General features: G+C 44.1%; 1 protein-coding gene across 2 annotated transcripts; it reads right to left on the bottom strand.

Annotated features, from left to right (window-relative positions):
• Positions 1-13,577: 13,577 nt before the first annotated feature.
• LOC132382974 (dynein axonemal light chain 4-like) lies at positions 13,578-38,416 on the bottom strand. Of its 2 annotated transcripts, none has more exons than XM_059953594.1 (4): positions 38,321-38,416; positions 31,836-31,925; positions 25,020-25,103; positions 13,578-14,552 (listed from the first exon to the last, which is right to left on the bottom strand). In XM_059953594.1, the coding sequence occupies exons 2-4, from the start codon at positions 31,902-31,904 to the stop codon at positions 14,388-14,390; spliced, it is 318 nt and encodes a 105-aa protein (XP_059809577.1). In that variant the 5' UTR covers positions 31,905-31,925; positions 38,321-38,416; the 3' UTR covers positions 13,578-14,387. The 2 variants fall into 2 exon arrangements, with proteins under 2 accessions (XP_059809577.1, XP_059809578.1); XM_059953595.1 differs by having other exon boundaries at positions 38,308-38,331.
• Positions 38,417-72,089: the final 33,673 nt, after the last annotated feature.

Here is a 72,089-nt window from a genome sequence, read left to right as displayed (position 1 = left end):
ACCTCGGCATGGGTGCTACACCTATCCCCTTTCACCACCTCATGGGTGCAACACCTATCCCCTTTCACCTCGGCATGGGTGCAACACCTGTCCCCTTTCACCTCGGCATGGGTGCAACACCTGTCCCCTTTCACCACCTCATGGGTGCAACACCTATCCCCTTTCACCTCGGCATGGGTGCAACACCTATCCTCTTTCACCACCTCATGGGTGCAACACCTATCCCCTTTCACCTCGGCATGGGTGCAACACCTATCCCCTTTCACCTCGGCATGGGTGCAACACCTATCCCCTTTCACCTCATCATGGGTGCAACACCTATCCCCTTTCACCACCTCATGGGTGCAACACCTATCCCCTTTCACCACCTCATGGGTGCAACACCTATCCCCTTTCACCTCGGCATGGGTGCAACACCTATCCCCTTTCACCACCTCATGGGTGCAACACCTATCCCCTTTCACCTCGGCATGGGTGCAACACCTGTAGCCTTTCACCACCTCATGGGTGCAACACCTATCCCCTTTCACCTCGGCATGGGTGCAACACCTATCCCCTTTCACCACCTCATGGGTGCAACACCTATCCCCTTTCACCTCGGCATGGGTGCAACACCTATCCCCTTTCACCACCTCATCGGTGCAACACCTATCCCCTTTCACCACCTCATGGGTGCAACACCTATCCCCTTTCACCTCGGCATGGGTGCAACACCTATCCCCTTTCACCTCATCATGTGTGCAACACCTATCCCCTTTCACCTCGGCATGGGTGCAATACCTATCCCCTTTCTCCTCGGCATGGGTGCAACACCCGTCCCCTTTCACCTCGGCATGGGTGCAACACCTATCTCCTTTCACCTCATCATGGGTGTAACACCTATTTCCTTTCACCTCGGCATGGGTGCAACACCAATCTCCTTTCACCTCGGCATGGGTGCAACACCTATCCCCTTTCACCTCGGCATGGGTGCAACACCTATCTCCTTTCACCTTGGCATGGGTGCAACACCTATCTCCTTTCACCTCGGCATGGGTGCAACACCTATCCCCTTTCACCTTGGCATGGGTGCAACACCTATCTCCTTTCACCTTGGCATGGGTGCAACACCTATCTCCTTTCACCTCGGCATGGGTGCAACACCTGTCCCCTTTCACCTCGGCATGGGTGCAACACCTATCTCCTTTCACCACATCATGGGTGCAACACCTATCTCCTTTCACCTCTTCATGGGAGCAACACCTATCCCCTTTCACCTTGGCATGGGTGCAACACCTATCTCCTTTCACCTTGGCATGGGTGCAACACCTATCTCCTTTCACCTCGGCATGGGTGCAACAACTATCCCCTTTCTCCTCGGCATGGGTGCAACACCTGTCCCCTTTCACCTCGGCATGGGTGCTACACCTATCCCCTTTCACCACCTCACGGGTGCAACACCTATCTCCTTTCACCTCGGCATGGGTGCAACACCTATCCCCTTTCACCTCGGCATGGGTGCAACACCTATCTCCTTTCACCACCTCATGGGTGCAACACCTATCCCCTTTCACCTCGGCATGGGTGCAACACCTATCCCCTTTCACCTCATCATGGGTGCAACACCTATCCCCTTTCACCTCATCATGGGTGCAACACCTATCTCCTTTCACCTCGGCATGGGTGCAACACCTATCTCCTTTCTCCTCGGCATGGGTGCAACACCTATCCCCTTTCACCTCGGCATGGGTGCAACACCTATCTCCTTTCACCTCGGCATGGGTGCAACACCTATCTCCTTTCACCTTGGCATGGGTGCAACACCTATCTCCTTTCACCTCGGCATGGGTGCAACACCTGTCCCCTTTCACCTTGGCATGGGTGCAACACCTATCTCCTTTCACCTTGGCATGGGTGCAACACCTATCTCCTTTCACCTCGGCATGGGTGCAACAACTATCCCCTTTCTCCTCGGCATGGGTGCAACACCTGTCCCCTTTCACCTCGGCATGGGTGCTACACCTATCCCCTTTCACCACCTCATGGGTGCAACACCTATCCCCTTTCACCTCGGCATGGGTGCAACACCTATCCCCTTTCACCTCGGCATGGGTGCAACACCTATCCCCTTTCACCTCATCATGGGTGCAACACCTATCCCCTTTCACCACCTCATGGGTGCAACACCTATCCCCTTTCACCACCTCATGGGTGCAACACCTATCCCCTTTAACCTCGGCATGGGTGCAACACCTATCCCCTTTCACCACTTCATGGGTGCAACACCTATCCCCTTTCACCTCGGCATGGGTGCAACACCTATCTCCTTTCACCACATCATGGGTGCAACACCTATCCCCTTTCACCACCTCATGGGTGCAACACCTATCCCCTTTCACCTCGGCATGGGTGCAACACCTATCCCCTTTCACCACCTCATGGGTGCAACACCTATCCCCTTTCACCTCGGCATGGGTGCAACACCTATCCCCTTTCACCTCGGCATGGGTGCAACACCTATCCCCTTTCACCTCGGCATGGGTGCAACACCTATCCCCTTTCACCACCTCATGGGTGCAACACCTATCCCCTTTCACCTCGGCATGGGTGCAACACCTATCCCCTTTCACCACCTCATGGGTGCAACACCTATCCCCTTTCACCTCGGCATGGGTTCAACACCTATCCCCTTTCACCTCGGCATGGGTGCAACACCTATCCCCTTTCACCTCGGCATGGGTGCAACACCTATCCCCTTTCACCTCGGCATGGGTGCAACAACTATCCCCTTTCTCCTCGGCATGGGTGCAACACCTATCCCCTTTCACCTTGGCATGGGTGCAACACCTATTTCCTTTCACCTTGGCATGGGTGCAACACCTATCTCCTTTCACCTCGGCATGGGTGCAACAACTATCCCCTTTCACCTCGGCATGGGTGCTACACCTATCCCCTTTCACCTCAGCATGGGTGCAACACCTATCTCCTTTCACCACATCATGGGTGCAACACCTATCTCCTTTCACCACCTCATGGGTGCAACACCTATCCCCTTTCACCTCTTCATGGGTGCAACACCTATCTCCTTTCACCTTGGCATGGGTGCAACACCTATCTCCTTTCACCTCGGCATGGGTGCAACAACTATCCCCTTTCTCCTCGGCATGGGTGCAACACCTGTCCCCTTTCACCTCGGCATGGGTGCTACACCTATCCCCTTTCACCACCTCACGGGTGCAACACCTATCCCCTTTCACCTCGGCATGGGTGCAACACCTGTCCCCTTTCACCTCGGCATGGGTGCTACACCTATCCCCTTTCACCACCTCACGGGTGCAACACCTATCTCCTTTCACCTCGGCATGGGTGCAACACCTATCCCCTTTCACCTCGGCATGGGTGCAACACCTGTCCCCTTTCACCTCGGCATGGGTGCAACACCTATCCCCTTTCACCTCGGCATGGGTGCAACACCTATCCCCTTTCACCACCTCATCGGTGCAACACCTATCCCCTTTCACCTCTTCATGGGTGCAACACCTATCTCCTTTCACCTTGGCATGGGTGCAACACCTATCTCCTTTCACCTCGGCATGGGTGCAACACCTGTCCCCTTTCTCCTCGGCATGGGTGCAACACCTATCCCCTTTCTCCTCGGCATGGGTGCAACACCTGTCCCCTTTCACCTCGGCATGGGTGCTACACCTATCCCCTTTCACCACCTCACGGGTGCAACACCTATCCCCTTTCACCTCGGCATGGGTGCAACACCTATCCCCTTTCACCTCGGCATGGGTGCAACACCAATCTCCTTTCACCTCGGCATGGGTCCAACACCTATCCCCTTTCACCTCGGCATGGGTGCAACACCTATCCCCTTTCACCTCATCATGGGTGCAACACCTATCCCCTTTCACCTCGGCATGGGTGCAACACCTATCCCCTTTCACCTCGGCATGGGTGCAACACCTATCTCCTTTCACCTTGGCATGGGTGCAACACCTATCCCCTTTCACCTCGGCATGGGTGCAACACCTATCTCCTTTCACCTCGGCATGGGTGCAACACCTATCTCCTTTCACCTCGGCATGGGTGCAACACCTATCCCCTTTCACCTCGGCATGGGTGCAACACCAATCTCCTTTCACCTCGGCATGGGTGCAACACCTATCCCCTTTCACCTCGGCATGGGTGCAACACCTATCCCCTTTCACCTCATCATGGGTGCAACACCTGTCCCCTTTCACCTCGGCATGGGTGCAACACCTATCCCCTTTCACCTCGGCATGGGTGCAACACCTATCCCCTTTCACCACCTCATCGGTGCAACACCTATCCCCTTTCACCTCTTCATGGGTGCAACACCTATCTCCTTTCACCTTGGCATGGGTGCAACACCTATCTCCTTTCACCTCGGCATGGGTGCAACAACTATCCCCTTTCTCCTCGGCATGGGTGCAACACCTGTCCCCTTTCACCTCGGCATGGGTGCTACACCTATCCCCTTTCACCACCTCACGGGTGCAACACCTATCCCCTTTCACCTCGGCATGGGTGCAACACCTGTCCCCTTTCACCTCGGCATGGGTGCTACACCTATCCCCTTTCACCACCTCACGGGTGCAACACCTATCTCCTTTCACCTCGGCATGGGTGCAACACCTGTCCCCTTTCACCACCTCACGGGTGCAACACCTATCTCCTTTCACCTCGGCATGGGTGCAACACCTATCCACTTTCACCTCGGCATGGGTGCAACACCTATCTCCTTTCACCTCGGCATGGGTGCAACACCTATCCACTTTCACCTCGGCATGGGTGCAACACCTGTCCCCTTTCACCTTGGCATGGGTGCAACACCTATCCCCTTTCACCTCGGCATGGGTGCAACACCTATCCCCTTTCACCACCTCATCGGTGCAACACCTATCCCCTTTCACCTCTTCATGGGTGCAACACCTATCTCCTTTCACCTTGGCATGGGTGCAACACCTATCTCCTTTCACCTCGGCATGGGTGCAACAACTATCCCCTTTCTCCTCGGCATGGGTGCAACACCTGTCCCCTTTCACCTCGGCATGGGTGCTACACCTATCCCCTTTCACCACCTCACGGGTGCAACACCTATCCCCTTTCACCTCGGCATGGGTGCAACACCTATCCCCTTTCACCTCGGCATGGGTGCAACACCTGTCCCCTTTCACCTCGGCATGTGTGCAACACCTATCCCCTTTCACCTCGGCATGGGTGTAACACCAATCTCCTTTCACCTCGGCATGGGTGCAACACCTATCCCCTTTCACCTCGGCATGGGTGCAACACCTATCCCCTTTCACCTCATCATGGGTGCAACACCTATCCCCTTTCACCTCGGCATGGGTGCAACACCTATCTCCTTTCACCTCGGCATGGGTGCAACACCTATCCCCTTTCACCTCGGCATGGGTGCAACACCTATCTCCTTTCACCTTGGCATGGGTGCAACACCTATCCCCTTTCACCTGGGCATGGGTTCAACACCTATCTCCTTTCACCTCGTCATGGGTGCAACACCTATCTCCTTTCACCTCGGCATGGGTGCAACACCTGTCCCCTTTCACCTCGGCATGGGTGCAACACCTATCTCCTTTCACTTCGGCATGGGTGCAACACCTATCTCCTTTCACCTTGGCATGGGTGCAACACCTATCTCCTTTCACCTCGGCATGGGTGCAACACCTGTCCCCTTTCACCTTGGCATGGGTGCAACACCTATCTCCTTTCACTTCGGCGTGGGTGCAACACCTATCTCCTTTCACCTTGGCATGGGTGCAACACCTATCTCCTTTCACCTTGGCATAGGTGCAACACCTATCTCCTTTCATCTCGGCATGGGTGTGGAATGATGGGTGCAGGTTCAACTGCTATATATAAAAGAAGTTTGGCTAAGCGCATGAATGGAAGAAAGGGTGTGGAGGGCTATGGTCCAAGTACTGGTCAATGGGACTGAGCAGAACCATAGTTTAGCATGGACTAGCTGGGCTGCAGGGTTCCGTGCATCCATGCTAAAGTGCTCTGATTCTAGAGTAGTCCATATAAATTTTAGAACAATGCGGACCCAACAGCAGCCCGCTGACACACACTCATTCACCTTGACTCATTTATTTTCTGTTTCCTGTTAGCCACTCAATATATCCACACTATTACATTCTCGTTCACACCTACCTTGAAGTCTAAGCACGCACAAAATGCTGGCGGACCTCAGCAGGCCAGGTAGCATCTGTGGAAAAGAGTAAACATTCGACGCTTCTGGCCGAGACCCTTCATCAGAGGAGTGAGAATGAGAATGTGGAGGGAGGGGAGGAAGATGTACAACGTACAAGGTGGGACGTGCTAAGTGAAACCGGGAGAGTGGGAGCGGTGAAGTAAAGAGCTGGGAAGTTCTTTGATGAAAGGGATGAAGGGCTGGAGAAGAGGGAACTATGATAGGAGAGGACATAAGACCATGGAAGGATGGGAAGGGGAAGGAGCATGCAAAGGTGATGGGCAGGTCAGAGAAGGCACGAGAGGAAAACAGGAATGGGGAATGGGGAAAGGAGAGGAATGGAGGCAATAAATGGAAGTTGGAGAAATCAATTTTCATTTCATTAGGTTGGAGGCAGATGAGAGATGAGGTGTTATTCCTAAAATGTCAACTGTTTACTCTTTCCCATAGATGCTGCCTGGCCTACTGAGTTCCTCCAGCATTTTGTGTGTATTACCTCAATTTGCAGCATCTGCAGATTTTCTCTCGTTTGTTGATGTAGGTTCTGTTTTATGCCAAAAGAGGGCAGTACTGTGCTAACACCCCAATGGTGAGAATGCAATGCCACACACACAAAGATGGCAACATTCTGGTGTGATGTCTATTGTCTATTTGTAGTGCAGTAATCGTGTTTGCCACTGTTTTGTATATATGGTATAGCACCGATATTTGTAATAAAGGATTTTGTAATATATAAAAAAATAATGCCAGAAGAACTCAGCAGGCCAGGCAGCATCTATGGAAAAATGTAGCTGGGGTTTCAGCCCAAACTGCCAACTGTACTTTTTTTCCTTAGATGCGGCCCGGCCTGCTGAGTTCCTCCAGCATTTTGTGTGTGGTTGCTTTGGATTTCCAGCTTTTACAGATCTTCTCATGTTTCTGGTTTAAGCAAACACGTCCACTAGATCCCCTTGATTCACAGTACATTACTTACCTAGAACTTGAGGATTGGAATTGGAGTATTATTGTCACATGTACCGAGTAACAGTGAAAAACTCGTCTTACATACTGTTCGTACAGACCAAATCATTACACAGTGCACTGAGGCAGCACAATAACAATAAAGTGTAACAGCCACAGAGAGAGTCATGGTGGCATCCATTAGTCTCGCGAGACCATTGATTTGCGCCTGGAAAGTCTTCTCCAGGACGCAGGCCTGGGCAAGGTTGTATGGAAGACTGGTAGTTGCCTAAGCAGTGAGTCTCCCCTCTCCACGCCACCGATGTTGTCCAAGGGAAGGGCAAGGGCCGATACAGCTTGGCACCGGTGACGTCGCAGGAATTGCCAGAATGAGATTGAAGACAACGTCGGACTGCCTCAGGGACTCCAGCTCCGAATTTGTCCTCAGGGTTTACTCCCGAAGCCTTTCCCATCAGTGGGTATGGGCGCAAAGCAGCAGAGGTTTGAAGTCAGAGTTTTCCCTCTCTTAGATGGACTGCCTTCCCAGGCTGGCGAGCTCCATCTACCCGAAGCACTGATTTAAAGGTGCCAGGACCCGCCTTCGCCCCTTCTCCTGTCAGTAGAAACAGTTCCACCGGGCTTTGAGGCTAAGCCACACGAGAAGGCCAGGAGTTGGACTTGGTTGTCAGAGGCTATTTGAGGCGCATGTCGTGGGGAGCACTTTTAGGTAGTGGGAGCTTGTCCCCACTAGAGTGCAGGTAAGTAAACAGTAAGATCCAAGATCATAACAAAGAGGATTGTGAGGTCAAGAGTCCATCATACCAAACTCGAGAACTACTTAATAGTCTTACAACTATTAAGCTGCCCTTGAGCCTTATATCTTCTGCTTGATGGAAGAGGTGAGGAGAGAATGTGCGGGGTGGCAGGATCTTTGATTACAGAACATAGAGGAGGCCCATCAAGTCATGCTGAACTAATTAAGTTAATGATGTCTAATTAAACAAACCCCTTCTGCCAGCACACGGGCCACTTCTCTCCACACTCTACTTATCCGTGTACTTCTGAGCCTCTTAAAATCCTCTTCAAACATTTCAAAGGTCTCCAATAAAATGGTCAACATGATCTCCCTTCCACAAAACCACATTAACTTTAACTGACTAACTTGAATTTTTCTTTGAAGGGTCCCGGCCTGAAATATTGACTGCATATTCCTTTCCATAGAAGCTGCCTGAATTCCTCCAGCATGTTGTATGGGTTACTCTAGATTTCCAGCATCTGCAGGATTTCTTGTGCTTTTGAATAGTTTAAAGTGCCTTTTCTATACCATTTTAATAACAGTTTTTAACACATTCCATTCAGAAACGTTGAGCGGATTGGTCTATAGTTCCATCACATTCTATTCATTGAGATACAGCGCAAAATAGTCCCTTCCTGTCCTTCAAGCCATGCTGTCCTGCAGTCCCCTGATTTAATCCTAGCCTAATCACAGGGCAACTTACAATGACTAATTAACCTACTGCTACATCTTTGGACTGGGGGAGGAAACTAGAGCTCCTGGAGGGAACGCACGGAGAACATTCAAACTCCTTACAGGCAGCGGTGGGAATTGAACCCTGGTCGCCTGTACTGTAAAGCGTTGCGTTAACCACTACCCAAACGTGCAGTCCCGCTACTTTTGATGAAGTAATTGCATTTACTACTTTCTAATCTAATAGCTCAAATCTAGGGAATTTTGGAAAATTAAAACTGATTTTCTCATTAGCCACTTCTTTTAAGATCCTGCGGTGAAATCCATCAGGACCCTGAGATTTATCGGTCTAAATCTCCAACAATTTTTTCAATAAGCTCCCTGGTGATTATAGGTAATTTTCCTCCCTTCCTACTCTTGATTTGCAGGATTTCTGGGCTATTACTTTTACTCTCAATGGTAAAGACTCAGGGCTAATACATGTATAATTTATCTGACTTCTCTTTATTTTCCCATTAATTCAAAAACTTGCATTAACTCTTCTGTTTTAAATATTTCACATAGTAGTTTTATGATTGGTTCCTTAAGGTTATTATAGCCAGGAGTAATAACAGAACAAGTTTCCACTACCTATTAAATACTCCCAAAGGCACGTGCCCTCAAATAGCCTCTGACAACCAAGTCTGGCTCCTGGCCTCCACGTGTGGCTTACCTACCAAGTCTGGTGGAACTATTTCCACTTAAAGGAGAAGGAGTAAAAAAAAGAGTACAGGCGGGTCACTGGCACCTTAAAACCAGTGGCTTCAGGCAGATGGGCCTCGTCAGCCATAATAGGCAGCTCATCTGGAAGGAAAACTCTGATCTCAAACCTCCGCTGCCTTGCGGCTATACCCACTAACGGGGAAGGCTTTGGGAGTAAACCTAAAAGATAAAATCCAGAGCTGGAGTCCCCAGAGCAGCTATGTTAAGTTCAACACTGACTGGCAACTCCTGCAAGGCAGTTGGTGCCAAACTGTATCAGGGTCTGCCATCCCTTTGGGTTCATCAGATGCGTGGAGTGGGTGAGCTTGCTCTCCTCATTATATTGCCCAGGCTTGAGTATGTAGACAGCTAGGATGCAATATCCACAGCCCACTCTAATCGATAGAGGCCTCAGTTTTATCTCTTTAGCTTTATCTGAAACTTATTTTGACTCACTCATTAACATTTTATTTATGTTTTGCTGTTCTTTATATACTGTCCTGCCCATCTTTGCTGAGTCTAATGCTTTTTCCTTCAGTCTGATATCATCATTAACTTCTTGGTCAGGTTGGTAACAAATGGCCTAACAGAGGCTGCAAGCTCGGTGGGGGTTTAGATCCCAAATACTATGATGAATCTACAGGCCTCAGCTGGCAGTCTCAAGAGGCTTCTAACTCAACGCACAGGATTCCACAGTCACTCAAATTGCGAGTCTCCGAGGTTTAAAGGAAGAAACTAATGTTCTTTTAAGCATCACTTCTTTATCCTGCAAACAACTCTGTTGTGTTTTTGACCAATATATCTGTACTAAAGATGACTTGTTGCAGTCTCAAACAAGCCCCTTGAGTTGGTTTGAATTAAAACCTATAAGTCTAACAAAACTATGAATTAATAATTCTCAGGGGTGGTTTCGAGAACTTTTTTTAAACTGAACTGACTTTCATTTGCAAAGTCTGATTCTGTTTCTGACTAAGTGCTTAGGTTCCTTCTTTTTTTTTTTACGTAGCAACACAGCCTTCCAGTCCTTTGAGCCACACTGCCCCAGCAAACCCTGGCAACCCTAACCCAGTCACAGGTCAACTTACAATGGCCAATTAACCTACCCGGTATGTCTTTGGACTGCGGGAGAAAATTGGAGCAGTCAGGGGCAAAACACGCATTCCATGAGGAGGACACGCAGGGACTCCTTACAGAATGGCGCTGGAATTGAACTTTGAACTCTGGAGCTGTAATAGCATCCCACTAACCGCTATGCTACTGTTACGTTCAACATGGATGTTGTTTGGCATCCAAATCTATGGATGCTAATTGCAACGCTTCACCATAGTGCAGAGCTGTGCACAGGAGGTACATCTGCTGACTTTTTGAGCATCACACTGATGAATAATTGAATATTATACTGTAAACATGAGTGTCAACATCCACAAGTTTGCATTATTTTATTTTAGGCAATTAAGACTGTAAGATATAGGAGCAGAACCAGGCCATTTGGCCCATTGAGTCTGCACTGGATTGTCTGCTTGGCAACCTCCTCCATCTACATTCACACACCATTTCTGTTGTTTACGCCAGTAACTCAGGAAATGGGAACTCAAATCCCTCCAGAACAGCTAAGACAGTTCAAATTGTTTTTTTCAAAAATTGGAAATAAAAAGATGGGATCAGAAACTGTAAATAATTCAGACTGTCCTACCTGGTTCGCTAGTCTCCTTTGGGGGGGGGGGGGGGTTCTGCGGAATCTGTGCTGATATGGCTTGCATCGAAATGGGAATCCAGCCCCACATTGTTCTCATAAATGCCCTCTGAAGCCTTGCGTTTGTATTGACAGTTCAAGGTACCTCACACCACTTTGAAGATAGACAAGATACTCTTACCCTGAGAACTAACCCCCCCGCCCCCACCAAGGCTGAAACTTAATTCATCCCAGACCTAGCATCATAGTTGTACAGCATGGAAACAGACCCTTCAGCCCAACTTGACAGTGCCGGCCCAAGATGCCTTTCTGGGCTAATCTATTTGCCTACATTAGGCCCATATCCTTCTAAACCTCTCCTATCCATGAACCTGCTCAAGTGTCTTTGTAATTGCACCCACCTCTATCACTTTGTTCCATCTGTCCACCACCCTCCACATGAGGACGAGGCTCATTTCAATCCTGACTATTCCCACGCACATTAGTGTCAAGGTGACAAACCGTTTGGGATCAGTAAAAATCTGTGAGGAAAGGGCAAGACGACTTCCGTGGAGATGTTCAGCTCATGAACAAAGACACCAGATCCATGGAATATGCCCACTGATGTCAGATCAGTTAAAGCGAAGCCCAGCAGCCGACTGACAGAGAGTTGGGATTGGAATCTGACCTGGGTGTAATCTCTAGACAAACCCTTTTCCCCAATCATTTACCCTTGGACCATTGTTACCCATCATGTAGTCTTACCCTCTGTTTGCAACCCAAGATTGTACTGTACCCTGTACCTTCAGACTGCATTGATCTGTGATTTCACCCTCAGATCCTGTATTAATATTCTGCAACCCTACTGCTCACTACGTTCAAACCATGTTACCTCACAACTGTTCCTTAAAACCCCAACTCTAAGATGATGTACCCCTGATCTATACCACCTCACCCACCCATGTTTTGTCTTACTGACTACATGGACAGTTTTTCTCCTTTTTTTAAGCCAGAACATGTACCCAAAGAATATGTACTCCAACCTACATCTGAAAACTGTAAACTCGTGTTGTTTTCTCTGGAGTCTGATGAGAGATCTAAGAGGTAGGTAGATAATCAAGAGGCTAGCTCCTAGGATGGAAATGACAAATACTGGAGGATATTGTTTTAAGGTGAGGGAGTGGAGAAGTTATTTTTTTTTAAAACATAGATGTCTGCTACATGCTGCTGCAATTGAAAGCAGGCACATAGTAACTTGTGAATCCAAATTGTTGTGCTCAAATCCATTTGGTCTTGATCAACACCATTTTCAATCCTCCAAAAAAAAATGTTGGACCTATCTAATTCAGGTCTCTTCAGCATTTGATTTTACCACATCATCATGGATAATTTGCTGTCAACTGCCAAGACATACCTCTAACCCTAGAATGATCTTCATCATTATGTGCGTTGTTGTATAACATGGAAGATTGTGGTCTCCATGACCATGATTGTTCTTGGCAAATTTTTTTCTGCAGCAGTGATTTGTCATTGCCTTCTTCTGGGCAGAGTCTTTACGAGACAGGTGGCTGCTCTCTCTTTTTATGTTTCGTTAAATGCCACATCCTAATACGAGTTCAGAGTAACAATAACCATATAACAATCACAGCACGGAAACAGGCCATCTCGGCCCTTCTAGTCCATGCCGAACGCTCACTCTCACCTAGTCCCACCTACCTGCACTCAGCCCATAACCCTCCATTCCTTTCCTGTCCATATACCTATCCAATATTTTTTTTTAAATGACAATATCGAACCTGCCTCTACCACATCTACTGGGAGCTCGTTCCACACAGCTACCACTCTCTGAGTAAAGAAGTTCCCCCTCATGTTACCCCTGAACTTTTGCCCCCTAACTCTCAACTCATATCCTCTTGTTTGAATCTCCCCTATTCTCAATGGAAAAAGCCTATCCACATCAACACTATCTATCTCCCTCATAATTTTAAATACCTCTATCAAGTCCCCCCTCAACCTTCTACGCTCCAAAGAATAAAGACCTAACTTGTTCAACCTTTCTCTGTAACTTAGGTGCTGGAACCCAGGTAACATTCTAGTAAATCTCCTCTGTACTCTCTATTTTGTTGACATCTTTCCTATAATTCGGTGACCAGAACTGGTGACCCATGCCAAACAGGTCAAAAGGTAGAGGCAGGTCCACTGGTCCTCCAGGTTCATGGGTTCAGCTCAGGGCTAACAACTGATAAAACAAAATTGCTCTGGAAGCAGCAATGGAGAGTCCTTCTACACCTGAGTGCACCGTATTTCTGTGCTCCAAGACTGACTGCAGTGAAAACCAAGAGTTTCTGTGTTACTGACACAATAAAGGAAACCCTGAACCCCATAAGAGATGGAGGACCTTCATTGCTGCCCTAAATGCCAGCGGTGTAATGAGCAGTAAGTACAAGCTGTTAATGAAAGCATGGACTGATCCTGTTGAAGGAACACACACCACAGCCTGATGGCAGGATAAACCCCACAGTATACCATAAAGCTACCATTCATTTTTTTTTTATTAAAACATGTAAGAGCATTTCTATCACAAAAAAGTAAAAAAAAATCAAGTAGTTCTAAACAAGCTAATGAAGAATTTTCCTCTAAGGCTTGTATTTCCGACCCAGAACTGGTAATGCTACCCTGAACTAATGGTGAAATGGACTGGTTTCTTATCTCCCCTCCCAACTTATTCTCCTACAAGTTGAAGAATAAAAATGTAGGTGTATCTAAACTGCGTGTAGTGTCATTAGGACAAAGAGCCAGGAGGATTAAGCCAGGTTTCATTTGCCAGTCAGAATATAAAGTTAACCGCTATTCTCCCTTCCCCCACCTCAATAACGTTAATAGGTTCTGCCAGATCTACTAAAATCTAGGAGTGGCTTCTCTGACAACCACTTGGTATAGTGAAAATTCAGCTTCTGGGAACTTGGCAGGAAAATCCATTCCTTTCAGCCATGCAACGATGGCAATATGATTCAAGATCTTTTTTTAAAAAAAAGCATTGTCCTTCTGTGGATTATTCAACTTGCTACTGTTCCAAGTCACATTAATATTTCAGCATCTCAACAGGATAACCTATTTAATCTGTGTTTGACCTTTTTTTTGTATGTTATCTTAAAAACAGGGAAATAAAAATACTTTAGTTCTCACTCCTGCAGCTCTTGTAACCCTAAAAAGTCCTTGGAGTCGTTGAAATGTCCACGTGCAGAACTTGTCATCAGCGACGAGTTGCGGAGGACTGACATACAGCTGGATTTGGAGAACAGAGGGAAGGTGGGTTCAGTGCTGCCGTTCCACACACAGTTCAGTTATGTGCATTTCCACACACACACCGCCATGTTGCCCCCAAAATACATGTACAGAATGTTCTTCATCTCATGGGTGACTTCAAACCCAAACCCTTCACCAACCACAACGTGCCAGGAAGCTCCAAACCTCTTGTCCATGGTTTCTTTGATCATTTTGGCTGCAGTCTAGGAAAGAGAGAAAATAAGTTTAGGAAAAGAATAGGAAAATAGATTACCAAAGTGGGACTTATGAACCACAGCAACATTCTGTGGGCTACATACAGTACTTCAAAATATACCTCTTTCGAATTACTCACTGTAATCTGCAGCATGCAATTTCCCTTTAAGCAATGTACTTTTAAATGAACTATAGATTTCACAATCTTCTGAAAGAATCAGCAGGCAGGTATAGCACCTTTTAAGCAACAAAAGTTCATCGCCCTGAGCGGATGCAAGCCAGGAAGAGGGGACTCCAAGCCAGGCTGAAACACAGAGGAATGAGACCTCTTCTACCCAGCAGCTTGCTAGCAAATGTGCAGTTGCTGGAGAAAAAAAAAAATGAGGAACTGAGGGCAAGATTGCTGTATTGAAAGGAAATGAGAGATTGCTGTGTTCCATGTTTAACTGAGACATGGCTTACTCCCAGCACACCACATATGGTGATCAGACTTGAAGGCTTCCCAATTCAAAGGATGGACTGAACTCTAATGTGGCAGTTCTGTTGAAGTCATGTTCCCCGACCTTGAACATCTGTGGTAGAAATGGTTAAAACCAGTGTATGATGGGATATTTGACCAGTCTGGTGCAGCTAGGCTTAAGACTGCTGATGCGGGGGACGTCACGTGATGACGTAGGGTCGAGACGTTGGGATTCCAGCTCCCTCGCAAAAAGTAATGAAATAAGGTTTAAATGAAGAAGAGTTAACAAATATCTATTAGAAACTACTTATAAGCAACTCAGGATTATCTTTTGATATGGCTCCTAAACTGAAACAGAAGAAAGCTACTACTTCGAAGACTGCGCAAATCGGCGGGGAAAAAGGCCTAGCCGTCTTGGCGAAGCCTCGGACTCAAGTTGGATCTTCTCCCGACGAAGTGCAAGGCACTTCTGATGTTGCGGGAAAAGAAGTTGCAGCAATGTCGGTGGTCTCTAAGAAGAAACGGCAAGAACAATGCATGCGCGAAAGTATGCATGAACAGATGTTAACAAAAATACAAGCTTTAACTATGGTTGGAAGTGAAATTGAAAGTGAGTCAGAAGTTGAAACAGACTCTTTGGGAAATCCAGAAGAAAAAGAAAAGGAAGAGATTAAAGGAGACATAAAAGATATCCTGATATATATAATCAATGAATTAAAGGTTATAAGAAAAGATATGGTGAATGAATTTAAAGCTATAAGAACAGATATAAGAAGCATACAGAATACACTTGACAATGTGGTGGAAGAACAAAAGAAGATAGATAATAAAGTTATAGAGATAGAAGTAAAAATAAAAGAAAACACAGAAAGAATAGAAAAGATAGAATACCATAAGCTTGCCTGGTCAGCAGAAAGAAAACAGATGATGGAAAAAATGGATGCGCTTGAGAACTCTAGTAGACAAAATAATATTAAAATTGTTGGTCTTATGGAAGGTACAGAGGGAGAAAATCCAATAAAATTCTTTCACGAATGGATTCCGGAAATTTTGGAAATGAAAGAAGGAAGTCAAGTAATTGAAATTGAAAGAGCACATAGAGCTTGAAGACCACAACCTCAACAAGATCAAAATCCGAGATCAATTTTGATAAGATGTTTAAGGTATCAAGATAAAGAAATTATCTTGAAGGCAGCTACTCAAGGTGCTAAAAAGAGAAATGGGCCATTGATAGAAGAAGGGAAAAGAGTTTTTTTTTATCCAGACATAGGCTACGATCTGTTGAAGAGGCGGAAGGAATTTAATGCAGTGAAAAAATCTTTATGGGAAAATTGATAATTTTCCTGGATAATGGAGGAAGAAGATTCTTCATTGACCACCGGAAAGTGGAGGAATTTGTACAAGAATTACTTGATGCCCATGAAGAGGATAAAAGAATTATAGAAATGAAATGGACTAATGATGAAGACTGAAATAAGGTTGGACCTGATGGACATTTATAAGAAAAAAAACAGTCGAGGAGTATTAATTGAGAGTAGAGACATTAATTTTTTTTTCTTTTCTTTATTGATATATTTTTCTTTTTTTTTGCGGGGGAGCTGGGGGAGCTCCTGATCGATAGCTGCGAGTTTCACGTTTACAATCATGGCGATTGCCATGACCCGTAAAATGGAGGGGGGGGTAATGTTGTGTTCTTTTTATTCGCAACATTAGTGGGGGGGCATTTTGTGTTTTTTTTCTTATATATTAGTTATCTTTTTTCTATTTTTCTTCTTCTTTGCCTTGATGATTGGGGAGAGACTCATAACAACATGGGGAATTTTAAAGAATTCCCAAGGTACTATGAATGATTAATTTACTTAATTTTTTAAGTTTTAATGTTAATGGAATTAATGGACCTGTGAAAAGAAAAAGAGTTTTAACATATATTAAGAAAATGAAAGGATATAGCTTTTTTTTTTACAAGAAACACAATTAACAGAAACAGAGCATAAGAAATTAAAGAGATTGGGTTACAAAAGATAGGATTAAATACATAGATCCTTTGAAGATAAAATTATAGTAATTGGGGAAAGTAAAAAATAAATATCAAAATTATTTTGAACTCCATGGAGCATGTGGGGATCCTCCGATATCCAGGCAATCTTTCTCTTCTTTCTTTAGATAAGGGTTGGGGGGGGGGGGAGGGTTAAGGGGAGGGGGGAGGGTTAATATTATCTTTCTTACTATTTTACTATTACATTTATTCGTGTAATTTCTAAAATTTAATAAATAAATATTTTTTAAAAAAGACTGCTGATGCATGTCGAGAATAACCTTGGAATGATAAGCGCAGTACCAGAAACTCCAATAAATAAGATACTATGCCCCTGGAACCAGGAGGGAGGATGCTTCAGGGGGTAAATTATGAGTCCCGATACCAGAAAGCAGGAAGAACTGTTAGACTTGCACTGAGATAATCGACAAGTCTTTTAAGCAATTAATCATGTACTGACCGTGGGATGCCAAACAAAGTTATGTAAAGTTGTTTACCTTGCTGTATAAATATGAGTCCTGTATAACCTAAAAATCAGAGTTCTGGTGGCAGTGGAGACTGCTGCAGACTCTCCATGATATCATCTTAACAAACTCTAAACAAAACTCGAAGTCAATCCGGTGTTCTTAGTGTTTCCACGACAACACCTAATGATCAAGTGCATTCCATTCTATTTACAGTTGGCCCTCTTTATCTGTGGGGGATTGGTTCCAGGACCCCCTGCGACAAAAAACTCTGATATTCAAGTGGTTTTTAGGGCCCAGCGGAACCCCGGACCTTATTTAACCTGTCTCAGTACGGTGGACTTTAGGACCTGGCGCAGCTCTGAATCTGCAGTGTTTCTGTTCACGAAAATAATCACAATCGAAAATAAAGTGGAAGTAATAAAGCAACCGGAAAGAGGTGAAACACCATCCGACATTGGAAAAGCGCTAAGCTACCGTTGGTCAACAATCGGAACAATTTTAATGGAGCATGTGAAAGGCCCTGCCCCGATGAAAGCTAAGCAATGCAGTTGTTTATTATTGAAATACATACATTTCTTAAGTGTTTTATATGCATAGAAAGGTAAATTGTATACTAAGACAAACGTTTGACTAACTGACGCTAAATAATACCGGATGTACCTGTTCCGACTTCAAATCCGACTTAAAGACGGACTCGGAACGGAACTCGTTCATAACCAGGGGACTGCCTGTACTTTTAAATTATCTCTAGATTACTTATAATACCTAATACAATGTAAATGTTATGCAAATTGTTGTTATACTGTATTGTTTAGGGAATAATGACAAGAAAAAAATAGTCTGTACATGCTCAAACAACGAGTGCTGGAGAGAGAACTTCTGGGTTTTCCCAATCAGTGATTGGTTGAATCCAGACATAGGGAACCCGCGGATAAGGAGGGATGACTGTACTTGGGGAGTTCTTGTCTGTGATCCTCACCGGAGTTTACATACCACCAGCGGCCAAGCTCCTGAGATATTGCATGATACTGTCTCCAAACAATCAACAGTCCATCCCGATACATTTCAAATCACAGTCATGGACTTCAAACAGGCTTGTTTAAAGAAACCCCTGCCTAATTACCATCTCATATAACCTGTAGCACCAGAGGACCATTGTTTGTGCAAGATAAGGAATGCCTATCGCTCCAAGCCCAGACCAAATTTCAGAAAATTTGATCACTTGGTTGTTCATCTCCTACCTGAATACAGGCAGAGGCTAAAGAGATTAGGACAACAAAGAGGTGGTCATGTGAGGCAAAGGAGCTTACATCACGTTGATCTTAATCGACTATCGTTCGGCATTCAATAACTAATCAATAAGCTTCAAGACCTCGGCATCAATAACTCCTTGCGCAATTGGACCTTCGATTTCCTCATTGGCAGACCACAGTCAGTTCAGATTAGCAATATCTCCTCCACAATCTTCATCAGCACAGATGCACAACAAGGTGTGTGCTTAGTCCCCTGCTCTACTGCTTTACACTTCTGACCGCATGGCTAAACACAGCTCCAATGCCATATTCAAGTTTGCTGACAACACCAAAATTAAAAGTGATGAAGAATCAACATACAGGAGAGAGACTGAAAATCTGCTGAGTGGTGTCATATCAACAACCTCTCACTCAATGTCAGCAAGTTCAAGGAGCTGATTATTGACTTCAGGATGAGGAAACCAAAGGTCCATGAGCCAGTCTTCATCCTGGGATCAGAGGTGGAGAGGGTCAGCAACTTTAAATTCCTCAGTGTTATCATTTCAGAGGATCTGTCCCGGGCCCAGAACACAAGTGCAACTATGAAAAAAGCACAGCAATGCTTCTACTTCCTTTGGTGTTTGCAAAGATTCAACACGACATCTAAAACTTGGACAAACCTCCAGAGATGTGTGGAGGAGAGTATATTGACTGATTGCATCACAGCTTGGTATGGAAATATCGATACCCTTAAACAGGAAATCCTTCAAAAGGTAGTGGATACAGCCCAGTCCATTACAGGTGAACCCCTCCCCACCATTGAGTGCATCAACACAGAGCACTGTCACAGGAAAGCAGCTTCCATCATCAGGGACCCCCACTACCCAAGTCATGCTCTCTTTTCATTGCTGCCATCAGGAAGGTGGTACAGGAGCCTCAAGACTCTCACCATCAGGTTCAGGAACTGTTATTTCTCCATAACCACCAGGCTCTCAAACCAAAGGGAATAACTTCACCGGCCCATTAATGAAATGTTCCTACAACCTATCCTCTTACGCTCTCAATATTTATTGCTTATTTATTTATTATTATTATTTCTTTCAGTTTGTCTCCTACACATCAGTTTTAATGCCCAAGTAAGTACAGTCTTTCACTGATTCTATTACAGTTACTACACTATTATGGATTTATTGAGTATGTTCGCAAGAACATGTATCTCAGAGCTGTATATGGTGACACATAAGTACTTTGAAAATAAAATTATATTGAACTTTGGTTATGATACAGAGAATTAAGCCACAACCAGAACAGCATGAAGAAAACAAGAGGCCACAAGTTGCTCCACTATCTAGTATTTCTAATTCCACAATACGGTTGAAGACAAAAAGCTGCTACTCCTAGAGTCCCATGCCATTTTGTAACTTAGCTGACCCATTGTGACCCAACAGCATCACGCACTCAAACATGCTGATTAAATATGTTTCTGGTGGATGAGAATCTGGCCATTCATTTGAACTGTTTAGGAATACAGCCCAAACCTGGAGCTGATAAACTGCCATCCAGACGAGAATCAAAACTCCTTGATGGTGCCATGATGGTCGATAAACCATGAACAACTGGCATGTTACTGGATACTTCTGATCCCTCATTTCTGCTCAATGTTTGGGGAGATATCATCCAGGAAGTTTGTTGTCAACCTCTGCTGCTTTACTTTCCAATAGTTCAATCGATTAAAGTTGCACCAAAGTCCGAGTCGAATTTACTGTCATACACCCAAGTTTGGGTAGGCACAGGTGCAATGAAAGGTACTTGCGGCAGCAGAGGTACACAGCAGATACACTCAGTAATACAAGTTTGTGGTCTTACACTGCTGCAGCCCACCCATGTTTGAAGTGCCATGTATTTATAGATGCTCTTCTGCACATCACTGTTGTAACACTTTTTTTTGAGTTACTATCCCCTTCCTGTCAGCTTGAACCAGTCTGACCATACTCCTCTGACCTCTCTAATAAACAAGGCATTTTTGCCCACAGAACTGCCGCTCACTGAATGTTTTTTTTGTTTTTCACACCATACAGACTGTTGTGCATGAAAATGCCAGATCAGCAGTTTCAGAGATATTCAATCCACTCCGTCAAGAACCAACAATCATTTCACTTAGATCACATACCTTCCCCATTCCGATGTTTGGTCTGAACAACTGAACCTCTTGACCATGTCTGCATGCTTTTATGCATTAACTTGCTGCCACATGATTGACTGATTAAATATTTGCATTAACAAAGTGTACTTAATGAAGTGGCCACTGGGTGAGTGTTATGGGCCTTGTCAGGGAGACACAGCAATGATAGAGGGCAGTTAAAGATGGAGGAACAGTGACGCCAGAAAGAACAACAGTCTACAAATCAGTGAATTTGAATGGATTGAAGATAGTGGCAGCAGACAGACTAATTGTTTTTGTTCCTGCCGAAGAGTCTCGGCCCGAAACGTCAACAGTGCTTCTCCTTATAGATGCTGCCTGGCCTGCTGCGTTCCACCAGCATTTTGTGTGTGTTGCTTGAATTTCCAGCATCTGCAGATTTCCTCATGTTTTTAGTTTTGTTCTTGTTGTGCTCTTGGAGATGGAGGTGGCAATTTTGAGAAGACACTCTGTTTTCCATTTTGTGAGCTTGAATTGTTTGGCTTGATCAGGATTTTAAAGAAGACAATGATGCTCCAGGTAATCTGTTGGACTAGAGATCATTTCCAAGTAAGAAGTTATTTGTGAGATGTTCTTTAATTGGATTTAACATTTAGGTTTGTGAATGTTGGGGTTGGTGCCTGTCTGGAATTATTCAAACTTGTTGCTGATTGAGAACAAAGAACCATAAATTATCGATTGTCACATGATGGGAATAGGGCAATAAATGGATGCTGGCTTGGAGCACAGCCAATAACAAGGTTTTAAAGGCCAGACACATGACCTGTGACTAATGACATTGGAATGCAATATTTGAATTGATAAGGAATGGATATAAAAGTGGTTGCTTTGTGTGTGCTGGCAGCAGTAACTTCGAAGAACAACCATCGCAGATACAAGCGTCAGCAACCCTGTGTGGAACATGTGGCAAGTGAATCAGGTCTACGAGGAACACCTATCCAGCGTAGACTCCTTTGCCTGGGTAATACCTTTGCCTATTTAGGAGAGTCAGGGATACTTAATCGGTGCACACAAGGTATTGAGTTTATGAATTCACGTGCTTGTTAGTTTAACCAACAAAGGTTGTTGTCAGTAAATACAGATCTCTCTGTGCCTCTCTGATCATTATAACAAGGGGTGATTCTTATAACGTGCCTTCCCACACAAACACAATGATTCTGGAGATCAGCCCATGGCCAACAATTGGGAACCCTTCACGACCAAACCCCATTATAGTATTATGGGTGGCACACCAGCGTGGTGCTTCGTGCAGTGCTTTACAGCACTAGCTGTAAGATCGGGGTTCAATTCCTGCCGCTGTCTGTAGGTTTGCACATTCTTTCCTGCGGGTGCCCCAGTTTCCTACCCCTTTGAAGTTGTGGGCATCCTAAGCTGGCGTCGGAAACATGGCAACAGCTGCGCGCTGCTCAGCACAATTCTCACTGGTTTGATTTAATACAAAATAATGCATTTCACTGTATGTTTTCATGTACATGTGACAAATAAAGCTAATCTGTAGCAGTACAAGAACCAATACCACTATTCTTGGGGAAGGAGGATTACCAGTAACAACAACATGCAGAAAACAAGGGTGTATTAATTGGTAAAAATACAAATGAAAATACATTAAAAATAATGGATTGAGAGGTGCAAACCACCATGTTTTAGATGGAGTTAGCAACCATCACAGCTCAGTCCATCACACAAAAGGCCCTCCCCAACAACGAGCACATCTACATGGGAGTGCTCCTACTAGAAAGCAGCATCCATCACTAAGAACCCCCACCATCCAGGCCAGGCTCTCTTCTCACTGCTGCCACCAGTACAGGAGCCTCAGGTCCCACACCACTCGGTTCCCCTTCAGCCTTCAGGCTCCTGAACCAGAGTGGATAACTTCACTCACCACAACACTGAACTGCTTTCACAACTCATGGACTCACTTTCAAGGACTCTACAACTCATGTTCACTGTATTACTTATTTATTACTTGTTTTTTTTAATTTTCACAGTTCTGTACATTGGTTGTGTGACATGTGTGTAGTTTTTCCACCAATTCTATTGTATTTCTCTTTTCTACTGTGAATGCCTGCAAGAAAATGAATCTGAGCAGTATATGGTGACATATTCGTACTTTAGGAATACATTTACCTTGAACTTTGCATTGTTGGCACGTGGCCTAGTGGATAATATAGACCTGTCAGAGCAATTATAGACCTGTCAGTTTGACATCAGTGGTGGGTAAATTAATGGAAAGTATTCTTAGAGATAGTATTAATAGTCATCTGGATAGACAGGATCTGATTAGGAGTAGCCAGCGTGGATTTGTGCGTGGAAGGTCAAGTTTGACAAACCTTATTGAATTTTTTGAAGAAGTTACGAGGAATGTTGATGAGGGTAAGGCAGTGGATGTAGTCTATATGGACTTCAGCAAGGCCTTTGACAAAGTTCCACATGGAAGGTTAGTTAAGAAGGTTCAGTCGTTAGGTATTAATGCTGGAGTAATAAAATTGGTTCAACAGTGGCTAGATGGGAGATGCCAGAGAGTAGTGGTGGATAATTGTTTATCAGGATGGAGGCCAGTGACTAGCGGGGTGCCTCAGGGATCTGTTTTGGGCCCAATGTTGTTTGTAATATACATAAATGATCTGGATGATAGGGTGGTAAATTGGATTAGTAAGTATGCCGATGGTAGGAGGTGTTGTGGATAATGAGGTGGGTTTTCAAAGCTTGCAGGGAGATTTATGCCGGTTAGAAGAACGGGCTGAACGTTGGCAGATGGAGTTTAATGCTGAGAAGTGTGAGGTTCTACATTTTGGCAGGAATAATCCAAATAGAACATACAGGGTAAATGGTAAGGCATTGAGGAATGCAGTGGAACAGAGAGATCTAGGAATAACAGTGCATAGTTCCCTGAAGGTGGAGTCTCATGTAGATAGGGTGGTGAAGAAGGCTTTTGGAACGCTGGCCTTTATAAATCAAAGCATTGAGTACAAAAGTTGGGATGTAATGTTAAAATTGTACAAGGCATTGGTAAGGCCAAATTTGGAATATTGTGTACAGTTCTGGTCACCGAATTATAGGAAAGATATCAATAAATTAGACAGAGTGCAGAGACGATTTACTAGGATGTTACCTGGTGTTTCAGCACTTAAGTTACAGAGAAAGGTTGAACAAGTTAGGTCTTTATTCATTGGAGCTTAGAAAGTTGAGGGGGGATTTGATCGAGGTATTTAAAATTTTGAGAGGGATAAATAGAGTTGATGTGAATAGGCTGTTTCCATTGAGAGTAGGGGAGATTCAAACGAGAGGACATGATTTGAGAGTTAGGGGGCAGAAGTTTAAGGGAAACACGAGGGGGTATTTCTTTACTCAGAGAGTGATAGCTGTGTGGAATGAGCTTCCTGTAGAAGTAGTAGAGGCCAGTTCAGTTGTGTCATTTAAGGTAAAATTGGATAGGTATATGGACAGGAAAGGATTGGAGGGTTATGGGCTGAGTGCAGGTAGGTGGGACTAGGTGAGATTAAGAGTTCGGCACGGACTAGGAGGGCCGAGATGGCCTGTTTCCATGCTGTGATTGTTATATGGTTATATGATAAAGCATCGGTCTAGTGATCTGAAGGTCACTGGTTCGAGCCTCAGCTGAGGCAGCGTGTTGTGTCCTTGAGCAAGGCACTCAACAACACATTGCTCTGCGACGATACCGGTGCCAAGCTGCTTAGATCCTAGTGCCCTTCCCTTGGACAACATCGGTGGCGTGGAGAGGGGAAGGCTTGCAGCATGGGCAACTGCCAGTCTCCCATACAACCCTGCTCAGGCCTGTGCCCTGAAAACCTTCCAAGACACAAATCCATGGACTCACAAGACTAATGGATGCCTATAAAGAACTTTGCATTTTATTCTCCTTGGCAAGCAGGAACACAGTTCATGTGATCACTATTTTCTCCCTTTGAAGAGCACACAGATTTGGTGCTGTGGCAAAGTTCTACATGCTGGCAGGCTATTTCACCAGGAGGGGCATCATGGAGACTTTTCAGACACCTTAACAAAGGAGGTGTACCATCCCACCCACAAAAAATGCCACACGAGAACTTGACAGACTCACCTCATTATTTGCAGAATATTTTTCGCAAGCCGTGACACACAGTTCCATTGTCTCAACCTTCATTTCCTCTGGCATATCGCAATGCTGGAAACAAATGACTGGGATGAGTAGGAAATTCTCCTGAGTCAACAAAACTTTAGAATTCTGTACCTCAGAGGTATTAAGGCTGCATTATTCAATACATTCAAGGCTTTTTTCCCCCGTTTTTGAGAATTAAAGATTTGAAGATCACATCAACCACGAGCAGAGCTAATTTTATGTATTTATTTAGAGATACAACACGTAATAAGCTCTTTCAGTCCTTCAAGCTGTACTGTCCCACAAACCAGATTTAACCTTAACCTAATCACAGGACAATTTGCAATGACCAATTAGCTATCTGGTGGGCCTTTTGACTATGGGAGGAAACCGGAAGACCGTGGAAAAGACCCATACATTTCACAGGGAGGATGTACAGAGATTCCTTGTAGAGGACATCAGGATTGAACTCCAAACTCCAACAACCCAAGTTGTAATAGCGTTCCGCTATACGCCACCATAGCACCCTGAAAAGCAGAGCAGACTCAGGAACTGTATTGACTGCTTGCTTCTTGTTGCCTTGCTTTGAAGAGATTAGGAATCAGCTTTCAATGAGGTGAAATCTCTCAAGGGACTGAAGCCACAACTAATCTCTACAATGATCTCATTTCCCTTAAACATCTGGGAACAATTACACAAATAGATTTATATTTTGTTTCAGAGGGATCTATTGCTGGCTCGAATAATCCTGAACTGCATCTTACACAGCAAATTGTCAAACTCCTTAATAACCTCAATGTACTTTTCATCCAGTCTCTAAAATGCATCCTTTAGATACATTCACATTTCCAAGATTTCTAGAAGAGATTTTCTCCAGGGCAGATGTTTAAGATGCTTGATGTCCTCAGCGCTAAATGTGCAATTTGATCAAGGAACTTCCAGTTTTACTCTGATCTGTAAATGGGGCCTGCAACCATCATCAAGGTGCTGAACTTAGGCTACATCCACACTAGACCGGATAATTTTGAAATCCCCAGTTTTGCATAAAAACAATAGACGTCCACACTATGCGTTTTTGAAAATATCTCTATCCACATTGAAATGGAGATTTCAGCGAATCTCCTCCTACTGCGCATGCACAGGACACATCTACCAAAAACAAGCGACATGTTTGGTGTCGAATCTTGCCGTAAAAGTGCACGTTTGTGTAGTTACAGACTAGAAAAACTTAAATCGACGTACAGCTGTTGGCTCGCGTGCAGGAGAACATAAAACTAAAAAAAAACAAATACTGGAGTGTATGGAGGCAACCAACAGGAAGTTCACAGACAGCATGACCAGGCTGAAGACGAACATTGAAAAACTGACCAACTCTGTTGCATTAATAAAGCACCTTGTTAAATGTATAAAACATGTCTGTGTCAGTGTTATCTTGTATTTCCATATAATCTTACATTAGGCTGTTACAGATCTATTGTCAGAGAAGTACCTGCATAAATAGGTAAACCACCTTCATACGATCAAGGACAGAAAACAGATCAAAGTGAGTATACTTATTTATTCAGTAAGTTATGGGTCAAAGTATTTGGTGAGTACATTTCTAACTTTTCTGGCTTCAGTCTCGTTGCTGTCTGTTCTGAAATTGTTAGGTTGCATTCAAGAAAACAATGAAATAGCGCTTTGCTGTCTGATAGCTTTTTCAGAAGTCTCGGTTACGCTGTCCACACTGATCTGCCCAAGCAGTGTTTTCAAAATTACACACCCTGGAGAGCGTTTCTGAAAAGCTCCGGTTTCGGGGGATGAAAACGCCATTTTAGTGTGGACAGAGGGTAAAAACGAAGAGAAAAAGCTTCGGTTACAGATTTGTCTGGAATAGTGTGGATGTAGCCTCAATGACTCTCTGGCAGAAGCCGGGGCCAACGGCTCCTGGACCACTTCACTCGCTTTGGTAGCTCGAGTCGGTGGGCCAATTTTTGGGGATTCTGCAGTTTGACATTTAATGTTCCGTGTGTTATTCGTTCGCTTTTTGTTGTTTGCGTGATTTGTTCTTTTTTAATTGCACGTTTAATGGTCTTGTGTGGGGCTTTTCTTTAAAAGAGTATATTGTGTTTCTTTATTTTGTGGCCATTTACAAGGTTGTATACATACTTTGAACATTAGATTGTATAAGTGACTTGCAACTAATGGATTTCTAAGATAATCTCATACAGGAACACACCATGGCACCTCTCTGTCACCCTCATCTATTGAACAAACCAGGTCCAAATACCCTACAGTCAGTTGTACAGCCCACAAGCTCTTCGTTCCACCACATCCAATCAAACCTTTTTGCCCATCTACACCAATTTCATTTGCCCTCATTAATACTATTTAAGTGTCTGTCAACATGCCCTCTTAGTATGGTTTAGGGTCAGATTTTGCAGGGAAAGAGGGCAGTCTCAACGTGAAGTCAATAAAAAAGACAGAACTAAAACCGTGGGTGCCATGGTAGCATAGCAGCGCAACATTATTACAGCCCGGGGTATTATGGATTTCAATTACGGCACCGTCTCCAAGAAGTCTCCGTACATCTGCACCATGGAATGTGTGGGTTTTCCTTGGGTACTCCAGTTTCCTCCCACAGTTGAAAAACATATCAGGTAGTTAACTGGTCATTGTAAATTATCCCATGATTAGGTTAGGGTTAATTGGGGTTGCAGGGCTGCTGGGGCGGTGTGGCTCAAAGGGCATAGGGCCTACACCGTGCTACTTTGCTGAATAAAATAAAATTAAAAAGTAGAACTGCAGCTGGAATATTAGATTGTTTAAATTCAACAAGTGTCTAATTACCACAAATCACAGCAAATTTACATCACTAACCAGCATCAACCACTAATGGAACCAAAAATCAATAATGCAAATGGTATCAACTGACCTTGTGGGTAGACAGTATTTAAATTTGACCTAAAAGATGCATAATCAAGCAGCAAGAGCTAGAAATGTGAAATAAAAGTAGAAGGCACTAACATGCCTGAACGACTGGTGTCCTGTTGCACTCACCTCAATAATGAGCAAATGCTTTGAGAGGCTGGTTACGGATTACATCTGCAGTTTGCTACCACCCAAACCGGACCCCTTACAATTCGCCTACCGACACAACCGATCGACAGATGACACAAAAGCCACTGCTCTACATACCAGCCTTACACACCTGGAGAAGGAGACTTACGTGCAAATGCCGTTTTTGGACTACAGTTCAGCATTCAACACCATAATTCCATCCAGGCTGAACAAGGAGTTCAGAGTCATTGGCCTGCACCTTGCCTTGTGTAACTGGATCCTGGACTTCCTGTCAGATTGCCAGAATATTGTAAGAGTGGGTTCTCTCACCTCCAACCCTGTGACTCTCAATACAGGAGCCCCTCAGGGCTGTGTACTGAGTCCCCTCCTTTACTCCTGTACACCCAAGTCTGCTAAGTAAATTTGCCGTCAACCCTTCATTGACTGGCCTCATCTCAAACAATAACAAGGTGGTCAACAGGGAATAAGTCATCTCTCTGACACAGTGGTGTCAAGAAAACAACTTCTCCCTCAATGTCGCAAAAACAAAGGAGCTGGCTGCGGATTACAGGAGGAATGGAGATGGGCTAACCCCTATTAACATCAATGGCTCTGGGGTTAAGAGGGTAAACAGCTTAAAGTTCCTCAACATCCACATCACCAAGGACCTCATGTGGTCTGAACACACCAGCTGTGTGGTGAAAAAGTCACAACAGCACCTCTTTCATGTCAGATGGTTGAGGAAGTTTAGTATGGGCCCCCAAATCCTAAGAACTTTCTACAGTGGCACAATTGAGAGCATCCTGACTGGCTGCATCACCGCCTAGTATGGGAACTGTATCTCCCTTAATCGCAGGACTCTGCAGAGAGTGGTGCGGACAGCCCAGCGCATCTGTAGTTGTAAATATCCTGAATCATGAGAAGTTCACAAGGACAGGTGTGTAAAAAGGGCCTGTAGGATCACTGGGGACCCGAGTCACCCCAACCACAATCTATTCCAGCTGCCACCATCCAGGAACCAGTACCGCAACTTAAAAGCCAGGACCAACAGGCTCTGGGACAGCTTCTTCCACCATGCCAACAGACTGATTAACTCACGTTGAATTGAGAGTACTCTATACTACACTGACTGTTCTATTTATTATAAATTATAAATTACTATGATTGCAGATTGCACATTTAGATGGAGTAATGAAGGATCTAAGAAATAAAGTCAATTCAATTAGCAATAGGTCAGACACATCTGTGAAGGCAAAGACATTGATTTTCCGATTAATTGAGAATGTTAAAGTGACACGGCTAGTAGAGATTCTGCCTCAGAACTCCAGTGGCCTAGGTTCAATCCTGGACTCTGTTGCTGTCGATGTATAGTTTGTATATTCTCCTTGTGACCATTTTTACAAAAATGTTAACTCCCATTTTTTCCCCACTCCCAATGACACGTAGGTTGGTAAATTAATTTGCTGCTATAAATTGCCTCTCCAGTGGAGATAAGTGGTAGAATTGTGTGTGTAGGGGCCCTGCATGTTTTCTATCTGCATTGTATACTGTGTTGCTCATTTATTATGGTAGCTAGTCACATGGGTGGGAGTGTGGTATGAAAAAGGGAGTAAGTTACATATTCATGCTTATTCTGGTTAGTTTTTAAGAACAGGGACCTAAATCTGAATTTCTAACTTCAAACAGCTTGAATTGAGATCACTGAGCACCTGGACGATCCCTTCCGCAGCACCATCCTTTGGGGTCGATGCGGAGGGTCAAGGCCTGCGGGGTGAAACAGAAGTCTGGCAGTTATGGGCTGTTGGCCAGATCCCCGGGTCTGTGAATCTCTGAGGCCGCTGGGGTAGCTGGAGGCCCAATTTCAACGTGTCCAAGTCCAAATCGGAGTACAAGAGAGGCTAGAGTCTGAATAAGACTGCTTGTTGAGGTTAGAAGACTGAGAGGGAGGAACATGGCTGTTGTTATTTTATTGCTTATTGTGTTCAGTTTTATTCTGCTGAGCATGGTGGGCATGCTATTTTGGTGCCGAAATGCGTGGTGACACCTGCCAACTGCCCCCAACATACTCTTGGGTATGCTGACAGTTAACATAATTAACACAAACATATATTTTACTGTACATTCCTGGTCACCCCACTATAAGAAGGATGTTGAGGCTTTACAGACGGTGCAAAAGAGGTTTACCAGGACGCTGCCTGGCTTACAAGACTCATGCCATCACAAGAGGCTGGATAAACTTGGGTTGTTTTCTCTGAAGCGCTGGAGGCTGAGAAGAGATCAGATAGAGGCTTATAAGATCACGAATGTACGGAAGATGGAGCAATATGGACGTTGTGTAGGTAGGAGGGATTAGAGTTTCTGATTTGCCTTTTAGCTGGTTCGGTACAACATTGTGGGCCAAATGGCCTGTTCTGTGCTGTTCTATATTCTTTGTATGTTTCGATGCACACGTGATACATAAACTTGAATCTTGATCCAGCACCCTAGGATTGTTCGATTTTCACCCAAGGAGCGACTAGCATGGTTATCGCTGTGATACAACAGTGACCCAAGGGAAAATCTGCATATAAAATTTGAACAGGAATTAAATCCAGTGACAAGATACTCAGAAGTGAAGTTGATCTGTCAGAAGTTGATATGACAGAAGTCCATCATCTCAATCAATACCCTTTACGAATGTCTGCCACACATTGATGCGCAGGTTTACAAATAACCTCACTTGCCCTATTATATCTAATAGGTTTCAGTTATATCAATGACTAAATCAATAAGGACATTCAAAGTATCAATTGATTAATAAATCAATTAAACAATTACTGCCTGTGAAACAGCTTCCAAGCCCAGAGCTCAACAAGATTGAAGGGAGATAAGTTGCCAAATATATGGCTTCAATAAATGGGGCCCTTTTATATACTGAAGGGTAATTTAAAGGGCCCCAGTTATTACTGGATATATGGCTTGGGGTGGTGGGGTGGAGTATAAGGCACTCATCCCCTCCGCTAGCCTGCAGGTCACCCTTGGGCAAGGTGTAGCATATGCTAAGCCCACCTATCGGGGGTCACGCAAGGCCACGAGAGCAGCTGATGCATATCACAAGTCCTGGTTACACAACCACTGATACCAAGCAGACAATCTCTGAAGAATATTGATAATGGCCAGGGTCACCATTTTGTAAAGACAATGCTCAGATGAAGGCAATGGCGATAGAAAAATTTGCCAATAACAATCATGGTCACGGGAATACCATGATCGCCCACATCGTATGACACGGTACATAGAACCATAGTACATTACAGCACAGAAACAGGTCTTTTGGCCCTTCTTGGCTGTGCCGAACCATTTTTCTGCCTAGTCCCACTGACCTGTACCTGGACCATATCCCTCCATAAACCTCTCATCCATGTACCTGTCCAAGTTTTTCTTAAATGTTAAAAATGAGCCCACATTCACCACTTCATCTGGCAGCTCATTCCATACTCCCACTACTCTGCGAAGAAGCCCCCCAGTTTCCTTTAAACTTTTCACCTTTCACCTTTGACCCATGTCCTCTGGTTTGAATGAATGAATTTGGCTTCAGTAGTTAAAGATTCACCTGCTGCTACCTGTGAGGAACATTCAGGCACTAAAAATGTTTTGAGTGAATGGCACACCTAGGGGCCACGGGCGACACAGAATACAGAAGCCGAGGTGGTCTTTGGATTATATGAACTTTCAGCTGCAAGCGGGAACGAAGTTAAAGCACTTTGATGGGAAACTCACTCTGACGATGGGGAAGGTTTGAAGACGTCTGGAATCCGGCTCTTCCTTTTTTGCTTCTGGCTCTGCCATTGCAGACACACCTCACCCCAGCTAGGAGAAAAGGAAAATAGAAACTTAATTTTCTATTTCAAAAAGATGATGGCAATAAATGTTATATTAACTAATCTACTGGATTTTCAGAATATCTAATCACTCTGCTCTCTTTGGTCATTCTTCTTTGAGGGAGAGGACAGCTGGAGATGTTTTACACCAGATAGTGAGGCCTCTGCTGGTTAGAGTCAATCATGGAGGTTGCGTCCTAGCTGTCTAAAAATGCAAGCCTGGCAGTACAATATAAAGAGCAAGCTGTTGCCCATGTAGCAAGCTCCCCACTCCCGCAACCATGCATCCAATCAACCCAAAGTAATAGTAGAGACCGATACAGATTGGCACCAGTAGCATTGCAGGATTTGCCAGTCAATGTAGAATTCATCATAGGACTGCCTTAAGGAGTCCAGTTCTGAATTTTTTTTTCACAGAGTTCACTCCCAAAGCCTTCCCACGAGTGGGTATAGCTATAAAACAGCAGAGGTTTGAGATCAGTGTTTTCCTTCTAGATGAGTTGCCAACCACTGCTGACAAGCCCCATGCAGTGGAAGTTCCAGAATATCTGAACAAGTGCAAATCTACAGAGGGAGGGGGCCTTGATAGAAGAGCAACTTGTGTATAAAAGGAAGTCAGAGGATAGGTGGAAGAGGTAGAGGGTTAATCTGATGGGAGAGGACAATGTAGCATGGAAGAAAGGCACGAGGATGGGCATCAGAACGAGAAGACGGACAGGTCAGGAGAAGAGAAGGGTTCAAAAGGGGAACCAGAATGGGGAATGCAAAAAGAGAGGAGTTACCAGAAGTCAGAGAAGTCAATGTTCATGCTATCAGGTTGTAGGCTAGCCAAATGGAATATTAGGTATGGCCACATCAAGGTAGGAGAGGAGGCCATTGACAGACATGACCGTATAGGAATGGGAAGTCAAGATGAAATGGGTGGCCACTGGGAGATCTTGCCTTCTGTGCTTTACAAAGCAGTCCTCCAATCTACATTTGCCAAGAACATTCATGGTCAAAACCACAATCACTTACATCATAAGACATGGCACTCAGTGATGAAGGTGGTGTAATATGATACACACACCAACATACTGGAGGATCAACAGTTTGAGCAGCATCTATGGAGAAGAATACAGTCAACATTTGGGCCATACCATTCATCAGAACTGGAAAGGAAGGGGGAAGAAGCCAGAATAAGAAAATAGAAGGAAGAAAAAGAGTACAAGCTGGAAGGTGATAGGTGAGACCAGATGAGGGGGAAGGTAGGTAGGTTGGGGAGGGGGAATGAAGTGAGAAGCTGAAAGGTGATATTTGGGAGAAGTGAAGGTCTAAAGAAGAAGGAATCCAACAGGAGAGGACAAAGGACCATAATAGAAAGGGAAGGAGGAATAAATGAATGTTATTTTGGTTTACTCTCAAATGATAACCTTAGCAATCAACAGAATCCAATGGGATAAGATTTACCCAAAAGGCTCCATGGACTTGAGACTTCATCTTAAATTACACAGAGAACCTGGGGGTGGTCTCCATGAGGCAAGGTTGAGAGATTTACTGGAAATGAACTTCATCAAGCTTGGTTTAGAAAGATCAAATGTTGGCATTAAGTTGTTTCTCAGTATTTCTTCCACTCAGATTTTGTAATCCCGAGGAAACCGAGGGGGCCAATGTAGGACTACAGACTCTTCTACAGATGGAGCTGGAGATGGCAGTTTGGAAGAGATAACAGTGGTACACTTCTACCACTGTTTACAGAGGACTTGTGTGCGCACCAGATGCCAGACCAAAATATCATCCGAAATGCTCCATATCCCCTTTCAAAACTCACAGGCCAGGGATTTCCTGAAGTCAGCGGTGGTTCCTGCACTCTCGTCACCCTTTCAAAAGGACACTTGAGTTTTTACTGAAGTCCACCATAAGTTTGTTCTGGGATTTGTCACAGAAAGGAGACTGCTTCACAAGAGTAGAAGCAATGTGGCCTGCCCAACAGTGGCAACCAAATATAATCAGAGCCTCAGTGCTTGGAATGTTGGGTTGATTGAGGGCATTAATGTTAGTTTGGTTACCCTGCCTTTGGCTCACTGATGCCAGAGAAAGGTGCCTGCGTATAACAGACTCTCTCGGTCTCTCTCTCCTACTTGCTGCTCCTCAGGGAAGGTTCCTGCATTCAAACGATCTCTAATTAAGAGCATCCTGAGTGGCTGCATCATTGCCTGGTATGGGAACTATACCTCTCTTAATCACAGGACTCTGCAGAGAGTGGTGCGGACAGCCCATCGCATCTGTGGTTGTGAACTTCCCACGATTCAGGACATTTACAAAGACAGGTGTGGTAAAAGGGCGCAAAGAATCATTGGGGACCTGAGTCACCCCAACCACAAACTGCTCCAGCTGCTACCATCCGGGAAGCGGTACCGCAGCATGAAAGCCAGGTCCAACACGCTCCGGGCCAGGTTCTTCCACCAGGCCATCAGACTGACTAACTCCTGCTGATCTGAGTGTATTTCTATGTTACAGTGACTGTTCTATTTATTATAAATTACTATGATTGCACATTTAGACAGAGACGTAAAGTAAAGATTTTATATGAAGGATGCAAGAAATAAAGTCAATTCAGTTCAGTTCTCTCCGTCAATGCTGTCAGAGAATGGTACCGAAGTTTTGGGTCTGCAGTTTGTGGATTCGACCGTAGTTCACATTATAATGTGCATCCGGTCATCCCTTCCCCTGTTGCTACTTTGGATGACTTTGAATTAGGACGGCCTGAAGATAACGAACACCGTGCTGAAGAGAATATGGACTCTTTCAATTTTGCGTTTTATATTGTTTTTTGCTTGTTCCTTCTTTGAGGATTTGTTTTATGCACATGGGGAGGGGGGGGGTTGATGTTCTTGATGCTGTTTGCGCTGTTTTGTTTTTTTACATGGGGGTGTGGAGGCTTTTCTTTCAACGGGCTCCATGGTTTTATTTATGTCGAGGTAGTCTGTGGTGAAGAAAAACCTCAGGGTTGTATGCTGCATACATACTTTGATAATAAATGTACTCTGAATCCTTTTAAATCCTTCCTAGGAATTTGGTAAACCGAGACAAGCTGCTCCCATTGGGAGATATTCAAAGGTCTGAGGACACAGATTCAAAGTGACAAAGGGCACAGAGTAGCTATGATGTGGAAATGCCTGCAAGTGAAATACTTTGTTACAAGTGAATTAAGGAAAACTACTTGCAGGCTACGGGTAAGTGGAACCAAATAACCTGCTCTAAAAAATGCCAGTACAAATTTAGTGGGCCAAGTTGACTTTCTGATCCGTAATGATTTAGATATTAGGAGGGAGTGGAGAGGTTGGTAAGACAAAGTTAGAAATCAAAAGGTTAAGCACGGTGTGTCTAGTGTCCTGAGTTGCGTATATTTCAATGCCAGTAGTATTGTAGGAAAGGTGGATGACCTCAAGGGGTGGATCAACACCTGGAATTGTCATTGTAGCAATTAGTGAACCTGGTTGCAGGATGGGCAGGACTGGCAGCGCAATACTCCAGGGTTCTGTTGTTTTAGACGTGACAGAGTGGGAAGGATTAAAGGAGAAGGGGTGGCATACTAGTCAGGGAAAATGTCACGGCAGTGCACCGTCAGGACCGACTGGAGAACTTGACAGTGAGGTGTTATGGGTGGAATTTTCAAATAAGAAAGGTATGACCATGTTAATGGGGCTACATTACCCAACAGTTCTAGGGATTTAGAGGAACAAATTTGTCAAGAGATCGCAGACTGTTGCAAGAAACACAACGTTGTGATAATAGGTGATTTTAACTTTCCACATATTGACTGGGACTCCCATACTTTAAAAGGACTAGGTGGGATAGAGCTTGCCAAAAGTGTCCAGGAAAGTTTCCTTCATCAGTATATAGAAGTCCCAATGCTAAATGTGTAATACTTGATCTATTATGGAATGAGACAGGGCAGGTGACAGAAGTTCATGTCGGGGATCACTTTGTATCCAATGATCATAATGGCATAGGTTTCAAAGTAAATATGCAAAGAGAGAGGTCTGATCCACGGGTTGAGATTCTAAATTGGAGAAAGGCCATTTTGGATGGTATCAGAAATGATCTGGCAAGTATGGACTGGAACATGCTGTTTTCTGGAAAAGGAGTACTTAGAAAGTGGGAGGCCTTCAAAAACAGAATTTTGAGAGTACAAAGCTTGTACGTGCCTGTCAGAAAAAAAGGTAAAGATAACACGTGTAGGGTACCTTTGTTTTCAAGAGATATGAAGCTCTGGTTAAGATGGGGGGAGAAAAGGAGGTACATAACAAGTATAGGCAAGTGGGAACAAATGAGGTGCTATGGAGTACAAGAAAAGCAAGACAACACTTAAGAAATCAAGAAGGCTGAAAGGCGGCACGAAGTTGCTCTAGCAGAGGTGAAGGAGAATCTTGAAGCATTCTATAGGCATGTCAAGAGCAAAAGGATTCCTGGGGACAAAATTGGTCCTCTGGAAGACCAGAATGGCAATCCATATGCGCAGCCAAAACAGATGGGGACGATCTTAAACATTTTTTGCATCTGTTATTTACTTGTGAGACGGATACAGAGTCTACAGAAGTGAGGCAAAGCAGCATCAGCTTCACAGACCCTGCACAGATTACAGAAGAGGTGTTTGCTACTCTGAGGCAAATCAGTGTGGATAAATCCCCAGGGTCTAAGAAGGTGTTCCCTGGGACACCAACAGGAGGTAAGTGCAGAAATTGCTGGGGCCTTAACAGTGATTTTTAAACATCCTTAGCAACAGGAGAAGTTCCAGAGGACTGGAGAACAGTTGTTCTGCTAGTTAAAAAATGCTCTAAACAGAAACTAGGAAATTATAGGCCAGTGAGTCTGACATCAGTTGTGCGAAAGGTGTTAGAAAGTATTCTAAGGTACTAGATAAATTTATGTAATTGGATAGACATGGACTGACTAAGGATAGTCAACATGGCTTTGAGCGAGGTAGGTCATGTCTGACCAATGTTAGAGAGTTTTTCCAAAGAAGTTACCAAGTAAGTGAATGCTGTCAATATGGACTTTTGACAAGGTCCCGCATAGGAGGTTGGTCAAGAAGGTTCAGGATGAGGTAGTTAATTGGTTGAGACATCTGCTTTGAGGGAGAAGTGGTCATTGAGGTTTGCCTCTCTGTTGGGAAGCCCATGACTAGTGGTGTGCCACAGGGATTGGTGCTGGGTTCTTTGTTGCTTGTCATCTGTAATCAATGATCTGGATGATATTGTGGTTAACTGGACTAGCAAATTTGTAGATGACACTAAAATTGGGGGTGCAGTGGACAGTGAGAGGGACCTGTGACAGCTGGACAATGGGCTGAAAAAATTGCAGATGGAACTTAATGCAGACAAGTTCAAGGTTCTGCACTTCAGTAGGTCCAACGACGATAAGTCTTACCCAGCGGGGCACTGAGGAATGTAGTAGAACAAAAAGATCTGGGAATACAGGTACATAATTCACTGAAAGTCATGTCACAGGCAGATAGGATCAGAAAGAAAGCTTTTGGCACACTGGCCTTTGTAAATCAATGTACTGAGAACAGAAGATGGGATGTTACGTTTAAGTTGTACAAGACATTGATGAGGCCTAATTTTGAGTTTTGTGCACAGTTTTGGTCACCTACCTACAGGAAAGATGTAAGCAAGGCTGAAAGTGTGCAGGGAAAATTTACAAGGATGTTACCGGGTCTGGAGGACCCGAGTTATAAAGAAACACTGAATAGGTTTGGAATGTATTCTTTAGAATGTAGAAGATTGAGAGGAGATTTGATTGAGGTATACAAAATTATGAGGAGAATAGATAGGGCAATGCAGGCAGGCTTTTTCCACTGAGGTTGGGTGGAACTACAACTAGAGGTCATGGGTTAAGGATGAAAGGTGAAAAGTTTATGGGGAACATGAGGGGAAACTTCGCTCAGAGGGTCGTAATGGGCCTGTTTCTGTACTGTACTTCTCTATTAGTGCAAGCAGCTCGCCAATCGCCTTTACCTCTTCTTTCTAAATATATAAACTCAGCACAATCGGGGCTCTTTTGTTAATAACTTGCCCCCCCCCATGAAATTTGTAAGTTTACTCCGGGGACCACAACATGAATCCTACAATCAAGCGTACTGAAACGGCCGACCCATTACTTTGCTGGCTCTGGGACCTTGTTGGGTTAAAAACGGCCGAGGAGAACCTATTGAGGCCAAAGCTACACCCACAGCCACCTGCCCATTCTCACCAACCAACCACCCCCTCCATCACGTCCCACAGCCATTCCAAAAGCCCCTCACCTCGGTAAACTATACAGCGTAAAGGGGGAGGGGCGATAAACAAAACATTTCCCAGTAAAGAAACCACCCTGCCCCCACTCACCCAGGTAACTCACCTCCGCAGCAACTCCCTCATTCAACTCAAGCCGTTGTTAGGGACAGGATCCGGGTCCTAGTAACAGTGGTTGGCGGAAGTCCCGCCAGTATGTATGTGATTGGCTATTCCTATTCAGATTCCACTGGGCATTGGTTGGAATTACTGCTACTCACACCGCCAGTGCTGGGCGGGGCCTGGGGGTCCCGCCTTCCTCTAGAATTAATTGGCTGCCTCTCCAACATACGGAAAATGAGTGGATAATAGACCCATCAATCACTAGCGGCCTCCCGGGATTCTTTCGGTGAAGATTTAATGAACGGCGAAAAGATTCCAGCATTTGGATCAATGGATTGTTATCATAATTTTAACGGTTTGAGAAAGCAATCAGAAAATTTTTATTAGCTGGGGATCGATGAGTTGCCGAAGTGTAGTTCTGCGTCTTAGCAACCAATTGAAGTACCGCCTTTTTCCAACGTTGATTGGTCAGTTTGGATGTCAATTTTACTAGAGGGTGGGACTGGGTGGGGCGAAAAAAGAAGTAAAAAAAGTTTATTATCAAAGTGCATATATGTCACCATATACAAAACTAAGATTCATTTTCCTGCGGGCATACTTAGCAAATCCATAGAATAGTAACTATAACAGGATCAACCGAAGTGCCGAAGACAACAAACTGTGCCAATACAAAAATAATAATAATAAATATGTAGGCAATAAATATTGAGAACATGGGATGAAGAAGCCTTGAAAGTGAATCCACAGGTTGTAGGAATATTTCAATGATGGGACAAGTGAAATTATCCCCTTTGATTCAAGGTCCTGATGGTTGAAGGCTAATAATCGTTCTTGAACCTGGTGGTGTTAGTCCTGAAGCTCTTGTACCTTCTTTCTGATGGCAGCAGCAAAAAGAGGGCACATCCTGGTGGTAGGGTCCTTGATGATGGATGCTACTTTCCTGCGATAGTGCTCTATGTAGATGTGCTCATTGGTGGGGAGTGGTTTATTGGTGCTGGACTGGGCTGCATCCACTACTTTTTGTAGGATTTTCCATTCAAGAGCATTGGAGTTTTCATAGCAGGCTGTGATGCAGCCAGTCGAATCTTTGCAAACTCCTAAGCAAGTAGAGGCTGTGCCATGTTTTCTTTGTAATTGCACTGTGTTGACTAAACTCATTGAAAGTCTTCGGGAATTCTGAGGTAGAAGGGTAGAGGAAAGAAGTGGTTAGAAACAGGGGAGGAAGAGGGATGGTGGTCTGTGATGGAACATAGGATAGAGGATTGGATTGAAGAGAAAGGGGTGATGTGATAGAGGGGCAGGTGGAAGGGTTTGATATGACAGAGGTGGGGAAGAGAAAGAAGATTGAGCATTGGTGGAGGAATTGGGGTTAGTGGGGTGGAGTATAGAAGATCAAGGCAATATGGGATTGAGAATGAGATAAGGGGAAAGAGAGGAGAGAAGCTTGGAGGGAAGAGTAAAGTGGAGAAAGAGATGAGGAGAAACAATATGTATAAGAGTGAGATTCTGTCAGAATAAGGGTGAGGAGAGAGAATGTAGGAGGTGGAGAAGAGAGAAGAAAGAAAGGGTGGGAAAATATTGGAAACGATGCAATGAAGAGAGGAATGGAGAAACAATAAATAACTGTTGGATATCCCATTGTATCAAGGTTCATTATGATTTCACGTGACCACGCAATGAAGGACAAGAGGTCTGACATACTGTTCCAAGGTCAATGAGTATACTGGCTATTGTGTTATCAATACATAATATAGAAGAAAAAATAAATAGGTAGATAAATAAATAAATTTACAGTATATGTATGTAACACGCTGTAAGGTTTCACTGCTACGACTAATGTAATGGCTTCTGTGTAAGGTTTCACTGCTAAGGTAATGGCTTCTCTGTAGCAGCAATGTTTGGGTTTTGACTGGAGATAACGGGGCTTTGGAATGCAGGGGCTATCCAATGACAGAAATATTGTTCTTCCTTGTGTGTCTGGGAGCCGGGTTCTTCACAGTCTTTCGTCGGGGAGCGATGGAAAGAGAGGACACGAATGGAGAGAGTCGGAAGACCATCGGATGGAGTGGACCGAGGAGCGAGGGTCCGAGGGCCGGCTGCGCTGAGGCCGACGGGAACAAGTGAACGAACTGTGAGCTCCAACGATGCGCAATAGACGGTTGCATGAGATGGGCCTTTTTCTTTTTTTTTCTTTCTTTAGTCAAATATAAAGATCAATCAGTTAATTGCATATGGTGTACTGTTTGATATTTTGCTATGTGGGTTTGTAACCGGGCAACACATCACACAGCATCCACACAAACGAGACTTCCCAGTCTGACAGGGCCAGAAGTAGTTTTCCCCTAAACTGACATGTGCTGGCTGAGCCTTTGGGTTACACATATATTGAATAGATTTAAATCATGCAAAAAATGCAAATAATTGTATATTAATAAAGTGAGGTAGTGTTCACGGGTTCACCGCCCATTTAGGAAATGAATAGCAGAGGAAAAGAAGCTGTTCCTGAATCACTGAGTGTGTGCCTTCAGGCTTCTGTACCTCCTCCCTGATGGCAGAGGGGAAGAAGCTGTTCCTGAATCGCTGAGTGTGTGACTTCAGGCTTCTGTACCTCCTAACTGATGGTAACAGTGAGAAAAGGGCATGTCCTGGGTGCCTTAATAATGGATGCTGCCTTTCTGAGACACCGCTCCTTGAAGATGTCCTGGGTACTTTGTAGGCTAGTACCCAAGATGGAGCCGACAAAATTTACAACCCTCTGCAGCTTCTTTCGGTCCTGTGCAGTAGGCAACCCCATACCAGACGGTGATGTAGCTTGTCAGAATGCTCTCCACAGTACATCTATAAAAGTTTTTGAGTGAATTTGTTGACATACTAAATCTTTTAAAATGCCTAATGAAGTAGAGTTGCTATCTTGCCTTCTTTATAATTGTATTGATATTTTGGGACCAGGTTAGGTCCTCAGAGATCTTAACACCCAGGAACTTGAAGCTGCTCACTCTCTCCACTTCTGATCCCTCTATGAGGATTGGTACGTGCTCCTTTGTCTTACCCTTCCAGAAGTCCACAGTCAACTCTTTCGTCTTACTGACGTTGAGTGCCAGGTTGTTGCTGAAACACCACTCCACTCGCTGGCATAGCTCATTCCTGTACTCCCTCTCATCACCATCTGAGCTTCTACCAACAATGATTGTATCAACAGCAAATTTACAGATGGTATTTGAGCTATGCCTAGCCACACGGTCATGGATATAGAGAGTAGAGCAGTGGGCTAAGCATATGTCCCTGAGCGTCCCTGAGGAGGAAATATTATGTGGATTGGTGATAATAATAACTCCTAGGAATTTAAAGTTGCTAGCCTTCTCCACCTCTGATCCTGCAATGAGGACTGACTCATGGACCTCTGGTTTCCTTCTCCTGAAGTCAATAATCAGCTCCTTGGTCTTTCTGACATTGAGTGAGATGTTGTTGTTATGACACCACTTGGCTGGATTTTCAAACAGTAGCTAGGTCAGCAGTAAAAACAGGTGAGCAGCTTTAAGTTCCTGGTTGTCATTATCTTAGAGGGTATATCCTGGGCCCAATATAGCCATGGAATCACAAAGAAGGCATGCCTGTGCATTAAGAGTTTGGGAAGATTTAGTATGACATCAAAGACTCTCACAAATTTATACGGAGAGCATTCTAGATGGTTGGCTCAAAGCCTGGTGTGAAGTTTGTCTGGGGCTGCAGAGGGTTATGGACTCTGCCAGCTCCATTACAGGCACAACCTTCCCCACCAACAAGAACATCTTCAAGCCACCTTAAAGAAGGTGGCAGCTAACACTAAGTACCCTCAGCATCTGGGACATGCCTTCTTCTCTTTACTACCATCAGGGAGAGGTTCGGGAGCCCACGGACCCACATTCCCATATTCTGAAGACCCATTATTTTTTGTTGTTTTTTTTTATTGCATTCTTTATGCTTATTATGTTTTTTTTAATGCTGCATCAGGTTTAGAGTAACAATAATTTTGTTCTCCTTTGCATTTGTGTACAGGGCAATAAACAATCTTGAATCTTAAATATTCAATGATTTAGCAAAAAAGCTACTTCCCTTCCACAGAATGGCTCAGGAACACTACTTGTTATTCCTTTTCTTCTGGCACTATTTTTCTTTGTAATTGATAGATTTTTATCTCTTTATGTTGTGCTGCTGCTGCAGAACAACAGACTTTGAATCATATACCAGTGATAAAATGCTGATTCTGATTCCCCACATAATTTCTTTGATATCGTAAAAAAATCGTCCAAGTCCTCCTGTCTAGTAAAGGGGTGTCAGCTTGAAGTCTCGTTCTGCGGATGCTGCTGAGTTTGGAGTTTAGAAGATTGAAAGGCTGCTTGATTAAAACATTCCTGAGGGATTGGATGTATGGTGCTCCACTTCCCGTCTGAAAATAAGGAATAGAGCTCTGAAGATTAAAGAACCGGCTTTCTGTCCCTCTACTAACCAGGACCTTGTAGCCAGGTGGGGGGGAAAGGTCAAGGGCTGGAGAAGTACATGTTGCTTTGACCCCAGCATCTGCAGAGTTTAGAATTTTGTGGTGTTGCTTAAGATGAGATGATTTTTTTCCTCTCTCTATCTCAAAATGTTATTAGACTTCGGAGAACACACACAAAACACAAAACAAAACACACAAAAGAACTTTTTAAAAGCTATTTATTAATGCTTTTTGGGAGGGTGATTTTAGATGCATATCATATTTATACAATAAAGTATCTATCTATCTATCTATCTAAAATGCAGGAACTCTGCAGGTCAGGCAGCGTCTATGGAGAGGAATAAACAATTGCCATTTATGATTGAGTAACTTTATCAGGACTGGTAAGAAAGGGGGAAGAAACCAAAATAAGAAAGAGTAGGTGGGGGGGGGGGGGAAGTACAAGCAGGCAGTGGTTACGTGGGACCAAGTAAGGGGAAGGTGGTTGGGAGAGGGGAGCAAGAAGATGGAAGAGGTAAAGGGCTGAAGAGAAAGAAATCATGTAGCAGAAAGTAGTCAACCATGGAATAAAGGGGATGAGAGAAAACCAGAGGAAGGTGATGGGCAGTGAAGGGGAAGAGAACTGGTGAGAGGGGAGTCAGAATGGGAAAAGAAGAGTGCACCAGGATGCTGCCTGGTTTAGAGGGTGTGTTCTGTCATGAGAGGCTGGATAAACTCAGGTTCTTTTCTCTGGAGTGCCAGAGGCTGAGGGGAGAGAGTTGAAATATCAAATACCAGAGAGCATGCATTATAGGTGAGAGGGGTAGGTTCAAGGGAGATGTAAGGGGTAAGTTTTCTACTCAGAGAATGGTGGATGCCTGGAACGTGCCTGGCATGTGCCTGGCATGGTGGCAAAGGGAAAAGGTGGAGGGAAATGAACATTGTGTAGGAAAGGGGTTAGTTTTTGAGTGTTTTCGATTTGCTTTTGAGCTGGTTCAGCACGACATTGTGGGCTGAATGCGCTGTACTGATTTACGTTCTAAAGTAGTTGGAGGGAGAAAAATTACCTGAAGTTGGAGCAATCGATTTTCGAATTTCGTGCCTTCGGGTTCCAGGCCATCCAAGTGGAAACCGAGACGTCTCTTCCCCAATCTGAGTAAGGCCTCATCATGGCAGTAGAGGAGGCCATAGACAGACATGCCAGAATGGGAATGGGAAGTTGAACTGAAATGAGAGACCCTACCTTTTGTGGTCAGACCAAAGGTGCTCAACAAATCAATACTCCAATCTACTTTTGGTCTTACCGATGTGGAAGGAGTCACATCGGGAGCACAGTATTTGAGATCTTGGAACTAGAAGAATTCTTTTGACTACTTTGAAGTAGAGCATTAACATGGAATGAAGCCAAATGGCACTGGGGAAGGGCTGATCTAACTGCTAGCCAAGGCACGAGGGCCCAAGCGGCCGACTTCTACCCCTAAAGAGTAGGAGTACTTTGGACATTTTTTCCAGGTTCCGCAGTGTACGGGCATTTGTCCTGTGCTTTCAGATGTTCATTTGAAATTTAGTACCAGGCGAAGCTCTCGAAATGCAGGAGGTCTGTGATGTACGACTGCCGAGCTGTGGAGAGGCAGCACAGCAAGTTCAATGTGAAGGCACCCGTGGGGGTAATCGGAAAGATGGCAAGAGGATGTCACCCACTAAAGATTACATATAAAATATTAACACAAGCAAGTAGGAAGCTAGAACGTACTGCTAAAGTGGGGAAAATTGTAACAAGATGGATATCATTGAAATATAAAATATACTAAATTAAAAATCCAATACATGGAAGGAAATCTATTTCGTGCCAGAAATGTGGGGGGGGGGGAGGAAATTCACTTCAGCGCAGCTGTGGCCTGGGACACAGAACGAGTGTGACAAGGAGACAGACAGAAGAGTATTGTGCTCATGGTGACAGATTCATTTGTTCAGAAAGGAATATTATGCTGATGCAGGGCTGTGGCTGAGGGAGAGGAACAGAGGAACGTGTAGAACATGAATGCACGTCAGAGAGGAACTCACAGCTAGATGTAGTGCATCAACATCTGTCGGTTCTGTAAACGGGAAGGTGAAGGACATGCAGCTCCCCTGACTCCTCATTTCAACTACAGAAAGATTAACAGTCACCATGAGGAAGAATAAAAGGCCGACTTCTTTCCTGTGCTGCCGTAAAGACTTGCATTTATTGCTCTTTCCTAATTCCATCTGAGTCCAGAGGCTTGCCAGGCCAACTTGCCGGCTGCTTAAAGAGTCGACTAACTCTGGTCCCAGTCCTGGCTGCAAAAGGAGGAGGGTTGGGCGTGGGGCTAGCGATCCCTTTCTGGGAAAAACCAGAGCTACCAAAATACCGACAGAAGCTCCAACGACCTCATCCCTGGGAGAGGAAGGATCTTTGGCAAGACGGGCTGCTCTTGGGGACAACTTGAAAGACTGGCCCAGGAGGGAGGATTCTGGTGAGCTGCTGTTGGCAGCTTATGCCCCAATAAGGGTGATGGGCTAAGTAAATAAGTTCAAGGGTCAATGGCATTGGTGGGGTCTAAAGTCATCTTGTCTTGAAGAACAGCCTCTGTGCTCTCTTACCTACTACAAAGCTGACGACAGGATCAGAAACGAGAGAAAATCTGCAGATGCTGGAGATGCAGAGCAACACACACAAGATGCTGGAGGAAATCAGCAAGTCAGGCAGCATCTGTGGAAAAGATTTCAGTCAACATTTTGGGCCAAGCCCCTTCATCAGGACTGGGGAAAAAAAAAGATGAGTAGACAGAGTAAGAATGTCTTTCTAACTGGCTCCTCACCATTTTCTTAGTTCTGATGAAGGGTCTTGTGCTGAAACGTCGACAGAAATCTTTTCCATAGATGCTGCCTGGCCTGCTGAGTTCCTCCAGCACTTTGTGTGTGTTGACAGAATCAGGTTTAATATCACTGGCATATGTGGTGAAATTTGTTGTCATGCAGCAGCGGTACAATGCAACACATAACAGTAAAAACTGTAAATTACAGTGAGAATTATTTATATGCATGTTAAATAAAATAAGTGGTGCAAAAATAAAGTAGTGATGTAGTGTTTATGGGTTCAATATCCTTTCAGAAATCGGATGGCAGAGGGGAAGAAACTGTCCCTGAATTGTTGAAATTGTGCCTTCAGGCTCCTGTACCTGCTCCCAGACGGTAGCAATGCAGAGAGGGCATGTCTTTGATGGAGGTCCTTAATGATGGATGCCTCCTTTTTGAGGCCTCGAATCTTGAAGATGTTCTGGTTGCTGAGGAGGTCATTGCTTATGATAGAGCCCAATAAAGTTACAATTTCCTGCAGCTTATTTCAATCCTGTGCAATGGCCATCCCCCACCCCCCATACCCAGCCAGTTAGAATGCTCCCACAATGTGTGCATGTTACTCATCTTTCTTTATTTTCTCCTCAGATATGAATTTATTTGTATTTTGATGCCCATTTATCTACATCTGGAATCTCCATCATCTGCCTGTTGGATAACTAATTGGACAGCATTTTCTGAAAGGAGATTGACTTAATCACAGTTGACTTAACTACAAAAAGGCCCAGAGAGAGTGGATGTGGAGAGAATGTTAGTAGGGGAGTCCAGGATCCAGGAGCACAGCCTGAGAATAAAAGGACATTCCTTTAAAACTGAGATGAGGAGAAATTTCTTCAGCCATTAGAATGCGTTGCCATGGAAACCTGTGGAGGCCAAGACATTGGGTATAATACAGGCAGAGATTAATGCAGGAGTTCCCAAACTCTCTTATGCCACAGACCAATACCATTAAGCAAAGGGTTCATGGACCCCAGGTTGGGGGATCTCTGGATAAATAGGTTCTTGATTGATAAGGGGAAAGAATGGAGTTGGACCTTTAAAAAAAATGAATAATTGAATGGTAGAACAAACTCAATGGGCTGAATGGCTTCATTCTGCTGCTATATCTTATGACTTTGTGGCAAAGTATTGCAGAGCGCAGTTCATTGTGAAGCATATGTGCCAAGGTGGTGCATTCAAACAGAGTTGCTACAACACAGTTCCAGACACCTAGCTTCATCCTGACGTCTGACATATCTAAGATAGATAAGTATTTGAAAGATATAGGAATTGAAGGTTATGGGGGAATAGCACAGAACAGGATGATGCTGGCATAGATTACTCATGATCATATTGATTGATAGGGCAGGTCTGATGGGCCAAGTGGCCTAACCCTGCTCAGATTGACATATGTTATTGATCCGCTGTCTATGTGGAGTTTGCAAATTCTCCCTATGGCCACAAGGGTTTCCTCTGGATGTTCCAGTTTCCTCCAATGTCCCAAAGAATTCCCAGTTGGTTAATTGCCCATTACAAATTGCTCCTAGTGGTAAAATCTGGGCTGCTGATGGGATTGGTGTAAACGGTCCCCAGTGGTCAGTACAGACTGGATGGGCCAAAGGGCCAGTTATTGTATGACTGTAATTCACAGTTGGAATAAGACTTCTACAGTTAAAAACAGAAAGACGCAGAGAATATTTCACTTCCCTGAGCGACAGCTATGTCGGACCTTGGTCAGACCCCACTTGGACTACTGTGTTCAGTTCTGGTCACCTCACTACAGGAAGGATGTGGAAGCCATAGAAAGGGTGCAGAGGAGATTTACAAGGATGTTGCCTGGATTGGAGAGCATGCCTTATGAGAATAGGTTGAGGAAACTTGGCCTTTTCTCCTTGGAGCCACAGAGGATTAGAGGTGTACAAGATGACGAGAGGCATTGATCATGTGGATAGCCAGAGGCTTTTTCCCGGGACTGAAATGGTTAACATGAGAGGGCATAGTTTTAAGGTGCTTGGAAGTAGGTACAGAGGGGATGTCAGAGGTAAATTTTTCACACAGAGAGTGGTGGGTGCGTGGAATGCACTGCCAGTGATGTTAGTAGAGTTGGATACAACAGGGTCTTTTAAGACACTCTTAGATAGGTTCATGGAGCTTAGAAAAATAGAGGGCTCTGCAGGAGGTAAATTCCAGGCAGTTTCTAGAGTAGGTTAAATGGTTGGCATAACATTGTGGGCCAAAGGGCCTGTAATGTGCTGTCGATTTCCATGTTCAATACACACAAAATGCTGGAGGAACTCAGCACGTCAGGCAGCATTTATGGAGGGGAATAAACAGTCGAAGTTTTGGCCTGAGACCCTTCTTCAGGACTGGAAAGGAAGGGGGAAGAAGACAGAATAAGAAGATGGGGGAGGGGGAGATGAAAGAATATAAGCTGGCGGCTGATAAGTAAGACCAGCTGAGGGGGGAGGTGGGTGGCAGGGGAGAGCAGATGAACTCGGAAATGGGGAGGTGATAGGTGGATGGCTGAAAAAGAAGGATTCTGATAGGGAAAAAGAGTAGTCCTAGGGAGAAAGGGAATGAGGAGGGGCACCAGAGGGAGATGATGGGCAGATGGGAAGAGAAGAAGTAGGAGGGGAGCCGGAATGGAGAATGGAAAAAGAGGGGAGGTGGAGGTTAGAGAGATCAATGTTCATGCCATCAGATTGGAGGCTACCCAGCTGCGTTGCTCCTCCAAACAGCATCTGCAAGATCTCTTGTGTCTACATCTCTTTTCCCTGATTCTGTTGCGCAAAGCAACTCCCAGAGAAAGTCAACTGGAACAGAAATGGTTAAAACGCAGAGGCAGGATTAATGTGCTTCTTTCAGTGATGACTTTTTTCCTTTGCAGATCTGCCGGCAGGAGGAGAGCTGGAGCCATACATTTTTAATGATGTGTGTAAGAGTCTAATTCAATGAAGCATATTAAAGATTCAGACAGGGATAGGTACCATTTGACTAAGGCCCTCTTCTCCAACAGTGAAGGGGATCATCTGGGACCTAAACGCATTAAATTGGAACAAACATCTTAGCTCCAAGTGAAGCAGCTTATCCCTACCATTATTTTTCTAAAGTCACTTTCTGAGACGTTTCTAGTCATGCTAACAGTCACTACCCATTACTGGTACTCCCAGGGTGGTATAGTAGTGTAGTGGTTAGCGTAGCCTATTACAGATAGGAACAGCTTCTTCCCATCTGCCATCCGATTTCTAAATGGACATTGAACCCATGAACGCTACCTCACTACTTTTTTATTTCTATTTTTGCACTACTTATTTAATTTAACTATGTATATATTTACTGTAGTTCTTGTTTTTCTCTATTATTATGTATTAAGTATTGGCTTCACTAGAAGAGAGATCAAGTCAACCAGCATGGCCGTAGCTGAGGCAGGATCATCATGGGTGTGGACTAAGTACGTCCAGAGGGTCAGATAATCGGACAGTGTGTCCATCTTTTGTAAACTCTTCAGTAGCTGAATAGATACCTGAAGAGTAGAGTTTCTGTTGGATGGAAGCGACCAACAACGGTGATAGAAGCAGCTGCCAAGTTGTTAAGCTCATCAGTGGGAGGTGGTGCTTTAGCACTGCTGGCCCACCACCTCGAGGGAGTCTTGATCACAAGCGGGCCGAAACTCCTGAAGACAGGTGGCATATCAACTGATGATAGCACAGGACAGATAACATCTTAGTCCACGTATATTTTCAATTCTTTTCCATTGCATTGAACTGCTGCCACAAAAGTCAACAAATTTCATGACATATGTCAGTGATATTAAACCTGATTCTGATTCTATCACTAATTGGCGTTCAATTCGCTTTGTTGTCAGTAAGGGGTTTGTACGTTCTATCCACGACCACGTGGTTATCCTCCGGGTGCTCAGGTTTCCTCCCAGATGCCAAAGAAGCACAGTAAGGATTTGGACGTTGTGGGCATGCTACGTTGGCACCAAAAGCACGGGGCCACTTATGGCCTGCCCCCAGCACAATCCCCACCGACTTGATTTGACACAATTGATGCACTTCACTTGTATGTGGCAATGTGCATGTGACAAGTAAAACTAATCTGTGGAAAAGTGCGAGCTGCCTTCTTGAGCCACTGCTGTCTGTGAGGTGCAGATACCCCTACAATGCTTGAGGGTGCAGAGTCCCAGAACTTTGATGCAACACTGATAAAGGAACTGTGAACACAAAGTACACTGCCGATGCTGTGGTCAAATCAACACGTACAAACAAGTTGGATGAAATGAGCAGTCAACGTTTCGGGCTGAGACCCTTCAGGGCCCCAGACAGTCCTTCCAGGTGAGGCAACACTTCACTTGTGAGTCTGCTGGAGTTGTCTATTGCATCCGGTGCTCCCGGTCCGGCCTCCTCCGCATCGGCGAGACCCGACACAGACACAGACCCGACACCCGCTCCATCCGCCACAACAGTCAGGATCTCCCGGTTGCCACCCACTTCAACTCTGCTTCACATTCTCATTCGGATATGTCCATACATGGCCTCCTCTACTGCCATGATGAGGCCAAACTCAGGTTGGAGGAGCAACACCTCATATACCATCTGGGTAGCCTCCAGCCCCTTGATATGAAGATCGAATTCTCCAACTTCCAGTAATTTCCTCCCTCTCTCTTCCCCCATCCCACTTTCACTCTGTTTCCTCTCCAGCTGCCTATCACCTCTCTCATGATTCTGCCTTCTTCTACTACCCATAGTGCTTTCCCCTTACATTCCTTCTTCACCTGCCTATCCCCTCCCTGATTCCCCTCCCCCACCCCTTGATCTTTCCTCTGATCGTTTTTCCACCCTCCCCCCACCTTCTGTACGGAGCCCCTACCCTCCTCCTTCTTCAGTCCCGACGAAGGGTTTCAGCCCAAAATGTTGACTGCTCATTTCAATGGATGCTGCCCAGCCTGCTGAGTTCATCCAGCTTGTTTGTACATGTTAAAGGAACTGTGATATCTTTCAGGGCAGGGGCAGTTGGGTGATTTGAAGAGTAACCAGCAGGTGATGATGATGCTAAGTGTTTACCACTCTTGTTCCAAGTGGTTGTGTAGGGTAATGGAATTGGTGGAAACATACAAATTCACAATACTGACATGGAGTTGCATTTCACTTTAAGAGGCTGGTCTGACATGATGACGTAATTATTTAAAGTTCTGTTACCACGCCTCGTGGTACAATAGGGAAGGTGTTGCACTTTTTTTTTAAACATAAAACACCTCATATTGTTTTATTTGCAAAAATCGACATTAGTGACCCTGACATGATCAACATTAGCCCGCAGTGGCATTTCAGTTCTGGATTCTGATACTGCAGTGATCCGAATGCTCTCAGAAATCAGGAATGAGGCATAATTCCTCATAAACCTTATAAAATAATACGGCCATTTCACTCTATGTTACAAGAATGAAGAATGAATAGAGTGAGCTAAGGGAAAACGAAAAAGATAAAGGAAAAACCAATCACGGTCATCTCCTACTGAGACTAGAGATAGCAAAATTCCTGTGATAGCAACTAACCTATAAAATTGTCAGACACCTGCTGCTGAAAACTAATATATTTCTAGAAAAGTACAGAAGCAACTGTATCATAATTGCTGGGAAATTCACTGAACAATCACATACATACATAGATGATTATATAAAAATATAAGCAAGCATAGGAAAGTCAAACTACAAAGAAAATACAAGAAAAATAATAATTTTACACCCTAATCCAACAGTGGTGTTGGCGCATGGCCTAGTGGATAAGGCATTGGACTAGTAATCTGATGGTCACTGGTTCGAGCCTCAGCTGAGACAGCGTGTTTGTGTCCTTCAGCAAGGCACTTGACCACACATTGCTCTGCGACGACACCGGTGCCAAGCTGCTTGGGTCCTAGTGCCCTTCCCTTGGACAACATCGGTGGCGTGGAGAGGGGAAGGCTTGCAGCTGCCGGTCTCCCATACAACCCTGCACCCTGGAAACCTTCCAAGGCGCAAATCCATGGTCTCACGAGACTAACGGATGCCTATTTAATCCAACAGCATACCTGTTCATAGCTCAAAGTAAATTTATTATCAAAGTTCACGTATGTTACCCCATACTATAAACAAAAAAAAAATTCTGCAGATGCTGGAAATCCAGAGCAACACACACAAAATACTGGAGGAACTCAGGCAGGTCAGGCAGCATCTGTGGAAAGGAATAAACAGTTGACATTTTGGACCAAGACAAGGGTACAGATGAAGGTAGGGCAGAGGATGTTGTCTACATGATCTTTGACAAGATCCTCATGTACAGGCCTGCCATGTGGGTCTTGTCAAAAGACTTCATAGAGAGGCCAGCCATATGGATATTGACAAAAGCCTGTACTGCTGAGTTCCTCCAGCATTTTGTGCGTGTTCTCCTATATCACCTCAAGATTCATTTTCTTGCTGACAGAAAAGAAAAGAAACACAAAAGTTTTTGCGAAAACTTATACTGGCAAATGACCAATGTGCAAAAGAAGACGAACTGTGCAATTAACAAATAATATGGAGAATGAGTTTAAAAAGTCCTTGAAAGGGAGCCTTGGAAGCTCTCACAATCACAGTAATTGTCTAGCTGGTCTGATTAAGTTTCTGATCAATACTGATTCCCAGGTAGCTGATGGAGTGCTCTCAGGGATGGTAATTACATATCGTCAATGAATTCATTATGTCACCGTACGCTACCCTGAGATTTAATTTCTTGCGGGCATTCACAGTAAATACAAAGAAGCACCACAGAATCGATGAAAGAGTGCACACAACAAGGATGAGTGCAACTACAACTAGAGCTCATGGGTGAAGGGTGAAAGGTGAAAGGTTTAAGGGGAACAAAAGGGAAACTTCTTCGCTCAGAGGGTCATGAGAGTGTGGAACGAGCTGCCAGCACAAGTGGTGCGTGCAAGTTCAATTTCAACATTTAAGTCAAATCACTTTTATTGTCATTTCGACCATAACTGCTGGTACAGTACATAGTAAAAATGGGACAATGTTTTTCAGGACCATGACACAGTACAAACACTAGACTGAACTACGTAAAAGAAAATAACACAGAGAAAGCTACACTGCAGACCTACCAGGACTGCGTAAAGTGCACAAAAAAGTGCAGGCATTACAATAGTGTTACAGACTGTTACATAGTCTGGTCGTGAGAGCCCGAATGCTTCGGAGCCTTTTCCCGGACGGCAGGAGGGAGAAGAGATTGTATGAGGGGCGCAAGGGGTCCTTCATAATGCTGTTTGCTTTGTGGATGCAGCGTGTAGTGTAAATGTCTGTGATGGTGGGAAGAGAGACCCCAATAATCTTCTCAGCTGACCTCACTATCTGCTGCAGGGTCTTGCGATCCGAGATGGTGCAATTTCCAAACCAGGCAGTGATGCAGCTGCTCAGGATGCTCTCAATACAACCCCTGTAGAATGTGATGAGGATGGGAGAAGTTTGGATAGATACATGGATGGTAGGGGTATGGAGGGCTATGGTCCCGGTGCAGGTCAATAGGAGAAGGCAGTTTAAATGGTCCAACACAGACTAGATGGGCTGAAGGGCCTGTGCCTGTACTTTTCTATGACTCTGTGGGCAAACATCCAATGTGCAAAAGACAACAAACTGTGCAACTACAAAATGAAGAAGAAAACAAAATTATAATTTTGTTAGTGAAATTTAAGAGACTACCAGACAGGTATATGGAGGAATTTAAGGTGGGGGGTTATATGGGAGGCAGGGTTTAAGGGTCAGCACAACATTGTGGGCTGAAGGGCCTGTACAGTGCTGTATTGTTCTATAATAATAATAAATAAATATTGGGAACATGAGTTGTACCAAATTCTGTAGTCTCAGTAATGTAACATTTTCTGGTTAGAAAACAGCAGAGAAACTGTAAAGATATACAAAGCTTCATTGTGATCTCAATTAGAACTGCCATTGTGCTAATGGCAATTAGACTTTGATTAATAGTATTCTCTTAAATGTTTTATGAGTTCCTTAGTCTGCCTCAACGGTGTTAACTGTTTTGTTATCGATGTTATTGAATAAAGCTCTGGTACTTGATGTCTCTACAGGCCCAACTTCGTTGTTGGTTCTGGCATGGAAAGCACAGACTCAGATTTATTATCACTGGCATTTCAGGTGAAATATTCTGTTTTGTAGCAGTTGTACACAGCAAACTCAGAAAAACCCATAAATTACAAAGTTAGATAAATAGAGCAAACTAAAAAGAATAAAAAGGTAGTGTTCATGGACTGCTCAGGAATTTGTGGAGGGGAAGAAGCTTTTCCTAAACCATTAAATGGGGGTCTTCAGGCTCCTGTACCTCCTCCCAGATGGACAGCAGAGTTGCACCACGAGAGCAGTCCCTTTGGTCCATCTGTTCTATACTGACCAAGATGCCCATCTGAGCCAAACTTATCAGCTAGTGTTCCTACCTTTCTTATCTGTGCATTTGTCCAATTGTCTTTTAGAAGTTGTCAATCTTTTAAGCGCAGAGGAAACCATTCAACCCACTAAGTCCATGTTGGCTCCTTCCAGAATTACCTACGCTGTCTAATTACCCTGGGTTCTTTTCACACAGCTCTGCTAATCATTTTCCCTTTATGTAGCTAACCACTTCCCTTCAGAGTGTCTGATTGTCTGCTTTCCTCCACATCTATTAGCAACATGGTCTGGATCATCACCAGTCTCTACATAATCAAGCTTTTCTTCTCACCCCCTCACCAACCCCCCCCCCCCCCGCCCCTTGTATCTTTCGTCCAACACTTGGGTAGGTTGAGAGTTAAATTTTGGTTGAAGATATCCCTGTGAAAGACATTCATTACATTGCAGGTGCTCTTTGGAGGGAACATGCTGTGTGTTCTTCTGACAATAACAGGGTCACGCTCAGCTAGATCGACAGCCACAATCCTGTTAACGACACCTTAGGCTGCCACACGAATGTCCACCAGCGCGACTGGAAGAAAATAACGGGAAATTGCAACAGCGTGGCACAAGTGCTCATTCACACCTGTGTAGCCCTGACTCTCCAAACCAAGAATGCCAAACCACAAAACCTTCTCAAAGGCAGGGTCAAAGAGGAACATGTTAGTAATGAGAAGAAGACATGGTCAGGAACGTTAACTATGGATGCTGCCTTTTCGAGGCTCCGCTTCTTCAAGATGTCCTTGATGACGGGGAGAGGTGTGCCCATGGTGGAAATGGCTGTGTCTAGAACCCTACGTAGAGACTCCATACCAGTCTGTCATGCGGCCAGTTACAATGCTCTCCACTATACGTCTTTAGAAACTTGGAATGGTCTTTCAGGACTTACAAAACCTCCACAGACTCTTGACGAAGTGCAGTCACTGGCATGTCCTTTTCATCATTTGCATCAGAACCAGAATCGGGTTTAATATCACTGGCACATGTCGTGAAATTTGTTGTTTTCAGCAGCAGTACATTGCAATATTTAATTATGATTGGGCCCGGGATAGATCCTCTGAGATGTTTACACCCAGGATCTCCCCACCACTAACCCCTCGCGAGTGTTGCACCAACTTCCCCTCCTGACGTCCACAATCAATTCCTTGGCCTTGCTGACATTGAGGGCAAGGTTGTCGTTGCCACACGACTCAGCCAGCTGATCTAGCTCACTCTTATAACGCCTGTCATCAGCATCTGAGATTCTATCAGATGGCGTTTGAGCTGCGGCTGGCCACGAACTGATGGGTGTAGACGGGGCCAAACAGAGGCCTAAGCGTGCATCTTTACCTGTGCTGGCAGTCATCAAGGAGATGTTATTACCAATTCACGCTGAATGTGGCCTCCTGGTAAGGAAGTCCAAAATCCAGTAGCCGATTCTTTCAGTATTCTGGTCCTATGTGCATCTCCAAATTTCTTTGAGTTACCTGGGCCTTAAGTTCTCAAATTTTGTCACCAAATGTATTTATTTATTTATTGGGAAAAGGCTAATCTGACCCTTTGAGCCACTCTGCCCACCAACCCCCAATTTTGTTCAAGCCTAATCATTGGGCAATTTGCAATGATCAATTAACGCCTTTGGACTGTGTGAGGAAACCAGAACACCCGGAGGAAACCCATGCAGTCACGGGGAGAACGTACAAAATCCTTACAAGCAGCGGCGGGAATTAAACTGTAAAGTGTTGCGCTAACTGCTAGGCTACCGCGCCAACACCTTTTAAAAGTGGTTCTTTCAAACTTGTCTTTTCCTAATTTTTATCTCATAAAGCTCCGGAGCAGAATTTTATTTCTTTGTACAAGCTTCATAATGGTGAGTTGTTGCTTGTATTTTTCTCCAGCCTTACTCATTTTGGGCATGGAAATGCTGGTGTGCATTGGACTGGGGTATTCTGGCATCTTCCTCCTTCCTTCTCAGTCCTGAGAAGTCCCAAAACATCAACTGTTTACTCTCTTCCATAGACGCTGCCTGGCCTGCTGAGTTCCTCCAGCACTTTGTGTGCGTTGCTTTGGATTTCCAGCATCTGCGGACTGTCTTGTATTTATATTTTCCACTGAGGTTGGGTGAGACTAGAACTAGAGGTCGTGGATTAAGGGAGAAAGGTGAAATGTTTAAGGGGAACTGGAGAAGGAGAACTTCTGCACTCAGTAGGTGGTGTGAGCTGCAAGTGGAAGTGGTGGATATGGTTTCAATTGTAACATTTCAGGTGAAGTCAGGATGGAAGAGGGTATGTAGGGCCAGGGACGGGTTAATGGAGCTAGATAGAATAACAGTTTGGCACGGAGTAGATGAGCTGAAGGGCCTATTTCAGGGTTCTGTGCTGTAGTGCTCAATGATTCTATGAGTCTCTTCATCTCTCCATTTCTATAACCTCCATTAACAGTTCTATTCCTTCATTCCACCAGGACCTTCAGCTGAAGCCTAACTTTGTGAATCCCTCTGCCAAAGCAGCCTCTCTCCTGTCCTTTAACCTCCTTAAAACCCAATGCACTGACCTGGACTGCCTGAAGTATGTTAATAGTAGGAAAAAATTACACAATTGTGTCTTATAAGTTATCTCCTGTAACATGAGCACCAGTGAATAACTTTACAGTATGGGTTGGCTTGGGTTGAATTAGCTGTATCTGCTCATCTTGGAAACAAACAGTTTCAGACACCAACTTAACCAACGTGTTATGCTGTTCCTTTTCCATGTCTCATGCAGCATCAGGCAGCAATTTTGCCATCTCTTTAGGATTTTTGTCTGTTTTTTTTTAACGAGGCTGAGTTGCCAGCTGGACGCTCAACCCAGCACGGATGGAACGCATGCAAGGGAGCCGGCCGGATTCGAACCGGGGACCGCTCGCCTTGGAGTGCGGTGCGGATGCCACTCCACCGCCAGCCGGCACATAACCAGCACCGCACGTAAATAAACACGATCGATTCTGCAGATGCTGGAAACCCAAAGCAACACACGCAGAATGCTGGAGGAACTCAAGCAGGTCAGGCAGCAACTGTGGATGTGGAAATAAACAGCTGAAGCTTCGGGCAGAGACACTTAGTCAGGACTGGAAAGGAAGGGGAAAAGAAGAGGGTGGCAGGAGGGTCCTTTAATCCTTCCCCTCCTCCAACTATCTTATTCTGGCTTCTTCATCCTTCCTTTTCATTACATGTACAATCCTGCTCGCTGATATTATCTGACAGCATTTCTACATTCCAGGACTTTTAACACCCAGAAGCTGTGATCCATCTGATGTGCAAATATAAAATACAATTTTAATATTGCTCTTATGAATTCTCCAATAGTTTTTACCAGTTTAAAGCAGCTATATATGTGGAAATAACTTTTTTTATTTTTTATTTATTGAGATAGGTTATGGAATAGGCTTTTCTTTCTGACCCTTTGAGCCTTGCCACCCCGCAACTCCTCGATTTAACCCAATTCTAAATTCAAGGCAGTTTACGATGACCAATTAACCTACCAACCAGTACCTCTTTGGACTGTGGGAGGAAACCCTCGTGGTCATGGGGAGAACATGTCAACTCCTTACAGGCAGTGGTGGGAACTGAACCCTGGTCACTGGTACTGTAAAGCGTTGCACTAACCACAAGCTACCTAGCCATTGCTGGTGATCCATTGGATTAAACTTTTAACATCATATTATGGTTTTAGACCCAATTCCAAAACTTCAGGAGTCTTTTGAGGGCACAGTTTAACGCTACTACAGCACCAGCGACCCAAGTTCAATTCCACTGCTGTGCGTAAGGAGCTTGCACGTTGTCCCCGTGATTGCGTGGGTTATCCCCAGGTGCTCTGGTTTCCTCCCACATGACGTACAAGGTCTGTAGGTTAATTGGTCACGTGGGCATAATAGGGCAGCACGGGCTCGTTGGGCAGAATGGCCGGCTATCGTGCCGTATCTCTAAAATAAATTTAGGCGTTTCAATGTCTCCTGAATTTCTTGTAGAAATTCTGAATATTTCTGTAAGGAAATGGTAGAAAGGTATCAGAGAATTATAGAACCGGAGGAAGGTACAAGGCCAAGAAATGATTCAAACTCAGGATGATCATTTTAAAACCCATGCACTGACAGGTGTCGATGAGCAAGCAGGGTAATATTCTATTCTCGTATTTACTGCTCTTTATAAGGTAGGAAGGTATGGGCAGCATAATGTTGTGTCAGACACTGCCTCAGGTTCAACCCTGACCTCCACTGCGTCTGTCTGGAGTTTGCGTGACTGATCCCAGCTGCTTCATTTTCCTCCTCCAACCCAAATACTGTACAAGCAAGTTTATAAGCTAATTGACAATTGTAAATAGAGCCTAGTGCAGGGGTGGTGAACCGTTGGCATGGTCTCCAAGTTGGTACACCATGACCATAGGATATAGGAGCAGAATTAGGCCATTTTGGCCCATCGAGTCTGCTCTGCCATTTCATCATGACTGATCCATTTTCCGTCTCAGCCTCAATCTCCTGCCTTCTTCCTGTATCCCTTCATGCCCTGACTAATCGAGAATCTATCAACCTCTGCCTTAAGTATATGTAAAGACTCGGCCTCCACAGCCACCTGTGGCAACGAATTCCACAGATTCACCACTCTCTGGCTAGAGAAATTCCTCCTCATCTCCGTTCTAAATGGACATCCCTCTATTCTGAGGCAAGGTCCTCTGGTCCTGGACTCTCCCACCACAGGAAACATCCTCTCCGTATCCACTCTATCAAGGCCTTTCAACATTCGATAGGTTTCAATTAGGTCACCCCACCCCCAACATCCTTCTGAATTCTAGTGAGTGGAGTCCCAAAGCCATCAAATGTTCTTCATTTGACAAGTCTTTTAATCCCAAAATCATTTTCGTGAGCCTCCTTTGAAGCTCACAAAAATTGTGTTGACACATGACATGCAGGGCCGCCCCTCGATTCTTTAAACCTCGCTTTTAATAAATAGATACATCATGATTATTCTTATGGCCAAAGGAAGCAGCAAATGATTTTTTTTTACAACCGAGAAGAGTAAGATGTTTTCACAGGAAACATCTCATGCCAGCTTGACGTTTGTGAGACCACGCCATATTGGTTGATACATTTTTGTGATCCTCACAGACCTGGTCCACGAATCAGTAAACAGTTTGTAATGAGAGGGCTATGGATGGCGGTCAACCAAATGCAGAGGAAGGTCTGGAATACACTCAGACTCGGACTTAAACTAAACAAGACAAAATCCAATTCCAAAGGTGAAATCACAAACAGTAGAAATGGAACTGCAACAACTGAGCACTGAGCGCTCAGCACGAGACCTTTAAATACAGGCTTTGACAAAAGAACATGGCAAACAATAATTGGCAGTCTGAGTCTTAAAGGGACAGTGGCAGCTAACTGTACTCGGGGGAATTTCAGAGCCAAAACTTGGATGCCCACCGCTATTCAGTCGGGAACATGACCCAGTTATTAAAGCAACGCCATTTGGAAATGATGTTATTTTTCAATTGTCTTCTTAAAAGATTAGTATTAATATTTTTTAATGTTTCATTACTTTCAATCTAGCTCTGTTATGCTTTCATTAATAGTAAAACAATAAATATACATAAATAAGCAGCAGGATTCATCCTTTTTCAATGGGGAAAAAGTCCATAACTATTGTTACTCATTCATTAATCAGTGTTAATCTCTCCTGGAATTGCCATGGAACACAGAATTAGGTTTAATATCACGGATATATGTTGTGAAATTTGTTGTCTTTGCAGCAGCAGTACATAATAATAGGAAAAATGTGAATTACGGTAAATATATATATATATATATATACACACACGCACACAGTATATATAAAAATAGTTAAATAAGTAGCACAAAAATAAAAATAAAGAAGTAGTGAGGTAGTGTTCGTGGGTTCAATGTCTGTTCAGATATTGGGTGGCAGAGGAGAAGAAACTGTTCCTGAGCTGAGTGGGTGCCTTCAGGCTTCTGATTGATAAGCTACAGAACCTGGGCCTCTGAACCTCCCTCTGCAACTGGATCCTCGCCTTCCTAATTGGAAGACCACAGTCTGTGCGGATTGGTGATAATATCTCCTCCTCGCTGACAATCAACACTGGTGCACATCAGGGATGTGTGCTTAGCCCACTCTCTATACTCATGACCATGTGGCTAGGCACAGCTCAAATACCATCTATCAATTTGCTGATGATACAACCACTGTTGGTAGAATCTCAGGTGGTGACGAAAGGATATACAGGAGTGAGATATGCCACCTAGTGGAGTGGTGTCACAACAACAACCTGGCACTCAGCATCAGTAGGGTGAAAAAGTTGATGATGGACTTCAGGAAGGGTAAGTCAAAGGAACACATACCAACCCTCACAGAGGGATCAGAAGCAGAGAGAGTGAGCAGTTTTAAGTTCCTGGGTGTCAAGATCTCTGAGGAGTTAACCTGGTCCCAACATATCTATGCAGCTATAAAGAAGGCAAGACAATGACAAAACTTCATTAGAAGTTTGAAGAGATTTGGTGTGTCAATAAAAACACTCAAAAGCTTTTATAGATGTACTGTATAGACCATTCTAACAGTCTGCATCACTGTCTGGTAAGGGTGGGGGGGGAGGGGATTACTCCACAGGACCATAAGAAGCTGCAGAGGGTTGTAAGTTTAGTCGGCTCCATCTTGGGTACTAGCCTACAAAGCACTCAGGGCACCTTCAAGGAGTGGTGTCTCAGAAAGGAAGCATCCATTATTAAGGACCTCCGGCACCCAGGGCATGCCCTTTTCTCACTGTTACCATCAGGTAGGAGGTACAGAAGCCTGAAGGCACACACTCAGCGATTCAGGAACAGTTTCTTCCCCTCTGCCGTCCGATTCCTAAATGGACATTGAACCGTGAATGCTACCTCACTTTTTTAATATATATTATTTCTGTTTTAGCATGATTTTTAATCTATTCAATACACATATACTGTAATTGATTTACCTGTTTATTTATTTTTACTTTTTTTCCTTCTATATTATGTACTACATTGAACTGCTGCTGCTAAGCTGACAAATTTCACGACACATGCAGGTGATAATAAACCTGATTCTGATTCTATACCTCCTCCCTGATGGTAGCAATGAGAAGAAGGAGTTTCCTGGGCGATGGGGAAGTTTTTTAACTGATTGTCGCCAATTTGGGTGCAGGCTCTCAAAAGGTTCACCACCACTGCCCTAGTTTGTAGGGGAGAGGTGGAATCCAAGGAAAGCTGATGGAAACCTGGGGAGAACTGAAAACAAAATCGAAAAAGGAAACTAGGAGGGCAGCCCGGTATCACAGTGGTTAGTGCAGTGCTTTACAGTGCCACTAAACAGACAGCAATTCGCACAATGCTGTCTGTGAGGAGTCTGTACGTTCTCCTCATGACCACATAGATTTCCTCCATGCGCCCCAGTGTCCTCCCACGTTCCAAAGGCACACAGGTATAGTTTAGAGTTAGTGGGTTCTGGGCATGCTATGTTGGCACCAGGACCTGCGGCCCCCAGTACATCCTCCAACTGTGTTGGCTGTCGACTCAAATGAGACATTTCACTGTATGTTTCAAGATTTCAATGTACCTGTGACAAATAAAGCTAATCTTTAATCTTCAATGCAAGATTAACATAAACAGGTAGTCAATGGTAGGTCCAGACTTGGTGGGCTGAAAGGCCTATTTTCATGTTGTAATCCTTTCTGGCTCCATGGTTTAATCCAGGAGTCCCCAACCTGGAGTCCATGGACCCCTTGGTTTATGATAGGGGCCCGTGGCATAAAAAAGGTTGGGAGCCCCTCCAGTTTTTCGGTGCTTTCTTGCTTCTGGCTGATTGACAGGTGGGTGATCTGTTAATTTTTTGCGTGTGTATGGGGGGGGGGTGGATTTTTAACGCTGTTGTCGCTGTTCTTTTCTGTGAGTGAGGGGGTTGGGAGTTATTGTCACTGTTTTTTTCTGTGGGTAGGGGTAGGGGATTTGTTGCTATTACCGCTGTTTTCTCTCGCGAGGACGACCTGAGGGATTTTGGAGTTTGTGAGTTTTGTTTCTGTTTCATGCTGGGGGGGTGCTGTTGTTGCCTTTTCCTTCAACAGCTCTCGTGTACTTCCTATATTCATGGCTCTCTGGAGAAGATGGAGATCAGAGTTGTATTGTACTTGCTTTCTTTGACAGTAAAATGAACTTTTGAACCTTCGAAGTGTTAAGAGGCTTGCAGATTAATTTAAAGTTAAACAAGATTAGAACCACTATCCTTTCTGGCAGAATAGTTCATCTTACTTAGCTGTAAGGATTTGAATTTAATCCTCACAACAGTCTGGAAACAGAGGACGAAGACCGTACCACACCTGCTTGCTAATTGTATCTTTGGGCTTGGAAACTATTAACAAAAAGCCACAGCTTTGGCAAAGAGACAGCCTCGCCATCCAGAAAAACGAAATTTAGGGCCCTCAGATGGAGAGTCCTTCCAGCCAGCATAAAATAACTGTAAGTGCATAGCAAAGGATCAATAAATTGTCCTGCAAACCAAATGGATGAAGAATTGGTAAGCAGGAACAGGAAATGAAAGAGAAACACGGATTATGTTGTTTCAGAAGAAAAGGGATCATCAGATTATCAACAGTTCAGATATATTGAGAACCTTCCAGAGAACACTATCTACTGGAAGATTTATGGGATTTGCAGAAGATTTACAAGTAGATGAAGTGCAATATAGCAAAGGAAATATATGGCTTCTCTAGCCCTACAGCGGAACGTATTCTGACCTACAAGAAAGTGGTGGTACGACCCAGTCCATCACAGGCAAAGCCTTCCTTATCTTTAAACACATCTACGAGGAGCACTGCCAAGAGAAAGTAGTATCCATCATCAAGGACCTCCACCGTCCAGACCACACTGTCATTTCACTGCTGCCATTGGGAAGGAGGTACAAGAGCCTTCAGGTTCACCACCAAGCCACCAGGTTCAGGAACAGTTCTTTTCTTTTCTAATCTTTTTATTTTTATTATTATTATCCAAAATACGAGAGTACATCGAAGTAAGTAACACTTACAATGTCTCAGAAGAGAAAAAAGACAATATTAAGGATTGAAAAATGTGGTGACACAAAAGAAGAGAAGGAAAAAAACCCTAATAAAGCAAGAAAAAAGTGAGAAAAAATAGGACCCATTAGGTGTTGAACCCTGGAGCCACGCGTCGCACAAACAATTCTAAAGATAAACGTCAAACCGCCAGCAAAAAAAAAACTATACCAAAATTTACAATTAGATCGTGGAGAAAATCTATCAATTAACTCAAATGGTAGTAACGGGCAAATGAACCCCATCCTTTCTCAAAATCAAACATAGGTTCGAAGGTTCAACTTCTAATTTTCTCCAAACGAAGACACGCAGATGCTGGAAATTCAAACAACACACACAAAATGCTGGTGGAACACAGAGGGTCTCGGCCCGAAACGTCGACAGCGCTTCACCCTATAGATGCTGCCTGGCTTGCTGCGTTCCACCGGCACTTTGTGTGTGATGTTACTGAGTTTGTTACATTGACAGCTAGGAGGGCCATTCTGTTGAAGTGGAAGGATACGTCGGCTCCCACTCTGTCACAATAGTTCTCTCAAGTGATGCTATGACAGACAGACGGACATACTTTATTGATCCCGAGGGAAATTGGGTTTCGTTACAGCCACACCAACCAAGAATAGTGAAGAAATATAGCAATATAAAACCATAAATAATTAAATAATAATAAGTTTCCTCATGAAACGCAATAACATGTTGGTCAGACAAAGAAATATCACGGATATTTTGAGGTATTATTCCAAAGAGCACAGTTAATTTGTTAGGTTGTGAATTAATTTTAAGTGCTTTAGAAATTGTAGAAAAAACTGACTTCCAAAACTGTTCCAGTATAGAACAAGACCAAAACATGTGTGTCAGTGTAGCTGTCTCAGTTTTACATCCATCACAATAACTATCAACATTAGGAAAGATTTTAGACAATCTCTCCTTCGTCAAATAATAATGATGTACAATTTTAAATTGAATCAATGAATGGCTAGCACAAATCAAGGAAGAGTTAACCGACTTCAAGATCCACATCCAGTCCTCCGTTATAAAAGTCAAATTGTTCCTTTTCCCAATCGTGTTTAATCTTAAAGAAAGGGCGCTTATCCCATTGTAATAATAAATTATAGATTCTTCCAATGGAACCTTTCATCAAAGGGTTCATACTCATAATGGTATCTAACAGGTCGGCCTCTAAGATTCAGGAACAGTTATCACCCCTCAACCATCAGGCTCCTGAACCAGCGTGGATAACTTCACTCACCTCAACTCTGAACTGGTGCCACAGCCACTTTCAAAGACTCTACAACTCAGTATTAATTAATTTTATTTAATTATCTACATATCTGTTTATTTCTTCTATTATTATTGTTGTATTTTAACTTTCTCTCAGCTCAAGCTGGTAAAACCTGAGGCAATGGGCATAGCCAAGTACACTCATTTCGCAATTGCTTGGAACTTTTGGACCATTCTGGGGGTGTCTAGTATTGTGGCTTTCTGGAGATTTACATAAATATTGTTTTGTAGCTCTAATTGTTTAATGCTATTGTGTCGTGACTTTGGGATGATACCAGTTGTACTATTGGGTAATTATTAATCCATTTATTGTATTATTATTATTTTATTTTTGTCTTCTTTTGCACATTGTTTGGCTGTCAGTTTTTGTGTGTAGTTCTCATTTCTTATTTTGTATTTCTCTGTTCTACTGTCAATGCCTGCAAGAAAATGAATTTTTAGGAAAATGAATTACGGGCGCCACAGTACACAGTGATTAGCACAATACTGTCACAGCTCGGGGCGTCGGATTTTGGATTTCAATTCCTATGTCTCTGTAAGAAGCTTGTCCATCCTCTCTATAGACCGTGTGCTCCAGTTTCCTCCCACAGATCGAAGACGTACCTGGGAGGTAAACTGGTCATTATAAATTGTCCTCCGAAGTCCCGCCAAAGGGTTTTGGCCCAAAACACCAACTGTACTCTTTTCCATAGATGCTGCAGGTGCAGAAGATTTGGAAGTCAGAGGCCAGAATAGCCAGCTGGTTGTTACAAAACTCACTCAATGTTAACGACATGAGACCAGAGGGAAATACGGCACAGAAAAGGGGACTTCTGCTGACTGGGTCTGCGCCAACCAGCAAGTACCTTCAAAGTGCAAAGTAAATTTATTACCAAAGTATATGTCACCATATGCTACCCTTCTTGTGGGCATTCGCAGTAAATACAAAGAAACACAACAGAATCAATGGAAAACTGCACACAGAGATGGACAGCAACCAATATGCAAAAGACAACAAATAGTGCAAATACATAAAAGAGATTTAGAAAAATGACAATAATAAATAAATAGTAAGTATTGAGAAGATTAGCTACAGAGACCTTGTCAGTGAGTCCAAGAGTTGTGAAATCAGTTGAGCGTTGGGGTGAGTGAAGTTATCCACCCTGGTGGTTGAAGGGTAATAACTGTTCCTGAACCTGTTGGTGAGGGACTTTAGGCTCCTGTATCTCCTTTTCAATGACAGAAGTGAGGAGACTGCATGACCTGGGTGGTGGACATCGATGATGATAGCACCCCCTGTTGATGGGCACAATGGCAGCAGGGTTTTACCCATGATGGACTGGGGCAGTATCCACTACTTTTTTGTAGGGTGTTCTTACACTAATCCAACACTAATGCAAATAACTTCTGATACTGTTTCTCATACATTTTCGAAGGAGACCATTCTGTCCATTGAACCTATGTTGACTCGCCCTGATTTCCCTGTAACTGATTACCTCACCAACCCAGCAATGAGGCATTGATCGTGTGCAGAGGCATTGATTGTGTGGATAGTCAGAAGCTTTTTCACAGGGCTGACATGGTTGCCACAAGAGGACACAGGTTTAAGGTGCTGGGGAGTAGGTACAGGGGAGATGTCAGGGGTAAGTTTTTTACTCAGAGAGTGGTGAGTGCATGGAATGGGCTGCCAGCAACGGTGATAGAGGCAGATATGATAGGGTCTTTTAAGAGACGCCTGGACAGGTACATGGAGCTTAGTAAAATATAGGGCTATAGGTAAGCCTAGTAATTTCTAAGGTAGGGACATGTTCGGCACAACTTTGTGGGCCGAAGGGTCTGTATTGTGCTGTAGGTTTTCTATGTTCTATGTTCCTGTTGAATCTGCTACTACTTCACAACACCTTGGTTCCTTAAGGTTGTATAGTCGTGCGGTGGCACTGGGGACAAGCTCCCACTACTTATTAAATGCTTGCAATAGCATGAGTCTCCAATAGTCTCCAACAACCAAGTCCAACTCCCAGCCTTCACGTGTGGTTTAGCTGCTAAGCCCAGCAGAACTGTTTCTGCTGAGGGGAAAAGGTGGGTTACTGGTGCCTTAAAACCAGTCATTTTGGGCAGATGGGGCTCAGCAAACATGATTGGCAGCTCATCTAGGAGAAGGAAAACTCTGATCTTAAATCTTTGCTGCTTTGTGGCTCTACTCACTCATTGGGGAAGGCTTCGGGAATAAACCTGGAGGAAAAATCCAGGGCTGACATCCTAAAGGCAGTCCTACATTGAGTTCAACGTTGAGTGGCAACTCTTGCGATGGTGCTGGTGCCAAACTGTATCGGTCTCTGCCGTTCCTTTGGCTTCATCAGCTGGATGGAGAGGGGGAACCTGCTGCGTGGGCAACAGCTTCCTCCCCATATCGTGCTACCCTGGCTTGCATATCACGTAAAATGGTCAAACCTGACAACAAAGGCCCTCAAACCCTAATTTACCAAAACCCATTAACCTATCAACCTGCACGTCACTGGGATGTAGGACAGGACAGGAACGTTGTAATGAGAACGAAGTCACTAGAGAGAAGTAACTGGTAGATATGGAGTAGTCTTTTATTCAACAAAATGAGACACAGCAGGCATCATATTGTGATTCTTCAGAGAAAGAGGTCTGCTCGACCCAAGACAATAGACAATAGGTGCAGGAGTAGGCCATTCGGCCCTTCTAGCCAGCACCACCTTTCACTGTGATCGTGGCTGATCATACACAATCAGTACCCTGTTCCTGCCCTCTCTCCGTATCCCTTGACCCCACTATCTATAAGAGCTCTATTTAACTCTCTCTTGAACGCATCCAGAGACTTGGCCTCCACTGCCTTCTGGGGCAGAGCACTCCACATATCCACCACTCTCTGGGTGAAAAAGTTTTTCTGCATCTCTGTTCTAAATGGCCTACCCCTTATTCTTAAACTGTGGCCTCTAGTTCTGGACTCACCCATCAGCGGGAACATGCTTCCTGCCTCCAGCGTGTCCAATCCCTTAATAATCTTATATGTTTCAATCATGACTACATGATATTTTATATGCTAAAGATCAAAGGACAATTCTATATCTATAATAATATCTACAATACTTCCTTTGAACCACACATAACTCACACCCTCACTCTTCGAGGCCACACTCCAGACAAGGTTAGTCAGCATTGTCTGGTCCTGCAATCAATTGCTGTTTTCTCAACTCTAGGGCCCATTGTTCAGAGCTGCATTTAAATTTATTCTACCGTCCATTGTCAGATCTGAAGATTGGTGGCTGAAGTTAGACGCTATATGTCCTAACCCCAAAAATGCCCTAACAGGAGCACCCAAAGGAATCCCACACAATCACAGGCAAACTCTGTACTAACACACTGCAGATCAGGATTGGCTGCGGCCTCTGGAGCCAAGAGCCACCACCAAAAAATATGGTTCAATTATGATAATTGTTAAATAAGCATCTTTAGGAATCTCTTGAGAAACAAGGATTGTTGTTGAACCATTGTAAAATTTCAGGAAATACTAGACTGAAGCATTTATCTATTAATATTAATCTGTTATTTTAAATTATTGGTTTGATGGGGCAGACAGATGTCAAATATAGTAATAATATCATTTTAAAAGATTTCTGACTAGTGCCAAACTTCCTGTTTCCCAAGCCTTAATCCTAACAGAAAAAGGTTTCTTGATGTGGTTTGGAATCAGTTGAAAGACCCTCGAGTTATGCTTTTCTTTTCTAAGCAAGGGATGTGACCCATAATTTATCTGAAAGTCTAGGCTCCATGGCAGCAGGTCTTAGAAAGACACAATGACTCCAAATGAATGATATCCCAGAATTCCAATATAGATCCAATTAGCTCCACACTGAATATTTAGCAGAATTTATCATTTATACCCTTGACCTTGCTTTCATCGCCATTCTCTCCCTTTCAAGTTGAAATCTGTTTGTTGATTCCATCCTTCATCCCTTGTTTCCAGGGGAGGTCCAGATTAGGTTCATGAGAATGGTCCCAGAAATGGAAGGGTTAATGAATGAGGAGAGTTTGATGGCTCTGAGGCTGTACTCATTGGAGTTTAGGAAAATGAGGGGAGATCTCATTGAAACCTACCAAATAAGGAAAGGCCTAGATAGGGTCAATGTGGAGGGGATGTTCCCTAGAGTGGGGAAGTCTGGCACAGAAGAGGGCATCAGCCTCAGAATAAAAGGATGTCCTCTTAGAACAGCGATGAGGAGGAGTTTCTTTAGCCAGAGGGTGGTGAATCTGTGGAATTCATTGTCACAGACGACTGTAAAGGCCAAGTCATTGGGGATGTTTCAAGTGGAGGTAAGTAGGTTCTTGATTAGTAGAGGGGTCAAGGCAGAAGAATGGAGCTGAGAGGGGTAATATATCTGCCATGATGGAATGGTGGAACAGGCTCCATGGGTTAAATGGCTTAACTCCGCTCCCATGTCTTAAGGTCTAATTCTCAGTACTGTCACCAACAAAAATCCTTCCATTTCTCAGGACATCCTTTGGGATCATGGCTGACTTGTTTCCATTCCAGGCTTGAGGCGACTGCTGAGGCCAACATGACTCTTCAGCAGATGGATCACTTCCTGAGGTGATGCACCCTGTCCTCGCGTAAGCAAGGTTTTACCGTGCTCCTGACACACGGACGTGAGGTCCCCTGGGCCATCCCAAAAGCTCCAACTTCAATTCGTCCCGTCATACACCAGGGAGACCAAAACCTGGTGGAAGTATCTCAGTTTTTCATCAAGGAGCCTTTGAGCCCACCCTTGACTCTTCTTCTTCTTCAACCTGGTAATTGCTTCCTGTGACAGAGTTTGGATTAGACCATAAAGCCATAAGGTAAAGGAGCAGAATTAAGCCATCTAGGCCCATTGAGTCTCCACCATTCAATCAGAGATGATTTCTTTCAACCAATCCTCCCACCTTCTAGTTGTAACCATTATCCCCTTACCAATCAAGGACCTATCAATCTCCACTTTAAACGCACCCAATGACACAGTCCTCCATGGCAATGAATTCCACAGATTCAACACCCTCTGGCTGAAGTAGTACATAGTCATCTCAGTTCCAAAACAATGTCTTTTTACCTTGAAGCTGTGCCTACCAGTGGAAATGTCCTCTCTGCATTCAGTATGTCCTTCAGTATCTAGTAGGTTTCAATGAGATCCTTCTGAACTCCGTTGAGTATAGACCCAGAGACAAGAAACATTTCTCATACGCACATTAAACCTTTCATCCCCATGATCATTCATGCAAAGTCCTTTTGGACCCCCTCCAGGATCAGCAAAAACTTTCCTTAGAAAGGGGACTCAAAATAGCTCACAGTATTCCAGATGTGACTGACCAGTGCCTTAAAACCTCAGGACGACATCTGGTATAGAAAGTCTGTTAAGGTATCAGGGAAACAAATTGCATGCCTCGCCAATGACTGCATTTAATCAGGGCCTCAGTGCTGGAGCTGCTGGCTTCAAAAAAGTTCAGATTTATTATCAAAGTATGCATACACCACCATATACTGCCCTGAGATTCATTTTCTTGCTGGTGTTTACAGGAAAATTAAGAAATACAAATAGAATTTATAAAAAAAACTGTAGATAAATAAAAACTGACAAACAGCCAATGTGCAAATAAAGACAAACTATGCCAAAATAAAAGTAAATAAATAATACTGAGAACATGAAGTGTCGAGTTTTTGAAGGTGAGTCTAGAGCAGGGACTCCCATTCTGGGGTCCACAGACCCCTTGGTCCTTGTACGCGAGTCCATCGGTTCTGGAGTCAGTTCAGCTTTGAGGTGAGTGATGTTATTCATATTGGTTCAGGGGCCTGATGTTCCTGGGCCTGGTGGTGTGGGACCGAAGGCTCCCGTACCACCCACCCAATGGCGATAGTGTGCAGAGAGCACGTCCTGGATGACGATAGTATAAACATTAGTTTCATCATCTTTCCAATAAATTTGGAGAACTTAGCTGAGAAGTCATTGGTGGTATCTTTTAAGAGCCTTGCAGTGCCCACTGTAGGGAGCCCAGACTTAGGAAACATACAGAAGAACGGGGATAATGCTGTCTGTTAAGCCATGAATATTGTGTCAGGTCTGAAGTCTCAATCTTCAGACGCACTTTTCCTGAGTTAACCAAAGGCTGTACTATCACATGGAAAACCATACTGAACTTCACCACTGATAAGTGCCATTAACTTGTTGGATTAGGGTGTAGAATTGGTATATTTCTTTTTGCTTAATGTTCCTATGCTCGCTTATATTTTTAAATAATCATCTCTATACTGTATGTGTAACTGTTCAGCAAGTTTTCTAGCAATTGTAGTATATCTGCTTTTGTATTTTCTAGAAGTTTCTCAGTTTTTCTGCAGCACGTGTCACACCATTTGAATGTGGAAGATGGTGCTGGCAAGCAACACAACCACGGGTAATGTCCTCTGGGCGGTTCATGGAACCACTTCTTTCACATCTTCTTTTTCTTTCAAGCGGGGTTCTGTTGGGGCCTGCGATCTGCATTTTGGCGGCGTGCTTTCGGGTTCATCGTGCGACTTGGCGATTTGCTGTCTCCGAGGGAGTTCAAGCATAGTGTGCGGCCTGGAGGCGGGGCACGGTCTTCATTTCTTGACAGTCTCACTCAGAAGACTGAAATAATCGAAACAAGTGTGGAAGACAATTGTGGGTTCGGTACCATCTACCCTGCACATGGGGTGGGGGGCTGTGATGGTTTTCTTTAAATGGGTTCCATGGTTTTCTTTGTTTTGTGACTGTCTGTGGGAAGAAGAATCTCAGGGCTGCATACTGCATATGTACTTTGATAATAAATGTATTCCGAATCTTTGAATCTTCTGTGATTTCAACAGTTACTTCTTATCAATGGAGTGGGCTTTTACCCTAGGCCTGAGTATGAGATAACAGTGACCTTTTTTTTCTTTGTTCTTATAACACTTAATGAAATGGCAATAACCACTACGTTTTATGTTTCATTCTAGCCTTCCAAAGAACCTCTGGATCAATATCACCAGATCCAACGGCCTAGAGAAGTTCCGGTGACTACAGGGCTGGAACTAAGTTGATCAGAGGCTCAGTAATCCCAATTTAATTGCGAAGTTCGAAGTAAATATATTATCAAGGTACATACATGTCCTCATTATACAACCCTGAGATTAATTTTCTTGTGGGCACAGTCAATAAATCCATAATAGAATAATAACTATTATATAATAAATGAAAGATCACACCAGCTTGGGTGTTGTCAGTGTGCAAAAGGCAAAAGAACCACAAATACAAAAAGAAAAAATAAATACAGAGATAGATAGATAGATAGATAGATAGACAGACAGACAAGCAATACATATTGAGGACATGAGATGAAGATTCCTTGAAAGTGAGTCTATTAGCTGTGGGAACATTTCAATGTTGGGACAGGTGAAGTTGAGTGAATTTATCAGCTTTGGTTCAAGACTGTAACTCGTTCTCACACCACCAAATTCAGGAAACTAATAACTTAATGTATTACCCCTCAAGAATCGGGCTCTTGAACCAAAGGGAACAACTTCACTTGCCCCATCATTGGAACGCAGTCTGGTGTGCAAGGAATGCTTGTCCAACAGGTGGTGACAAGGTAACACAGAACTTAGAAC

This window comes from Hypanus sabinus, chromosome 29 (assembly GCF_030144855.1).
Source record: "Hypanus sabinus isolate sHypSab1 chromosome 29, sHypSab1.hap1, whole genome shotgun sequence".
Classification (NCBI taxonomy): Eukaryota; Metazoa; Chordata; class Chondrichthyes; order Myliobatiformes; family Dasyatidae; genus Hypanus; species Hypanus sabinus.
This window is presented reverse-complemented; position numbering and strand designations above follow the sequence as displayed.

Excerpts from the sequence above, each read along its gene's own strand:
- LOC132382974 (XM_059953594.1), bottom strand. The coding sequence starts at position 31,904 with ATGGCAGAGCCAGAAGCAAAAAAGGAAGAGCCGGATTCCAGACGTCTT. Across the intron at positions 25,104-31,835 it reads AAACCTTCCCCATCGTCAGA|CATTGCGATATGCCAGAGGA; the intron begins GTGAGTTTCCCA and ends ATTTGTTTCCAG. Across the intron at positions 14,553-25,019 it reads AATATTCTGCAAATAATGAG|ACTGCAGCCAAAATGATCAA; the intron begins GTGAGTCTGTCA and ends TCTCTTTCCTAG.